The 72089-nt window shown below is 39.6% G+C and overlaps 1 long non-coding RNA gene across 1 annotated transcript; it reads right to left on the bottom strand.

Moving 5' to 3' along the window:
• Nucleotides 1-10012: 10012 nt before the first annotated feature.
• LOC116575431 lies at nucleotides 10013-17388 on the bottom strand. Its single transcript, XR_004279767.1, has 3 exons — nucleotides 17302-17388; nucleotides 10739-10834; nucleotides 10013-10197 (listed from the first exon to the last, which is right to left on the bottom strand). It is a non-coding gene; the product is annotated as an uncharacterized LOC116575431 (long non-coding RNA).
• Between the last annotated feature and the right edge of the window lie 54701 nt (nucleotides 17389-72089).

Below are 72089 nucleotides of genomic sequence, written 5' to 3' on the forward strand. Positions count from 1 at the left end.
TTTGTAATAAAGTTTGAAGTCTAAAATAGTGATGCCACCAGCTTTGATTTTCCTTTTCAACATTTCTTTGGCCATTTGGGGGTCTTTTCTGGTTTCATACAAATTTTAGGATTATTTGTTCCATTTATGTGAAAAAAGTTGATGGTGCTTTGATAGGAATTACGTTGAATGTACAGATTGCTCTAGGTAGCATAGACATTTTAACAATATTTAACATTTTAACAATATTTAACACTTCACCAAATATTTAACAATATTTGTTCTTCCAATCCATGAGCATGGAATGTTTTTCCATTTCTCTGTGTTTTTTTCAATTTCTTTCATGAATGTTCTATAGTTTTCAGAGTACAGTTCCTTTGTGCCTTTGGTTAAGTTTATTCCTAGATATCTTATGGTTTTTGGTGCAATTGTAAATGGGATTGACTCTTTAATTTCTCTTTCTTCTGCCTCATAGTTAGTGTATAGAAATGCAACTGATTTCTGTGCATTGATTTTATATCATAACACGTTTCTGAACTCTTGTATGAGTTCTAGCAATTTGGGGGTGAAGCAGCCTCTCAGTTTCTTAATAAGATGTTTTAAACACTAAAAGCATTAGGAACTACAGGTGAGTTTAATACTATTAGTTATATTTGTGCATGTAACACGTACATCTTGGATGAGAAAAACATACCTGCCAACACATCACCTGGATGAGAAAACATTCTTGCCAGAAATGATTTTTGATTGAGAATAATAGCTATTAAGCTCTTCTCACTCAGAGTACATGAGCCACAGATTTCACAGCTTCTTGAGGGCTACTCATGGGACACATGATAGAATTTGTCCAGTATGTTCAATACTGAGAACAAAGAATTGTGAAAATGGAGTGAGATTTCCAGCATGACTATGACACCTAAGAACCACGAAGAGGTAGGTTTTATCTCATGGTATAAAAAGTGTTGAAATGTGCTAATGTGAGACAAATTACAAGTAAAGGAAGATTCTTTACCCTAAAGAATCACTTTGCCAGAGAGATAAAACCCACAACAATAGATATAAACATCCACCAAGCATTATAATAGCTATCATTTTTTTAATAAAAAAGAAGCCAGCCATGACACAGCGTAACTTCCATTCTGCAGAACATTTCCAAAATTCTATCTCCCCCACTCTCAACCACAGGTTGGTGTGGTATTTTTCTTGGAAATGGAACTGTGTTTTGTTTTGTTTTGTTTAAGATTTTTATTTATTTATTTGACAGAGAGAGATCACAAGTAGGCAGAGAGGCAGGCAGAGAGAAAGGAGGAAGCAGACTCCCTGCCAAGCAGAGAGCCTGATGTGGGACTTGATCCCAGGACCCTGAGATCATGACCTGAGCTGAAAGCAGAGGCTTAACCCACTGAGCCACCCAGGTGCCCCGGAAATGGAACTGTTAAAACAACAACAACAAACAAAACAAAACAACAACAAAACTCCATCTACATAATTGAAACAAAAGTAACAGCAGGATGAAACCCTTCCTAGATCAACTGCTTAAAAATGGGTTATAATTCTTTTATTTTTAAATTCTATGTACCCCTCACCTATGTGTGTCCTGGCATTTAATAAACTGAACAACAAGTCATACTAAAAGAAAAAAATATGAAAAACTACTATAAACTCAAAAGAATAGCCCAGGTTCGGCATTCTTAACAGAGAGAATATACCAAGAGCAAAAGTAGAATAAAGAAAATTGAAATAAAATTATCCAAGAATTTCAAGGACTGTTACTATGTGTTTATAAATTAAGACTTCCAGTTCCTGGGCTGCCTGGCTGTCTGGCTTAGGCAGAAGAGCATACAACTATTGATCTGGTTATTATGAGTTCAAGCCCTACGTTGGGGGTAGAGCCTACCAAAAAAGAAAAAGAAAAAACAAAAAAAACACTTCCAGTTCCTTTGACGAGGGGAGGGAGGCTAAACTTGCTTTGTAAATCAAACAGCCTAACTCGTGCTTATTATAATTCCTTTCATAGTACATTGAGGTCATTTCTTCACTTGTTTGTCTCTCCTCTGCGGCTGCAAGTTCCTTAAGGAGCTTGCTCCTTATTCATCTATATTTTTACACCTCATAACTCTCATAGACACATGGTAGATGTGCTATTCATATTTATTTAGCAAATGAATGCAGGAAGGAATAAATATGAGTGACGCTACACACTGTGTTTCTGGTTTACTTGTACTTTCTGGTTTCTCTCTAAAAGTCTTTGTTTTTCTAAATATTCTCGCTTCAAAGTAACTTGGTGGCAGAAGGAGAATTATAAACCCAGAGTTCTTCCTCACTACTCTCCATACCATTTTAGTGACTTCCAAACACTCTTGGAAACCAAATTGACGTTGAGTCTAAATCATGTCTAATGGCACAGAGGGCATAGAATTCTGCTCAAACAAGTATACTGGTGACTTTCCTTACACCTCCGATTGAAAAAACAAAACATACAGATAGAAGAACACAAGTGTGCACACATACATATACATGAGAATAAGGCCAGTACTTTATCTTTTTAAATTCTTGACAGATTATTCCCTTTTAGAGAAAAAATAATAGATATTATTTAATAAGCATATTCTATGCCGAACACTATGTAAGGTGTTTATAGGCATTGCTTGATCTTCATAATAGTCTTATGAAATAAGTTCCAAAGTGATGCCATTACATAGTTTGAGGAAATTGTTTAGAAAGTTTAAGAAGTTACATATTGCTCTTACACTGAAAGGCTTGGTTTCAAACTCAATTTTATCTGATGCCATATACCATAATATAGTCTCACTCATTTTTATGTATCATCCAAGCTGTGTCAAAGGGTCTGGTCCAGAGCAGCACAGAAGGAATGACTGAAACTAGAATGACCAAAACTGAAAATATTTCACTTCAAACAGAGCTATAAGCCCCAAAGTCTTTGCCTTTGCTTTCTCCTAACTCCTAGATTTCTGAGACTTCTTAACATCAAAGAAGGTAACATTCACAAGCATTTTATTTTTTAATTATTATTTTATTAAATCTCAACTACCGAGTACATTTTTTTAAGATTTTATTTTTATTTATTTATTCGACAGACAGAGATCACAAGTAGGCAGAGAGGCAGGCAGAGAGAGAGGTGGAAGCAGGCTCCACGCTGAGCAGAGAGCCCAATGCGGGACTCGATCCCAGGACCCTGAGATCATGATCTGAGCCAAAGGCAGAGGCTTAACCCACTGAGCCACCCAGGTGCCCCTACAAGTACATTTTTAAAGAATAATTAATATACAGGGTTATATGAGTTCCAGGTGTGCACTATAATGTTTCAATAATTGTGTACATTCCTATATGTGGACTCTTAATCCTTATCTGCTTCACCCTCTCCCTACCCACCAGTTCTCTGTATTTAAAAAAAGTCTGTTTTTTTTGTTTACCTCTTTTTCTCTTTGTTTTCGTCATTTGTTTTCTTAAATTCCACATAGGAGTGAAATCATTATGTCTTATTTTACTTATTTCATTTAACATTTAATTTACTTAATTTACTTAACATTATACACGTTAGGTCCTTCCATGTTGTTGCAAATGACAAGATCTCATTTTTATTCATCTTCATCTTAAAAGTCCCCATCTGAGGGATCCTGGGTGGCTCAGTCCGTTAAGTGTCTGACTTTTTTTTTTTTTTTTTTTGATTCTCTGACTCTTGATTTCAGCTCAGGTCATGATCTCAGAGTCATGGGATGGAGCCCCTGGAGCCCCTCATCAGGCTCCAGTCTGAGTGTGGAGCCTGCTTAAAATTTTCTCTCTCTAGCTCTCTCCATCTCCCTCTGCCCCTCCCCATTCTGCCAGCGTGTGCTCACACTTGCTCAATCTCTGCAAAAAAAAAATAAAAATAAATAAATAAATAAAAATAAACATTAAAAAAGGTACCCAGTTGGCATGTAACTGAAGTGTGGGTAAACTGGTGGTCTTCTTTCCACATAGGCACACTTTCCATAGCCGTCTTCTTTTAGTAGATAATTCAGTTTAGGTTCATTTGAAACAGAGGCATCTTTTTTGATACTGTACAAATTTAAAAGATCAGTGAAGTGTGAGAGCTAAATGGATATAAAAATACTAGAACATATGCAGAGGGTGTAGAAAAGAGTCAGACAATACAGCGTTTCTCAGCAGGAGGGCTGCTCTGTCGCATTACTACTTGGGACATCTGCGCCCTCACCAAGCTGTCTCAGAGACGGGCTTCGAGCCAAGCCAGCGTGCAGACCTCGTCCCCCGCACAGCGCGGTGGCAGTGCCGCTCTGCGGAAGCGCCCGCCCGCAGACGCAGTCCCTTGGCTCAGCTCACCGGGGCTGCCAACAGCGGCACAAGCACTCCCTGCCCCCATCGAATCACACCTTTGCGGTCCCTCCAGGGCAGGGGCTCCATCCACGTGGCTCTGTAGACACGAAGAATATGCATTCTCTTCCTCCCTACAAATTAAATTGTCTTACCAGGTAGCAAGGGGGCGTTGCCAACTGAATCATATTGATGACCGAAGCAGATAGGAGAATTCCAGTGTCCTCAGCTGTGTTTGAGGGAGAGAGATTTTATTTCAAAAGCAGTAATTCAGCCAGGCATGAGCCCCAGGGCCAGGCAAGCGCCACGGTGTCACTCGCTGAATCTGAAGCCAGCAGTGGGGCAGAGCAGGTATTGCTACTCACAGCGCGCGGAGCTCGCGGCGTGTCCATCCGTGCCCTCCTTCGCCCCCCGGCCCATGTGTACAGTGGCTGTCCTCCTGCATCTTTGGATTTGCGCCTGTGTTTTGAGAAACAACTCCTTTATGATAGGGGCTTGCACCCACCTCTTTAAAGATTCCCAGGCCTAGCCGCTGGGGGTGGCTTTCAGATTACTACATTCAGACTGTTCGGGCAGGTGCATTAATGGCTTATAAATGAAGCATGTTGTGGAAACACACTTTCAAACTGTAGAAGTCCTGCCGCTTGTTTCTGACAAGAAGATGTAATAAAAGGTTGGATAATATCTTTGGGATTCATAATCATGAATGCGGTCTGGTGTAGACGCAGCAGCTTCTAGAAGTAGCTTGTACATCTAGTTGTAGATGTGTAGATGCAGCTTTACAGTGGGTCCATGGCCCGTGACTAATGCCTTTACTGCCGGTGTCACCACTACCCTCGTCATTTACAACAGACATTAAGACAGCTCTTTCCAAACTCCATTCCTTGGAAGACTAATACTGCATAATAGGGTTCTATGGAAACAGCCTACTGGGAAATGTTATTGTGAATCCATAGGAACAAATTATGATCTGTTGCATTTTTCAAAGTTGTTTGATTAGAAACCTCTCTCTTTAAAAAATTGATTAGAAACCTCTCTCTTTCAAAAAATATCTTGAAAGCTAACTACCCTACTAGAGTTGCCATTTGAGGGAACAATAAAAACAAACAGTAGCGTAGGTTATCACCATCCAAATGTTCAGGATGGGTATGGTGGAGAAAGAAGCACCATCTTTCCCTGTTTGGCCATGACCTTTGCCCTTGGATTAAGACACTGTATCTTGATCTCCATTGTAGAATCATTATCTCACAAATGAGGCATACAGCAAAATAGCAAAGACTGCCTATGCTGTCTACTTTTCTGTTTCCAGTGGTAGGCACGTAGGAGGAGCTCAGTAGGTAAGTGTTTCTTGAATCGAGGAGTGAATGAATGAATGGATGGATGAAAGAATGAATGAGTCTGCATATGCCTCTTTCTAAATGTGAATACCTATGATGCACTATTTTTCAAAAGTGGACTGGAGGCATTTGGGTGGCTCAGTCAGCGAAGCATCTGACATTGGCTTAGGTCATGATCTCGTGGTCCTGGAATCGAGACCCGTCTTAGGCTCCTGCTTGTTGGGAGTATGCTTGTCTCTCTCCCTTTGCCCCTTCCCCCACCCTGCTTGTGCACTCTCTCTCTCCCTAATAAATAAATGAAATATATATATTTAAAAAGTAAGTAGACTGTATTAGAACAGATGTTTCTAAGCCACCACAGTGGTTCTGCTCTCCTGTCTATAACTTGTAAATAATGAAATCACATGCGTGTTTCAAAATGTCAGCCTCCGTTGCTGGCTGTGTTGCCGTGGCAACACAGTCTATGACATTATAAGCTACGGTCTCTGCCAGGGCAGCTATTTGAGAATTAGCCTGCAGAATTCCACAATGAGATATTGTTGTTATGGATCCCTATCCACCCCGTGGTCTGAACCTTGGGGTGCTTGTACCTGTGAAAATGAGGTTTACTTTACATTGCTTTCTTTTATTATTCAGGATCTAATATTCTAGTTGCTAAATAATTATTTAATCTTCCTCCTTCATTTGCTTCAATTATGCTCACAGTACGGAAAGTTAGAAAATACCCTCAAGAGCACTGATGCTCAGATTTACAGCCTAGAAGAACTCATTAAGGGGCACGTGGGTGGCTCAGTGGGTTAAGCCTCTGACTTCGGCTCAGGTCATGATCTCAGGATCCTGGGATCGAGTCCCGCATTGGGCTCTCTGCTCCACGGGGAGCCTGCTTCCTCATCTCTCTCTCTCTCTCTCTGCCTACCTCTCTGCCTACTTGTGATCTCTGGCTGTCAAATAAATAAATAAATAATCTTAAAAAAAAAAAAAGAACTCATTAAACATTAGAGGAAAAGGCTTGTCCACTTTCATTTATTGCTAAGTAAAGACAAAAATTTAAAAAATAATCACCCATTTTCCCAGTTTTACAAAGAATGGACATTTTTGGGGTCCTTGGGCGGCTCAGTCAGTTAAGCATCTGCCTTCAGCTCAGATCATGATCCCAGGGTCCAGGGATAGAGCCCTGCGTTGTCAGGATTCCTGCTCAGTAGGGAGCCTGCGTTCCCCTCTCTGTTTCTCCCCCTGCTTGTGTTGTCTCTCACACATTAAAAAAAAAAAAAAAAAGAATGGACTTTTTGTCCCCTCAAAGCAGTAAGGACAACAATTTTAAAATAAGGAACATTTTTTAATTTAAAGAAGCCTATAATATATAAATCACATTGCCCTTATTCATTTTATTAGATGGTTGGATATTTTATCATGGACAGACACTGTCGCATAAACACATATTTGAAAACCTCTTTTCAAGGGGACAGTAGGAACACAACAGTGAGTATAAAATATCTAAAGCTTTCTTCTAGATGAGGCCAATGGTCTATACAGCTAAAATTCTATCCTGTCCGTGGCTCCAGCGAACATGGAACAAGGCTCAGCTCGCCACACCTATCGCCAGAGCCCACGTGTCGAGCCTCACAGAGCGCGAACCTTCTCCGCCCTCCTCAGGCCGCCACCTGCCACCACTCCTCATCACTCTCCTTCCCCACGTACAGCCTCACTTCCTCTCTCCTGAGAAAAGTGAAGCAAGTTTCTTGATTTCGTATATACAATTTATTGAAATCCTTACGCATGTTTTTCTTTCTTTCTTTCTTTCTTTATTTATTTATTTATTTTTTTTACTTTAGGACTTTAGGCTTCCTATTATTTCCACTTGTTTGAAATTTTCGAACCCCCACTTCACTGACATCTTTTCTCCAGCATTCACCTTCTCCTTACTTCTCCCTAGTAAAGTACTAAATTAGATCTATCTTGATCCATATTAATTGTGCATGTAACTACAGTAGCCTCCCCCCACAAAAGCAATCAACTCACTTGCATTTCTTACTGTAGTTCTCATGGATTTTTAAGAAGGCCCGGGACTCTTCTCAGTCCCTCTCTCGAAATGTAAGCAGATCAGGCGCCATCCAGCAGGCTCAGCCCTTACTGTCCTAGCTCCTCCGCTCACCACAGATGCATAAATCAGGTCAGGCTAGTGCTTGTGGTCTTGGTTGTATGTGATCAGAAACCCATTATTTCCAGTGGATCTCCAGACTTTTCCAGGGAGTTCTAAATAAAGCTGTGATCTCCATCTTGCTGGCTCTCCTTTATGTATACCCAGCGTTGGCCAGAATCTTGGATTGTCAGAGTTAAGTGGTAGAACTTGGACCCAAGCCCACTCCAAACTCCCGAAGGTGTACACCCCTCAACCCCATCTCTTTTTATGACCACCCCCTGCAATCTGGTTTCCTCTCCCACAGAACACCGAGCCAGTCTGGCAAAATTCCACCAGTGTCTTTCTAACTGTCAAACTCAATAACATGTGTCAATCTTGTAATGTTTTTGTATATCTTGAAAATTTTGAATTTTTAAAAAGTAAAATACAAACTTGTTTACATTGTGACATCTTGAATTATTTTAGCTCTTACTTTATTCTTCCCTGTCCTGATACTTCTGACCACTTTCTCTTTGAAATTCCTGAGTCTTCTTCCATAGAAAACACTTTGTTTTCTTTCACTTCTCTGACTACTTCTTCCCAGATTCCTTCACTAAATCCCTTAAACGTTAACATCCCTTTTAGGTTCTGATCTGGACCTTCTTCTAATTCTGCTACTCTTCTGCCATTATTTCTACCACTAGGCTGACTTTCAAACCTGCATAGTCAGTAAAGGTTCCTGGACTACCATTTCCATACATCTTTCTGCCTCCTCCAGCTCTCCACCTAGATAAATTATAAGCATCCAAACTCTGCTCTTTCAAAATTAAATCAGTCATTCCATCATGACAGCATGAGGAGTTCCACTGAGCTGCCCCCTAGTAATGATAATATAATAAAATGATAAATGATAAAATTGAAAAATGATAAAAATGAAAATGATAAAAATTATTTTTAAAAGACAGCCATTTATTTGTTTATTTATTTATTTATTTTTAGAGATTGTATTTATTCATTTGAGAGAGAGACAAATCACAAGCAGAGGAAGAGGGAGAGGGAGTCTGATGTGGGGCTCCATCCCAGGACCCTGAGATCTTGACCTGAGCTGAAGGAAGACATTTAACTGACTAAGCCACACAGGAGTCCCAAAAGAAAACCATTTAAAAAGCCTCTGTACTCCTAGGTGTATACTCAAGAGAAACAAAAACATATATTCACACAGAAACTTGTACATAAATGTTTATAGTCATTCATAGTATTATTCATAATAGCCAAAAGTTGGGAAAAAAAAACCCTCAGTGTCCACTAATGGGTAAATGGATAGACAAAGTTTTGCATAACCATACAATGGACTCTTTTTTTTTAATATTTTATTTATTTATTTGACAGACAGAGATCACGTAGGCAGAGAGGCAGGCAGAGAGAGAGGAGGAAGCAGGCTCCCAGCTGAGCAGAGAGCCCGATGTGGGGCTCGATCCCAGGAATTTGGGATCATGACCTGAGTCGAAAGCAGAGGCTTTAACCCACTGAGCCACCCAGGCGCCCCCATACAATGGACTCTTATTTAGCCATGAAAAGGAGTGAAATACTGATACATGAATTAATCTTGAAAACGCTATGCTCAGTGAAAGAAGCTACTAATAAAATAACCACACGTTATATGATTCCATTCATTCCATTTAATATGAACGTCTAGAATCTATAGCGACAGAAAGTAAATTAGTTATTGTTTAGGGCCATAACAGGAAGACTAGGTATATAGGGGGGGTGATAGCTAAAGGGCACAGGTTTCTTTTTGACAAAAATATTCTAAAATTGACAGCAATCATGGTTACATCTATCTTTCAATATAGTAAATACTATTGAATTGCACACTTTACATGGATGAATTGTATGGTGTGTGAATTCTTTCTCAATAAATCTGTTTTTTAAAAAGTCAATCATTTCCACTCAGGACTGTTTATTCTTGTCTTTCCACAAGGCATTCTCTTAACCTCTCAAGGTGGTAATTATCCTGGAAATTATTCTAGACTCCTCTCTTTACCTTGACCCCAGTGCCCAGTTCTTCACTGATTCCTAGCTGGTCTACTTCTTAAAATCATTCTGACCTGTCCTCTTCTCTCCATCCCACAGTCATGCTTTCAGTTCACGGTCTCAGTTCATGATTTCTCTTGATATGCATCCCTGTCCAAAGAGTTGAGTATGAAGGGAATGGTACTGGAATTGGTGGTGAGAGGAGGGGGGGTATTAATTGAGGGTATACATTTGCTTGTACTCCAGTAATTTTTTTCTTTTGCTGTTTTACTTGAAACGTTTTAGACAGTGAGAGGGTTTTACTCACATACTTCTCTGCTTTTGATTTCTTTCTGTCTTCCTTTCTTTCTCTCCTTTCTTCTTTCTCTCTGTATTGATGCTCTTCCTGTTTTTAAACTGATGCATTTTAAGCCAAATGGAGGAGTGAATATTTTGTCCCTCTCATTTCTCACTCCTAAGTATTAAAAAAATTCCTGGCTATTTCACTTCTTTAAGTGCAAGAATTAGAAAATTGGGAAAACATATTTCTCTACACACATAAAAGCATAATTGTTTTGAGAGACTATGTATCAGTTTTAACAACGTGTAGAAATTAAAAATCTTAACAGGAGAACTGTTGGGAATAAATAATTTGGGGGATTTAACTTATAATAATATAATTTTTGGTAAAGAAGATTATTGTGAGGGTGAAGAATTCTAAATGATTTTAGGAACAATACTAAATTGGATTACAACATCTGAGGAACAAGGGATCTCAGATTTGCAAATGTAGAAACTAGGTTTTTTGTTGTTGGTTTTTTTTTTTTTTTCTTTCCCAAGGATGATTTGCTGCAAGAAAGCTCTTCCTAAATGGATAGGAATGTTCATGTCTGTATCTATGTGCACTGTCACTGTGGGTAAGCCTTGTCGGGAGACAGTATAAAAATAAAAGTTTTACCTGGTCAACATAGACACAAAACAAAAGGATTTAGGTGATCCTGAAATGTGTCTCCGAGCTGAGATAACATAGAGCACTTCTTCCCACTACTGGCACCTGTCAAGAAAACACAGTACTTCAGTTCAATAAGTTAAGACTCTTTCTCTGCATGAAGGATGGTTTTCATTTCTTCTTTTCAAGACTTCATCTTCCCACATAGCAACATACAGTGTCTATTCATGTATAAAACAGCATACAATTGATGTTGCTACAATCTAAATTAAAAACTCAAGTGATTAGTCCAGCATCGTGTTTCCTATATTGACAGACTGCAGCTTCTCTTGGTTATAAATCCAGATGTATTGGTCTGGTACCAGGAGACTCTAGTATTGTCCATTTCCTCAATCTTTAATGCAGAAGATCCCTTACCAGTTAAACTTTCAGAAGACACATTTTTCTCTTAGTTTTAAAAATATTTCACTCTAAGGAAGCCAATATTCCTTTGCTACTTTTCCTCTCTTCATGCAAGAAAATGCATTATATTCTCTATTCTGAATATAATGGGCATAATTTGACCTGTATTCTTTTACTTTTTCTTTTCTTTTTTTCTTTCATTTTTTTTTCAATTGAGAGAGCCCAGTGGGACTTGATCTTGACACTAAGTTCATGACTGAACAGAAATCAAGAGTTGGGCACCTAACTGAGCCAGCCACCCAGGCACCCTGACCTGCATCCTTGACACATTATTTGCTCTTCATAACACAAAGAAAACCAGTTTCTTTATTTAAATAACTATAATTAGAGGTGCCTGGATGATTAAGTCAGTTAAGCCTCTGACTCTTGGTTTTTGGCTCAGGGCATGATCTCAAGGTCATGGAAAGGAGCCCCACCCAGGGCTCCCAGCTGAGGGAGTTTCTGCTTAAGAGTCTCTCCCTCTCCCTTTGCCTCTCCCCCTCCTTATACTTGCATGCTCTTGCTCTCTCTCTCTCTGAAATAAGTAAATAAAATCTTTCAAATAAAAAATAACTATAGTTATGTTTTCAAAGAAAGTTTATATTCAAAGTTATATTGTTTACTTAATAGCCATCTCCATTTTAAAAAAAAGACATTTTGTTAAGGGTTTACCAAAGCATCTAATATCCGTGTATGATTTTTAATCATCTGTTCATCTTTACCCATAATAGAACATTCTCAGCCTAAGGAAGCTTGGCATCAATTATCAGAAAACACCAATCGGTTATTTCCTGGATGAACAGTTCATACAATGAAGAGCAATTGGCCAATCATCGCATGCTTGAGATGGGCGACTATCCCAAGAAAAAATATTCGGTAGCCCTGCCCCCTCAAAAAATTTTCTAGACTAATATTACAAGAGACAAGAAAGCCAGACAAAAGAAATCAATGTTTTGCCAAGATGGGGCTGAATGTAACAAAAGGCAGCAAATGAGCAAGATTGAGAGCATAAAACACATTCAATCCAGTTAGAATTGATTTATCTTTAAAATAGAATCAGCAGCTAAAAGATAGATGTACCACTCTCGTTATAATCCTCCAGCACTTAGGCAAGCCTATGTACCCCAGGATGTCCAATTCACCAATACAAATGGAAAAAACTTGCTGTTTTGTAATGAAAGATCTGTGGCTATGATCAGTATTGTTAGAAAGGAAAAAGTATAAACTGGTTTACCGTGTGTGTGTGTGTGTGTGTGTGTGGCCCCAGATCTCTATACGGGATCCTTGGCTCTGGCATATGTCTTGAAGTCTCCTGTCTCCCTTTCACTCTAACATCTAGATCAGAGTTTCCCAAATTCCCAAATAGTGTTCCCATAGAACATTATTTAGCAAGAAAAACATAAATAATAATGTTCTGTGCTCAAATAAGTTTGGGAAACTATTAAATAAAGGTAAAAAGTTTTCCTTAAGATTTTCCAAAGGCAGTAAGATACCATTGTACATTGTAAATATTTACAACTGATAATTATGCTCTCTTTCACTTTAGACACATTCAATTCTGGAATTCTCATTAACATCTATATAAAACATTCCATGGAACACAGTTGGGAACTTTTGACGTAAACTCTGGGCTCTTAGGACCTTTTACCCAAATCTTACCCCCATCTTAGCCCTTGGGACTATGCCACCCAGGAGGCAAGAGGCATAGCATAACCAAACTCAGTTACCCACCCGAAGGCTTTTCAGACCCACCATTAAGAGGCATAAGGAATAAAACAGAGGGCACTGGGAGAAGGAAAGGAGAAGTGAGTTGGGGGAAATCAGAAGGGGAGACAAACCATGAGAGACTATGGATACTGAGAAACAAACTGAGGGTTTTGGAGGGGAGGTGGGTAGGGGGTTGGGTGAGGCTAGTGGTGGGTATTAAGAAGAGCACGTATTGCATGTAGTAGCACTGGGTGTGGTGCATAAACAATGAATCTTGGAACACTGAAAAAAAAAAAGAATGATTTCCGCTGTCATAAAAAAAAAAAGACTCCAATTTATGTTTTTTTATTTTTTTACTAGAATCACTGTAAAGTGTAAGAACAAATCTAAAAATATATATCTCAAAGTGATCGAACGCAAGGGAAATATATGTGTTAATTATATTTTCATAATCCTTTCCACAAATATTACAACCCAGAGTAATTGTACATATAAATATGTTAATGAATTCCTCCTTTACTTGGAGGTCTACAAAAGTAGAAACATTGCCAGCTTTATTATAAGCCATACAGAGTGTAACTTTCATGTTTACTGTTTCACATGTAACTCTTTCCATTTTATGCTATTATCTTACTACCTTGTTTACATTATTTTATTTTAAGATTTACAACAATATACATCCAGGTATATGTTTAAACACTAAGATTATGAAATTAATAAATTTGATTTGGATAGTTTGTTTAAAAGAAAAAAAAAAAAAGAGGCAGTCCCTAACCTGCTAACCAAAAAGGGGGGGAGGGAAGCTCCTCCTATTGAATCACTACCCTACAAGTGCTGTGATCCTTGACCTTGACACATACCACAATCACCCCCTCAATCCTTCATTCCTCTTCCAGAAGAGAATAGAGTCCGGTGGGACAGGGAGATTTTTATGTCTCCTGTTGGTCATTAGACCGTTACTACAAATGTACTCTTTCATAGATACTGGATTACAGCTATCTCTACAGTACTATTCTAACCACAGAACAATGCAAGCTTTGCAAGAGAGCTTCTAATGTTACTTTATTTAATTAATACTTCCTTTTAAAAAGCTGCCTTTAAACTACGGCATGGGGAGGAGTTCTGTGAAATCATTATGGTCTAGCTAAAATACAGGAGAATGTCCCACTGACATCAGCAGTCATCTAATGCCTCACTTACAAAGAGTGCCTGCTGGCATGTTATGTTCAGACTTCCTGTAGACTGGCAGAAAAAATAATTATTGTGACTCTGCTATGCAGATGTGCATGGAAGCAAGGATCCTGGTCACACAAGACTTCATTTTCAATAAAATCCCCTAAAGATATACAAGAGGGCAGCACTGAATACTAAATTTTATTCTTTATTCCCTTTGGTGGTTCACAAGAAATGCTTCTTTCTGGATTATTTTTTCTTAGAAAATAATAAGACAGCTAATGTCAAGCAGACTGGAAGAGTAGGAAGTACACACATCATAGATTCAAACAGACCAGGGTTTAGCTACTAGATCTGTTACTTCCTAGCTAATTACCTTGAATAAGTTTATTACCCTTCCTCAGCTCCAGTTTGCTTGTCAGTAGGCAACTATCATCATGTAATGTTTCTATCTCACAATAGGTATTCCAAAAATTAGGTGTCTCTGGGCTAAAATGAAAATGAAGTAAATAAGCAAATACTGGGGTGCCTGGGTGACTCAGTGGGTTAAGCCTCTGCCTTCAGCTCAGGTCATGATCCCAGGGTCCTAGGATCAAGCCCCGCATCAGGCTCTCTGCTCAGCAGGGAGCCTGCTTCCCCCTCTCTCTGCCTGCCTCTCTGCCTACTTGTGATCTCTCTCTCTCTCTGTCGAATAAATAAATAAAATCTTAAAAAAAAATAAGCAAATACCAAAAGCAAAATAGCACTAACAAGAACCATCAATCTTGAGTTTATGACAGTTGTTACTCTACAGTAAAATTCTTTTGTCTAATCTGATCATATGTCATATCTGACAAAGTGTAGATTTTTTTATGGTTTGAAATGCACTATGTCTCTGACAGTCAGATCCAACACTGACAAGAGGAGAATAAATGGCTCAGTTGGTGGACAGAAGCCTCATTCAGTCTACCTATAGGGAGTTTTTGTAAGACAAAAAAAATTCACATTTGGGAACTTAGGTTTGGGTTTACTTAGGTTTTAGTTTAAAGCCAGTCTTGAAAACAAAGCAAATAAGATAATAAACTAATGGATGATATTATAAAATGTGATTAAAATCAAACATGTAATAACTAGTTTAAATTCTAGTATTAATTGTTCTTTGAACATTTCTATTTACAATTTTCAACAGAATATGCCCTAGACTTGTTCTAGCCTAGACTGTGTTTTGGTGTGGCCCAAAAGTCAATAACCTGGTATACCCAAACCTCAACTTTTCTGAAACATAGTAGTGGAGACCTACATATCAAAGATGAAATAGCCGCTCTAAGGCAGAAGTATTTCCCTGGGGTACTCTAAGAGAATTGGACTGCGGGTTGGTGGCGTAACGTATCAAATAAGTATTTGCTGGGAAGCCTCTTAGCCAGGAAGTATAACCTCAGAGTAAGTGCCAATGTACTTGGGTATACAAGTCAGATTTGAGTAGAAAAATAGAGCCACTAGAATTGTCACTGGAATCAGGAAATTTATAGAGGAATTAAGGTTTACACACATGGGAAGGATCTAGAAAAGTGTAGGGCTGACAGGCTGAAGCATTGGGAAACCGCCCATGATGGCTTCAGCCGGAGGTACTGGAGTATGTGGAGAAGCAGGAGTCTGAGAAAACACTGATTCTGGCCACCAGGACCCAGAAGGGGGCAGCCACAGAGACAGCTATAAAAAGCCACCACATCTGGCTGCCATGCTTCCTGAGACTAAGGCTTCCCCCTCAAAGCCTTCCAGGTCTCACAGCTCCTGTCCTGAGCAACCTCGGAAGCCGGAACCGTGTAGGCAAGGGATCCTGGGAAATGTAGTTCCCAGCCTTGCAAGCGAGTGGGGATGGTCCTGAGCTGGTAGGAGACACTCTGGTGACATCTCGTGCTGAGATAGCCTGGCTCTCCGTGGGGGTGGCGTCAGCTGCACAGAATGTTTGGAAGGAGGTCAGTCCCTTCCTATCACTTCTAGCAGTCTTCATATAAGAAATTCTAACGAGAACTATGATTAAAAAAAGAAGAAGTGAAGTGTTTTAGTCAAAACACTAAATCAAGAAGAAAGAGAAGTGCAGCATGCCTTGAGTACCTTCTGTGTGACAGCCATTAGGTAATTCACAGCTTTTATTTCAGTTACTCTCACAACACAGATTGATCCTTTATTTTTTTCATTTTACAGATAAGGCAACTTCATTTTTTTTTTTTTAAAGATTTTTTTATTTATTTGACAGAGAGATCACAAGCAGGCAGAGAGGCAGACAGAGAGAGAGGAGGAAGCAGGCTCCCTGCTGAGCAGAGAGCCCGATGCGGGGCTCGATCCCAGGACCCTGAGATCATGACCTGAGCCGAAGGCAGTGGCTTAACCCACTGAGCCACCCAGGCGCCCCGCAACTTCATTTTTTAAAAAAAATTTTTTTAAGGGCAACTTCATTTTAAAGGTGAAATAAATGTCTCCTGACTCATGTAACTGGTAGATGATGAAGTAGATGGAAAAATCTGGGTTGGGTCTGAACCCAGTGCTATTTCTCCCACACCATAGTATAACCTATGATGGGGATAAAAATGTTGGCTTTGCTTTTAGGAAAACACAAATATTTTTATATTAATTAATAAAAACCTATATTGGCATTTAGTTAACCCTCGGTATGTATTCTGCAGCCTGCCTGCATCAGAATAACTAGGAGAATTTGCATTTAAACGAGTATTCTAGGTAGTTCTTCTTTACTCCATAGTTTAAGAATCACTGATTTGGATATTTGCTCAGTTATCAGGGGACATACTGAAACAGGAGAAAGACCCGGTTTTACTGCAACCAGGATATATTAACCAGCCAGACATATTAAAATACAGAATTATTCAAAGCTTCTGTAAAATACAGAATTAGAGGAGCTCAGATTCTTATCCTTTTTGTCAATATTGTTGCCTTACATAATGGCCTTCCTGGAATTAAATAACATGTCATGATTATTTCCAAATAAAAAGGAATCTGGAACAAAAAAAGCACAAATTTGTACTTCTTTCCAGGAAAAATCAGTACAATTATCTTAAGGCATAATATTTTCAGTATATTTTAAAGTTGTCCACAATTATTTTCATGGCCAGCTAATTGTCATGTATTTACCAAACAGCCACATCCTGGAGTCAAGGAACAAGGCACTTGAATCCATTTTGTTTTCCTGCACAAGAACCTAGTACATTCAGCCCTCTGGTGACCCAGCAGACATTACCTTACTTCATAATACTTACACTCACTCAGGAACTCCTAGTAACCCTGTGCTTCTGGTTCCATCTCTCAGTGGACTATAATGACCTTAATCGGAGAGACATCTCTTTTTGATGAAGAAATCTTTTCCGCATTGTAGCTTATGTTCTAAATGCATGTAAGAACACAAGGAAAATTCTATTAGGAGAATAAACACCAAATTTCAAATGCATCACCCAGAGGATTTGACCAAAGAGAAAATTCCTAGTCATGCTGTTCTCTGTGGAGATAAGCAATGGTGCTACTGATTTTCTTGTCTGGTTACCAGTATATTTTAATAACTAGTTCTTAGGCCCAAGATGTCTACACAAAATGAAAACACAAGGTATTCAGACAGAACCCAAGAAGAACATTAGTTAAGCTCAGCCAATTGACTAAGCAGTATAATTGAGAAACATAATGAAAATCATTTCAAGGCTTCACGAAGAATATATCGACTAAAGGAAATTCTTATAATTACAGACATTTCAAGTTGGAAAAAAAATTGGTTCATCCAAGTTCCATCCCTGGCTCATCTACTCCCAGCTGCCTCATTCCTTCCTGTAGGGAGGTTTTGTTTCTACCACCTGAGGACCATGAGAAACCAGAACTGTACTCCAGAACTACCTTACTAACAAAGTCTCCTTGGTGGTGATTAGCTTTATGCTGCTTGTGACCCTGTTTCCTCAGTTCCTACAGGATCTTTTTATCTGCTGCCTCTTTGTCTTTTTGATATTCATCTGCTTTTTGATATTCTTTTTTTTTTTAAGATTTTATTTAGTTATTTGACAGAGAGAGATCACAAGTAGGCAGAGAGGCAGGCAGAGAGAGAGGAGGAAGCAGGCTCCCTGCCGAGCAGAGAGCCCGATGTGGGACTCCATCTGGGGCTCGATCCCAGGACCCTGGGATCATGACCTGAGCCGAAGGCAGAGGCTTTAACCCACTGAGCCACCCAGGCACCCCTGCTTTTTGATATTCTTGATCTTTCTTGTCACTTTGTTCTTTTTGGGGGGGATGTGGTGCAGCAGAGGCAGAGGGAGGGAGAGCATCTCAACCAGACTCCACTTTGAGCACAGAGCCCAAAGCAGGGCTTGCTCTCATGACCCTGAGATCACTAACTGAGTCAAAATCAAGAGTCAGACACTTCACAGACTAAGTCACCCAGGCACCCCTTTCTTGTCACTCTTACGCATGCTTCAGACTCAAGACACCCAACAATCTGCTCTACATGGGGGTTTTTGAGGTTTCTCTAGTGGACTCATTACCCTTACCTATTGTGGTCATATGGAAGTTTATACCTGATTCTAATAGACATTAATTAGACTATTAGACAATTCCTTGACTGAAGAACCAGCTATTGAAAAAGGTTAGTTAACAGGTCTTCCCCCAGACCTCTATGTCCCCATGTTTAATGTAGGGCTTTTCCTGTCTTTCTCCTTTAAGAAATAAATGAGAGGACTCATGAGAAGCACCCAGTGCCTATACCTGTGTAGCCCTTCTCCCTTCGTAAGAACTTAAGCACTGACACGACTATGTCTTTTTCATTCTATTCCTTGTGTATTGCTTTGACACTTCGGTAAATTTAAGACATTTTTTCCTGTTTCACTTAGTATTTCATCTGCTCTTCCTAAAATAAACACAACATTAAATAAATTTTTTAAATCTCCAGGGAAAGAATTTTATGCTCTCTTCCCTTGAAAGACTCATTGCCTACACCAGGCTGCGCGTGCTAGTAGGTGTACGATCAATAATTACCGAAGTGAATTAAAGTGAATGGGGAGCTGGAAGGGTTGCGCTGGCAGTTGCCAGGCTGCCGCTTCCATGTGATTCCTGACAGAATGTCTTCCATGAATTAATGATTCAGAACAGCAGGTGGTCAGCCCCAAGCTTCCTAAAAAGGGAGAGGAGCAGGGGGAGAGGAGGATTTTCGCATGAAAGCCTCAAGTTTCACCACAGTGATTTCAAAAGTCTCCTCTCTCGCTTCCAAAACCAGGCAGCTGGTGTCACAGCTTCACTCCAACTGTTCGGAGCAGGGCGAGGGAGGTCTGGGTTGTGAGGCACGATGTTACTGGACTCCATCTCACTCCCACACGGCTTCCAGCTTCTAATGATTCCAAGGATTCATTCGCACTTAGATTAACCTTGATAAGTAAAATACTTGGATGTCTCCAGTTCTTACAAAATCAAAGTGAATGAAAAAACTATAGAAGATTTTAAAACTCCCTAAGAAGCAAGTTGGCAAGAATACAGCAACTTGGAAGAAAATATTTTACTGGTGTCAAGACTCTTCTCTATTTTATAGTCATACCACTTTGGAGTCCTGAGGTTCATATAAAGACAGAGAGACCAATTTGGCTTAAGAACATTGGAATACTTTATAGAGCTCATACATGCAGAGATAAGAACAAAGCCATGGCTTTCTCAAACTTAGCTCAAAAGGATACATATTTTGACCAAGGCTTATTTAAACATGCACAAGTACACACACACACACACACACACACACACACACACACACACACACACACTTTTCTCATTGAAATACTGAATAATATTCTTCTATGTAAGCATCCCCTCTCATCATCATAGCGACCCCCGGCCCAAGAAGATGAGTTTAAAGAGACTGCCAAGGGACACCGGGGTGGCTCAGTGGGTTAAAGCCTCTGCCTTTGGCTTGGGTCATGATCCCAGGGTCCTGGGATCAAGCCCCGCATCGGGCTCTCTGCTCAGCAGGGAGCCTGCTTCCCCTCTCTCTCTTTGCCTGCCTCCCTGCCTACTTGTGATCTCTGTCTGTCAAATAAATAAGTAAAATCTTTCGAAAATAAATAAAATAAAGAGACTGCCAAAGGCAAGATTTATCCCCTACTTAAATAATTTGACTTTGCAGATCTCAACTTAGCTTTTGGAGAGCTCTTGGTATCTAAGATGTATAGCATCTCTCCATTAACAGGAACATGTTTTCAAGTCGATTGTATCTGCCTGACATCCCAGTTTATATCCTGTTCTGTGTCTAATGGAAGTAGATCAGAGAGAGATGATCACACAACACCTACATATTCATTTGATACGGGGAAAAGGTAACATGCTGTCATGTTGTAAGACAGGATAATGCAAATTATCACTAGTTGGTCCTATTTAATAATTAAGAAATTATAGGATGGAGTACCATGCATAAAAATGCACTAACATATTTGAACCCAGACCCACACCACCTAAGAGGACAATCCAAAGAGTTCCCTAAGTCTAGTCACCCATTTAGTGGGAACTTCTGCAAGTTGCTCTGAGAACTCTGTTCTATACTGATCCTGTGGTGGCATAGTTTGGGGAATGATCTTAATAAGAATATAAGAGAATAAGATGATTCCAATCTAAAACTCTGGTGCTTGTATTTCTTGAGTAGTACTGTTACTACAAGTCTGTCTGAAATATTGATGCTTACAGTCAAGTTAGTCTTTCTGGGCAAAGACCATTTTTGGTGAGGATGAAGAGCCACTGGAACTCTCAGATTTGAAAGCAGGAATACAAAATAACATAGCCACTTAGGAAAACAGCTTTGTATATTTTTATGCAGCTAAATATAACCTTGCCACACAATAAGAAATTATACTACTATGTATTTAACCAGGAGAAATAAAAACATACTGTATTTTGATACAAATACTTATAGTCCAATGATCATAGCAACATAATTCATAACAAAAAATGGAAACATGAATGAATGAATGAACCCAATATGTTTATAATTGAGTTGTAAAAATATGGGTGGCTTTTGTGTCTTTTTGAAATGCTTCCTTCTAAGTTTTCTACAGAGAACTTGTATTACTATTCTGTTAAGGAAAGAATAACATGCTTTAGATGGTCCAGCAATTACTAATGTGGCTAAGACTTCCCAGACTCTTCCGGGACTTCTGGCTGTGCTGAGCCTAGGAACAGGCTCAAACTTCAGGGTCTTGAAAAGGGGCAGGCTCTGGTACAGCGTGCTCTGTCAGCTATGTCAGAGCTGACATGGATGATGAGGCTGAGATGGGAGAGTCCAAGGGGTGAGGGGTGCAGAACCTTTGGAGGAAGACCTAAGGCACAGCCAGGGCAGGCCATCCAGCTGAGTCATCTTCCCACAGGGACTGGGCAGATAAACTGCAACTCGTTGTCAAGCAACCAGACAGATTCCTAGAAATCTGTGGAAGGGAATGTGAGATGAAGGGGGTAAGTGGGAGAAGAAAAGTGGAACACATTTCTGAAGCAAAGAAAAGATCACAGCAATTCCTTTTTGGGGGAATTTACACCCTCAGCATGGGTGGAGAGAAAACTGGAACACTAGGAGGAATATTTTACGCCTAAAAGACCACTGGAGTGGGCCGCCTGGGTGGCTCAGTCGGTTAAGCAGCTGAGTTTGGCTAAGGTGATGATCTCAGGGTCCTGGGGTGGAGCCCCTCCAAGCTGGGCTCTGGGCTCTGCCGGGAGTCTGCTTCTCCCTCTGCTCCTCCCCCTCTGCCTGCTCATACTCTCTCCTTCTCTCTCTTAAATAAATAAATAAAATCTTTAAAAGAAAAATGCAAGAACGTATGTGTATATACTTTTTTGCATTTTATCTATTTTATATATATGTATAATGACTACTGGAGTGGTTGTCATGAGACCAGTATTTAGGCAACTTGCTTTTTGTGTGACCTCAAGAGAAATCTTCTTGATCTTGGTTTCCTCCTTTGAAAAACTAAAGGTTAGTTTAGCTGATCTCTTTACTTTTTTCTTTTCTTTTCAATTAAGACATTCTGTGTTCTCTCCTGCCGGGCTGAATGCCTAAGATGTTCAATGAAATAAATTTGTTTTGAAGAGATACAGGAGGGAGGCACCTGGGTAGCACATTAGCACATTAAGCACTGGACTCTTGGTTTTGGCTGGGGCCCTGGTCTTAGGGTCGTGAGATCAAGCGCTGTGTTGGGCTGTTTAAGACTTTCCCTCTTACTCTGCCCTTCCCCTCCCACTGTGTATGCACTCTCTCTTTCTCCAAAAAATAAATGAAATCTTTGGGGGGAAAGAGAGATACAGGAGGGAAGTGGTTCACCTGTCTCTTTCTTTTTTTTTCCTTCCTTCCTTCTTTCTTCCCTCCCCCCTCCCTCCATCTCCCACCTTCTCTCTCTCCCTTCTTTATTTCTCTCTCTCTCTCTTTCTTGCTTCCTTTCTTTTTTTCAGGTAGGCTCCATGCCTAGCATGGAGCTTGAATTCACAGCCCAAAGATCAAGTGTCACATGCTCTCCTGACTGAGCCAGCCAGGCACCCCTCCCTCACCTGTATTTATTTCTGAAGAAGAGTAGATTTTCTGGTTTTCAGATACCACCTTGACACATGCTTGATAGTTTCTGAGTAAACTTGCTTTGTATGTGATGAAACATACTAAATTTAAATTGATTCTAGTTAATCTAAAAGCCATAAGCATCTGACACATTCCCACTCATTGAAGATAGTAGAAGGCTTTCACTTACTGCTAATGCTTGGTGCTAGAAATGCTTGAAAGTCAAACACAAGTCATTTCTTTTATGACTCATTTCTAACTATAGGAAAAAAATTCATCTGTTAACTCTGTATCTCAGTGCTACGAAAAAAAGGCAAAGGTATTGTATAAAATATTGAAATTCCCTCTATAGAACACTAGAGAACACCACACCTAAAAGAATGTTCTGGACATATTCTACATTAGCTCTTTTTCCCCAGAGTCCATTTGTCCCTGAAACAATCCCATTATGAGGCTTCCCTAGCCCTGTCTTGGCTGGAGGCAATGGGAGAGGTTAGGTCTTTAGTTCTACCTTAAGACCATCTTGCTGTACAACTCACTGAGACATTGGTGACCTGTGACACCTGCTCCAACACTGGCATTTTAAAATCAGCTTTAACCTGGGTTTACACTAGTCAAGTCCTGCTCCCTGGAATTTGCCCGACTGATATTTCTACCCTGGATATTCTTTTTTTTTACTTCAATTTTCAGTGTCCTTAGGGTCACATAGAGAAAGTGTGCATAGATGACCTTCACTGCTGATGGTTTTATGGTGGGACTCCTCCACGCAGGGCAGCGTGAACAGGGCCATGTTACATCATCCCTGGGGCAAGCAAGACTTAGATGTACCACAGACACACGACCAACAGATTGATAACTAAGCATCATTCAGAAGAACAACTATTCTTTTTCCATTAAATTTACACTAACAAGAAGAGATGCCATAATTTTACCAGTTTTTACTGAGTCCCAGAGGTAACTGACCTCTCTTGTGTTCAGACATAAAGATACTTCAAATAAGGTACCAAAATCCAGCCAAGTCAGCTAGAGCCTGGGTAGCAATACAGGTTCCGTTTAACCTACAGGCAGTCATAGCCCGTGAGCCGGAAGAGAATCGGGACCTCTTACTTCGAAAACTAGGGCTATGTCAATGAGCAGGTGCTTTGGGGCTTTCTGAACTTACTGAGTAGATTGCAGACGAACAGGAAGCAGCGTTTGTAAACAAAGGTACTAGAAGCCAGTAAAGATCTCTGAGCGCTCTCCCATCTGCCACAGGAGCACACGCAGCAGATGTAGATCCTCGGGGGAGATGAAAAGTCTTGCCTGCTGCCTCCACTCTGGTATATTTAGAAAGACTGCCTGTAGGATCAGGTCGGTTATATCTGTTCTGCAAAGAGTGTTCACTAAGGATAAGCAATTGTGAAATTATGCCCATATGTTTTAGAGTATGATTTACTCTATAGGAAATTGATAAAATGCCATTTAAATCTAAACTATAAGCAAAAAAAAAAAAAAAAAGATATTTCCCTCTTTGCCCATGAAGTACGGAAGCCTTTTCACCAGAGGCAAATCTAAGACTTCATTCTCAAAAAAAGGAAATGCAGGCTCCACAAAGTTGAGGCTCCACAAAGTTGAGCCCAGGTTCCCACTAAAACACCCATTCCAGTGCTGAATTTATCATGTGAGTTTAGGTGGAGAGAGAAATAGTGACAGAAGATGTTTGATGATGTATCATCTTCCATTTATAAATTTTGTGATTATATATTTAAATTTATTTCTTATCTTGTGTTTCCTGTACACTAAGGTTGGGAGTTTTGGTCTTCTTTTCTACTTTTTGTTGGATTTGTTAAGGTTTGTTTTTCCTCCCTTTGTTTGAAAACCATTTTGGAAATTATCTATGTTATTTCTGCTGTTTTAATTGTCATCCTTTAATATAAGTTTATAACATAAACTTCACTTTGTCATGCCTTAACTTTGTCTACAGTTATATTGTCTTCCTTTATAAAAAGTACCTTAAATTCTATAAATATGATCACCCCTCTTGGTCTTAAAAATGTATATTATCTTTTTTAATAAAATAAAAAATATTGCTTTTTATGCTATTTAGATTTACTCGTATCTGACTCAATTTCTATTGAGTTGTTGCTTTTCGCATCCAACTCTACTCCTGGCTCACTCTTTCCCCCTGTAATATATGCCGTTTAGTATTTCTTCTAGTAAGCTCATGTAACTAGGGAAATCTCTCAATCATTGTATATCTGGAAATATCTTTAGTTTACACACATTCTTGAATAATAGCTCAACATCTTATAGAACTCTACATTAATAACTATGTTGGTTCAGCAATTTAAAAATATCCCACTATCTTCACACCTCTGTGTTGCTGATGAGAAATCTGTTGTGAGGTCTAATCATACGCTACTGTCTTCCTGTAGTTCCTTTCATTATAGTCTCACTGTTTACACTGTAGTGTATCTACATATATATAGCTTTATCTTTTATCTAGGGAGACAGGATGTCTGTCTTAATAAAATGCACTATAGGGGATTCATTTCCTTTAATTTGCAGGGATTATATCAATGTCTTCCTCAATGTTTTTACTAGGTCTATGTTTAACCTCTTCCATTCATTTCTTCATGGTGCAGGGTCAACACTATGGCTATGTTAATCATTTATAATGTAAATCTTATTATGTCACTTTCATGGTGAAAATATTAAAGACTGTCCTGTGTTCCTAAATAAAGACCAGAATCCTGGGGCGCCTGGGTGGCTCAGTCAGTTAAGTGTCTGCCTTCCGCTCAGGTCATGACCTGGAGATCCCAGGATAGAGCCCACATCAGACTCCCTGCTCAGTGGGGAGTCTGCTTCTCCCTCTCCCTCTGACCTTCCCCCCTTCTCTTGCTCTCTTGCACTCACTCACTCTCTCTTTCAAATAAATAAATAAAATCTTAAAAAAAAAAAAAAAAAAGAAAGAAAGACCAGAATCCTAAACAAGATCTAAAGGTCCTTCATGATCTTGCCAGTCTTACCCTGGAGCTTTCTCCTCTTCGCCCTCTAACATTCAGACACGCTGGCCTCCTTTCAGTGCTTCCTCACTTGTGCCCAGTTAATTTCCAGTCATTCTGGAGATCTCAGATCATTATTACTCCTAAAATGAAGTCTTCTCTGACCCCTTGCAATATATCAGTTCTTTCCAAGACTTGCTCTTAAAACTGCCCGTACTTTATTTCAAAGAGTAATAGGACTATAAAGGTATGATCATATGACTATCTCTCCTATCCATTTGAGACCAGGAACCTCTGTGTTGCTCAGTATGGTTATCCTAGCACACAGCGTAATTCCTGCCACTAAATGGTTATTTTTTAAAAAGCTAATAATAAAACTGTACTTTTAAAACTACCAATATGTTATTTATTTCTCTTACATGCATGGAAGGTATCTATTGCCTATTAACCTTAGAAAATTGCATATTAAGACTTGGAGACCTGATATATCATTTCCAGCACCTTTAAGCTCTGCTAACTTCACAAATGGTATTATCTGGAACTATGCTTTTAATGTAGCTAGTCATCACGTACCATCCTACAAACGGGTGAAGGTCATCAACATGATATTTTGCTTTCAAAATGCTTCTCAAAGGAGATCACTGGTGCCTTTTTCATTTTATATATATGTAATTTATTCGTGTTTGACTTTGTTTTTGTCAAGTCGTGTAATTAAAAAATTAATTATACTAATGTGCAGGAAAGTAAATGGACTTCAGAAAGAAAGAAAGAAAAAAAAAAGCTTACTGCTGGGGATCACAAGCTCAGCTAAGCAGGAAGCTGCCATCTGGAGAAACGATTTTCACACTCTCCCGAGTGAAGTGGCTGTGTATCACCGAGTGTGACATGCCTCCTTCACTTCTTTCCTAATTAGATGCAATTTTCTTTGAAGGAGCTTTTTATTAAAGATATAATTGTACTGATATAATTAATCCAAGTGCAATGTAGCCTGACAGATGGAAGAAGGAGGGAGGTAGTTTCAATATCACCCTTACAAAATAAAGGGTTACCAGCCAAAGATTTGGTTCAACATTAGTCCTTATCTAAAGGCTGTTTTCCCCCCCTTAGTTTACACTTTGATAAAACTTTTAATGTGAAATTTATAGCTCACTTCTTCAAAAAGAGAAAAGAATCGGCCATCTTTAGTTTTCTACTGAACAAACGTGAGTGATTCCCCACCTTGCCAACATCCACCCCCTCAAGGCCACGCACATGGAAAATAAAATTACTTTGTTTCTTCTCCACCTCCCCCTCCTTCTTTCTTCTTCTACGAGCACTGCTGGTGGCATGACCAACGACTTGGGCTAGCTCCTGTCCAATCACCACAGCAAATATCCCCTAGAGTAATCAAGTTTGTCCAAGGTAACAACCTCAAGGACAGTATAACACGGGTTACGTGTGTGTGTGTGCACATAAGATACATGTGCCGCAATACAAATACTGCATGTAAGGCTACACATACGTGTGTGTGTACACGTATGCATAGATGTATATGCACGCACTGTATATTCACGTGTGTGCACCTATGTGTGTATGTGACAATATTCTATCTATACAAATATATGTGACATTTGCCTCAAAGTATCTTTTTTTCATTTGTGTCAGGATATTCAGCTGCTATAGCAGAAACTCAGAATGGCAGTGGCATGCACATTCTACAAGTTCATGTTTCTCTCTTGAAGTGCAAAGCTAGGCGGTCTGGGGCTGCCATGGCAGCTCCACCGTCACGGGGCCCCATATGTCATCTCTCTTTCTGCTTCAAAGATCTTAGCGTGGGTTTCTGCTGTTCCTGAGACAAACCTGGATTTCTGCTTATGGTTTAGCCACCCCGTAAGATCTCCAGACTAGGAGCAGGAGAGAGCAAGAAGGTACCGCTTTCCCCCCTCAATTACTTTCCTTTCAATTCTTTGTGTTCAATCATATTATCTATAACAATAATGACATTTTCCTCAGACTTTGTAGTAAGTATTATACAGGAAAATACCTCGAATTGTTAACAAATTCCTGGTACATATTAAGCATTCGAAAATATTAGCCATTAAGGGGAGGTCCTAAGTGCTCTGGATGTTTGGATCTTGAGATTTATTAGTACAGAAATATGGAAGTTACATGAGCTCTGTGTCACTTACAACTTCGCTTCTGCCTGTGTGTTATGTGAGGTTGATTGATGTTGATTACTTGATTGGTTGATGGCCTAGGATGGTGAGTAGGTTTTAGTCCTTAATCAATACAGAAGTTAAGCATGGCTGATATTTGAAATCAGAGAGAACTGGGTTCAAATCTTTCTTTGCCACTTAGGTGTCATATGGTCTTGTAACAGATGGAGTTAATGAGTCTATGACCATTCTTCATTTACAATGTCTACCGAGCGTTACTGCACGTTAAACACTATTGTAGGCCCTAGGGATACATCACTGCACCAGAAAATGAGATATTGGCACTACTGGAGCCCACAGTTTGGTGGGCAGAGGAAGGAAGCGTGCAAAAAAATAAGTAAAAGAGAATTTTAGCAACCTCCCAGGATGATTGTGAGGATTTGTAAATTCTCCAGGAATGGACGTTGCCAGGATGAGAGGAGCGCATAGTCTAATATGGGAACTAACCACACAAGCGATATGAGTCATACTACACAAGCAGGGAGAACAGGAAGCAGCATGACTGTGGAGGCTGGGAGAAAGTGACAGTCCCAGCACGCTGGATTCTGAGCCGTCGCAGGAGGAGTAGACCAGTCCGTGGCTAAAGGACCAGCCGTAAGCTTTCCAAAACCAGCTTGGCCAGCGAAGGCCATTCTGTCTTCCATTTAGTCCAAATGCTGCTGCCTGAAGTATTTTCCAAGTCAGTTTGTTTCATCACATTGTACCACTCCTAATCATTTTCTTGTCCCAGATCTCTCTTTACCTAATGCTCAAGGCAATGTTATTGTAGCCGCTCTTTTCAGCCTTTCAGAAAATGTTACCAGCTTTGAGAGCTCAACCCAAAGGGGTTGGCAAGTATTTACCTACTACAGATTCTCCTTTTAGTTCTTATTCTTCGGATAAATCTTTTTTTTTTTTTTTCTTTTTGAAGGTATGGCACCTCCTCTTCCACATCTTTTTCTGTACTTCTCCCATGTCCTGATATCCAGTTCACCTTCAGTAAGTTCTACCTGTTGGGAAATTACAGTAATTCCTGACCTTAACATTTTTGGCAAAAGCCCAGCTTCCTAGCAATCGACTGATCTCTCCGGCCTCCAAGCTGCACAATGCAGAGCCACCTCAAAGAGCTCTTACAGGAAAGCTGGTGGATGTAAACAAAATGAGATCATTGAAAGGAATGCAATGCAAACACCAAAACCTCTATCTAGACTTTTAAAAATGCACCATTAAGTTTTGCTCAAAGCCTCCTAGGCCCTGATAAAAATCTAAAATGCTTTACAGGAAAATCTTTTTTAAAAGCCTAGGAAATCTATGTGGACAAACACTTGTGATTTTAAGGATCTTCTTTCTTCCTTAGGGTTAGAACGTGAGAGTGTATGTTACATAGAATTATAACAATTTATACTTTGACAACTACCAAACAATAAAAACAAAGACAAAGGGGGTGAGGGGGAGAAAGTAAGAAAAGGACTTCTTCCAGATAGAGATAAGAGAAAAACTTCTCTCATTTTGGCCCTTTCATATTGATCTTAAGGCCTACATGACTCTGTGGATGGTTTTTTTTGCCTTTTAACTCCACCTGCACCATCAGATGTCACATGGAACGCTGCTGTCCAAGAGTGAGAGACTATTTAGACTGGAGTATCTGTAGCTTGCTGGAAAAGTTAGTAACCTGTAGATCGCCTAGATTTTCCATGTGACTATAGGCACTTGTATAATGTCCCTTAATTTGGGTTTGTCTGCTATTTTTCTAATGATTCCACCGGAGCTTTTGGCTTTTGGAAAGAATGCCACAGAAGTGAAGTAAAAACCCTTCTCATGTAATATCGGGGAATACATGATATCTGTATGACATTACTGTTGCTGTTTGGTTAAGGTGGTGTCTGCCAGGATTCTCCATTGGAAAGTTAGTATTTTCCCCTTCCTATATTCTATCATGAATGCATTTTTATCGTCAAAAGACTTGGGTTTTGTAACAAACTTTAATTTACTTTTCTTTTTTGTAATTCTCTGACATGTTGCATCTTCTTCCAGGAAAAAAAAAAAAAAAAAAACAAGAGAAAAAGAGGGGAAAAAAGCAAACTTATTTTAACTTTTCCCTGGAAACTACCAAAATACAAAGTTATCTTTTCAACAAATATTTTAAAAATATTAAAATGTAACTCAACCCAGTGCTGACCATTTCATATAGAACATTTACATCAATATCATGACTCATAGTTGTAATGCATTTGAGCTACTCTTGTCATTGATTGACTGGCTTCCTAGAACTTACAAAAGCTCTATAGTTTTTATGACATAAATCAATCCAGAGAGCACTCAGAAATAGCCCCACCCTTTTTACAGAAAAGCATGTGTAAGATGTGAAGTTTTTGAAAAGTTCTAGCAAAAAAACAAATCTGAAATATATGATGAATTCTGATTGACTTCAGAAGAAAATATTAATATAAAAGCACATTTCCATTGAAAACTATGTATAACCCTAAAACTTCCACTTGTCAGTGGAAAAAATGTGTATACAATAACACATTATCTGGTTTATATTTTTTTAGCTTAAATGTTTCTTCTTTCTCTCTAATGGTTGTGTAGCTCAAGGCTTGTCATCCACGTCTACCTGAGCTGTAACTGTGCACTTCCTCTAAAGCTGAGTAGAATGTTTGCAAATATGACTCATACCTGTCAGAGACACAGTTAAATAATATGGAACAGCAATTTATACTCATAATATTAGACTCATCATAATATTATAAGGAGATTTACCTTACGTTTTGATAAGCTCTTTAGGAAAATATAGAGTCATGTCTTCTTCTATCATGAGAATATTTGTGGGGTTGCCACAATAGCCAGTGATTGAATTTTTGAAACCTACATCACTCATTAAGAATGTAAGAAGAGGCATCTGAATAGCTCAGTCGGTGCAGCAGGAGACTCTTGATCTCAGGGTCATGAGTTCAAGCCCCATGTTGGACACAGAGTTTAAATAAACAAATACATGTATACCTCGTTTAGAAAAAAGAGAATGTAAAAGAGACATCAGCTTAGGGTTAAGTGATATTTACTACTGGGATTCAGGTATGGTTGGTGATAGACTTCCAACACCCCATTTCATTCAAAACTCTCCTACACATTAGGGTGTAAAGCAACACACTGGTGTTTAAGAGACAGAGTGTTGAATAAAAAACAGGGAAGGACATCCTTGTAGCTCTTGTGTCTAATAAAGCATAACTGTCATTGACTCTGTAGTTCAGGAACAGGGTGTCCATTGGCACTAAGAGGTTTCGAGGCATTAGCTGTGGTTGTGTAGGCATTGACAATGCACAGCTGTGGAAGCTTCAGCCAGTGGCCAAGACGGCCCCAGTGACGTCCTGTATATGCTGCTATGGTAAGCTAACCTTGGCTAGAAGAGCAATTGATGAAGTCAGAGAAGGTGGACAGACCCTAATTCATCTGGTCTTAAAGCCAATTTTTCTCAATCACCATGATATGATGCTCGTTAGCTTGCTCAAAAGGAATCGTAAGAATCTGACACATGCAAGCACCAGCAAAAAAAAAAAATTGGTAATAAATATTTAACATACAGATATGAAGAAATTGATACTCACACATTGGTATCTCTAACCAAACTCTCCAATTCTTAAATCATTAAATGGCAACAAATGATATCATGCATCTCACAACATTCATTCACATTATTGTGGGATTTTTTCCCTTGATTGGACAATTGGTCTTCCAAAATACTCCGAACAGTACCTGAAGTGGCCACTTGGTGTCAGGAGCTGCTAACTGTTCTTATAAAGGAAACATTTTTCAGTCCGGAAAGGAAACAGGAAGAATATTTTTAAATGAGTTGCCTACCTAAATTTTTTCCAGTTTTAAAGTTTTAACTACTGAACATTTTAATGCAATCCCCAACAATTTGGCTTAAGATATTCATAACTGGAACTGTTCTGAGTTTACTAATGTTAAGATGATTAATAAATCAGCTGCATAGTAATTTAATATTGTGTTGATCTGTTTGTGGAATCTAGTTATAATAAGTAACAACTCTGGGGATACTTGGAGATATATATGTATACATATGTATACGTATATGTATGTATATGTATACATATGTATATATGTATACATATATATCTCCTCCTCTACACCGTGATAGTCAAGAAAAAACAGGGTGAAAAAGAAAGAGAAAGTTTTGGTGTCAAGCAACCCTAATTTTAATAGTCCAGCCAACTTTCAGCTGTATGATCTCAGATAAGTAACTGGAGTTTCCCTTTCCTCATTTGAAAACTAAGGATTAATAATACCCACCTTACAAGAATCATTGTACTGATTAACTGAAATAATCATTATTTGTTAAATATCCGGCACAGCGTGGGATCTTACCAAATTTCAGCTTGTATTATTTCATAGTGAGTTAGTATCATGTGGTCATCCCTATTTCAATGTTCTGTGATTCAAGTATCTAGAATCTTCTGAGACTTTCTTCAGTCTTTGTTAAATCCTATTCAGTGAGGAATCAAAATGGATCAATATCTGGTATTCATTTTATTACATTATTTTAGTTTTCAAAATTATTTTGAATTATTAGGAATGAATTGATTGAATCATCTTGTATGCTCTTTCATCAATACATCACTTCATAAATAATACCTTAATATTAGCAATTATTTAGAGTTTTTTTACCCATTTTTCTCTCATAGGTTATATCTTTCAATTTATTTATCTCAGTCTTTTTTAAACTTTACTTTGTCCTCAAATTTATACCATTTTTATTTTTCATGATCCAAAAAATTAAGAATATTTCCCAAAATAGAAAAAAAGGAAATAAAGGTTATACTGGAAATTCTGAGGATAGGGAAATAAGAGAGTGTCTGAAAATTGGGTTTTTACCCCGACCTTCCATTCTAATAGGCAAGAAGGTATCAAAGTCAAGACAAGGATAAGCAATATATTCCCATGTAGACAAGATTAAGTTTTGGCATCATATCCTTATTTAGACCTTTCTTTTCCTTTTTCCCTTTGACTATCCCCATTATAGTGGGGATACACTGTAATCATTAGAGGTTGACTTATAGTCAGATTTAGGTACAAATTCCTGCTTTGCCACTTTCTTGCTATGATACTCAGTTTAAGGTACTAATTTTCCCTGAGCCTTAGTACATAATAGAAATGCATACAGTGATGTAATGAATAAATAAGAAAATATATGTCAATCTCTCAGCAAGGTGCCTGGAGTATATTTAGAAATCAATCGAGCAAACAAGTAATTAATCATACATACCTTTGCTCCGGTTCATAGACAAAGTTCCCTTTGGGAAAGGTGTTTTTAACCTTGGCTCTGTAACTCTGCCTACTTTTATTAAAAATATGGGTTTTTTCTAGAAGAGAAAAAAAAATTGTTGGGGGACCGAGAATATTTTGACTAGGTACAAACTTTAGTCTAGTTTTACTGGTCAAGACCAAACCAATATATATTTCATCCTTCCTGTAGGGCTGAAGACAGAATTTTTATCTGCCAGCACCCAAAATTGGGAACATGTAGAGGGAGATCTCTTCCAGAGATAGCGGGAAAGAACTCTGAATGGTTCCTGGAGACAACACAAGTATAGAAGTCTCAGAAAGCAAAATTCTGCCCCTCTGAGAGAACTCAAGTGGCCTTGTGGGAAGAATTCTACATGTAGACTCAAAACCAATTAAACTGGTATTTCTGAGAGGGTCTGCTATTGTCCTAGAATATGGATATGGAAGGATTTTCAGTGACTGAAATATATATAATGACTCTCATAACACCTCCTTAGGACAGATTATGCCAAGCATGTCCTTTGATTTCTGACTAGGGGAATCACCTCAATGTGCTCTCCACCAGATAATTGCATAAAGAGGTGTGCGGGCAAAGAACATCTAAGTAAATTTCTTGAGGAATTGTATGGTAAATGGGAACAACCCAAATTCTTGTTGTTTGTAAGTATAAGGACTAAGGAAAAAGAGGAACCAATATCCAGTGGGTGAAAAAAGAAAAAATATTGGGGAGGAATACCTAATGAAACTTATGATCTTGAGACGTAGGGATTAACTCCAGAAGATGACAATTCTTTGGCATGAAAAGTAGTCAGGCTCTACTGTCTTGATTTGGTCACATCTGAGGCCAGCACAGGGTTTCGCTAGGAGAACTCAGTGCAAAAAGGAAATGTGATATGGTCTTAATAATGGCTGGGTGTTTCACAGGCCCCAGGGCCAGTGATATAAATCCCAAAATAGTGGAAATTGAAGATTGTCTCAGTAATTTTTTGGTTGTGACAATAATGACTACCTAGTGGCTCTAGGTCCCCAGAGTTTCTTTTTTTCCTACATCCCATAGGGCACAGATCTGGGGAGAAAAGATCTTAAACTAGGAATTTCAGGTTTAATTAATGCCCAGTTAAATTTGAATCTCGGATCAGCAATGATTTTTTAGTTTAAGTATATCCCAATATTGCATGGGACATACTTATAATAAAACATTTTTTGTTTATCTAGAAGTCATTTATCTAGGTATATAGTATTTTTATCTGGCAACCATATTTAAGTACTTATGTAAATGTGTTTATTAATAAGAAATTATTATAGTGAGTTCTGTCTGGCTCTACTTAGCATTTTCTTAGAACATCTAAGAGGAGGTGCACCAATTCCCAACAAAAGAAGATAGGGGAGGTGTTTTCTATCAATAGACAAAGTCTATGAGCAAAGCGCACTATCAAATATTAAAAACCTCTTCCATGACATTTTACAACATTGGATATATCTATGGCAAAACGAAAATTTAGAAGACTTTCTCTCCTTATGACTAATAGAATGTTAAAACTACCAAAGAAGTATAGCAATAGAATTAATAGCATTTTCTGTTGTCACTAATTTAATGAGGAGTGGGGAGACAGAAGAAAATTTTGGAATGATTTATAGGTTTCTGGTTCAGGGGAGACAAACAGCATCATGAACCAAGAAGAGAAAGGGGAATGTTGAATACTTTAGGAAATACTGAATCCAGTTTTGAAAAGTTGATTTTGAGATGCCCTTTGAGATGTCCACCATACAGCCGAATACATGCATTTGGACCCTAAAAGAGGATCTGCATTAAAGATAGGATCAGTAGTTGAAGCCCTAAAAATGGGAATAATCATGGACATATAACATATAGATAATCAATAGCAATTATGATTGCTATTGATTACTATGGAACCTTGGGAAACATGTACATTTAAGGAGGAGTTAAAGGCAAGAGAACACACAAAATAAATTAAGAAGAAAATATGGAAAGCTGAGAGAAACAGTGTCACAGAGGGAAAGAGATGAGAGCTTCACAAAGGAAGTGTTCCCGAGTGCCAAATGCTGATGAGGTCAAGTAAGATGTAATACGAAAAAAAGGTCACTGAATTTGACAAGTGGAATGCCACTGGGAATATGTGCCAAAGTATATTTATATTGAAGCAGTGGGAGCCAAAGCCAAGTTGCTGTGAATTGGCAAGTCACAAAATTAAGGAGGTGGAGATAGTGAGTGCCATCAGTCAAGGAGGCTGACTGCGGATAGAGGAGGCAGAGCTATATTCAAAGAGGACATGGGACTGAAGGAGAGCTCCCTGCTGTTTTTTAAAGGGAATATGGGACTGAGACCCACTTTCTTTCTTTTCTTCCTTCCTTCCTTCCTTTTCTTACTTCTTCTTTCCCTTTCTTTCTTTCTTTCTCTCTTTCTTTCTTTTGATAGAAACTTGATCATGTTTATGAGTTAGTGAGGTTGAGAGTGAGACTGCATTAGAAAGGACCACTGGAAATAGTCAGAGTCCTGAAAATAAAGAAAGGGGTGGGAACAGAGGGACAGTGGGGGTTTAAGTCGCTGAAGGAGAGATGGCATGTTTTGTATACCGTTTCCTATACTGTGATTAAAAAGCAGATAAAGTCAGTGAAGTGTACAGGTAAAGGGGAAGCAGGAAGAGAAAAATAATGTGGAAAAACAAAATATGCGCCTTTCACACTTAACCGTAAAGGAACACATCTGCTATGTAGAAGTCCTCAGTCATGTTGACAAATCTCAACTGAAGTCTAAAGAATGAAGGACTCAAACCGGACAGAATAAAAAAACCAGAAAGACTCAACCAAAGGACTCAAATCAGACAGCATAGCAACCATGAACAAGGGTGAGAGGCGCAGAAACTGGCCACACACATTTCATAGATTATGGGGGCTGGGGGGTGGGGTGGGGCGGGGAGCAGATCCTCGGACAGGTGTGACTGACAGGTGTACCATATTGAAAGGTAACATAGAAGACCCTAATACCACTCAGCTTTGAAAGATTTTACTTAACCTCTTCCGTTCTTATTTTATTCTCACTAAGAACCTTTTAGAAATACCACTTAAGGGCACCTGGGAGGCTCAATGGGTTAAAGCCTCTGCCTTCAGCTCAGGTCATGATCCCAGGGTCCCAGAGATGGAGCCTCACATCAGGCTCTCTGCTCATCAGGGAGCCTGCTTCCCTTCCTCTCTCTCTGCCTGACTCTCTGCCTACTTGTGATCTCTGTCTGTCAAATAAATAAATAAAATCTTTTTAAAAAATGAAAAATACTACTTGCCTGGCATGGATGGTTTTCCCATCTTTAATTAACTTTCTCATTTCAAATGAGTCATTTTGCATTCTGATTTTGACAATCTAGTCTTTTATGAATTAGTGAGTCAACTTCCATAAGTAAATGAATACCAACATGATTAGAGGTAAAATTTCAATTTGCATATCTGACAGCTGGATGCTAAATTCTGGCATATATAGTTGTCTTGTGAGGCTTCCTAAGAATGGCTGGTCCCGCTTTCCCAGAGACACCTCAATCCAGATAAATAATGTTCCTTAATCCAATTCTGTTTGGAATACGACTTTCAAGTTTTTGTGTACATATCTTGAGCTCCCTTCATCCCACCTTAGCCGAGGGAGGTAGCTTACAAGAGTGTCTCTACATGAGCTCTGAAACCAGACCAACTGAATCAGAATCCATCTTTTCTATTTAAGCCGTGAACTCAGGCAAGTTAACTAACTTCTTGTTACTTTGATTTCCTCAACTTAAAAAATGGATATAATACTAGTACTTACCTAATGTTGTTTTGTTTTGTTTTTGAAGATTGAGTTAATACCATGTAAAGCTCTTAGTATAGTATTCAGCACATACTAAGTACTTACATAACATTAACTATTAGGATTAGCTCCAAACTTGCCATTTCCCTAGACATCATAAACCATGTCCCAAACTATACATACTATCCATTTCTTTCTTTATTTAATAAATATTTATGGAGCATCATTTTTATGCTTAACCTCACAGTGCTGGATGCAAAGGAAACAGGAGTGAATAACATAGGAACAGATGCCTCCCCAAAGAACTTACTATTGTTAGGTCCCCCAATAATGGGTCCGTGATTAAAGGAGTGAGACTGATATAAAGCGAAGGTCAAGCCAAACTTTATTCCACGCCAAGCATCAAGAATCAGACCGAACGCTCAGGGTCATGCCTCTTACAGAGAGGGTGACCTCTCTCTGCTTCACGGACTCTATTTTAAGGGCAAAGGCCATGAGGTTGGGCCTGGTCACGCACAGGTGATCAATGAAATTGTAACACACAGAGAAAGCTGCACAGTCGTGTTAGGTCACACATAAGTGACCAATTGAATTACAATTTACCCTAGTAGATATTTGAAACAGCCTATCACTTTGGTCAGAATTGGCACCCAAAAGGTGCCCAAAGGGCAGGGCCCATAATCCTTGGTAATTAGGGAGACAGTATGCACCCCCCCTCCACTGATAGGATGTCTCCACCTGGCCTGACCCACCCTTGTATTTGGGCTTTGTTACTGGGACTGGTTTCCAAGACTTGTTTTTAAGTAAGTCCCCTGGGGGAAGCGGGGTAAGGACAGTTTAAGTTTTAAACAACAAAATTATTGTTTAACCAGATGGAAGCGCTCTGGCTAAACAGGCCCTTACACTATCTGGTGGAAAAAAGGATGATCAGGAAAGAGTTCAGCAAAACACATATCGTGCCTGTCCTTTAATGCCATACATGAAACTCAGTTCCCTAAACAAGAAAACCATGTTTTCTGAGACCTCTGTCTTTTCCTTCATCCCCTGTACCCAAGTCACCAACACGTTTCAACTGTGAATGGTGAGGAATGTGACTTAGCATTTTGTTTAGATTTTAATCTCTTAGAAGAATTCTTTATCTACCTGCAGTGTCAGCAGACACCCAAGATCTTCCCACCTTTCTGATCTACAATCCCGAGTGTAGGTCCTTCACCCTCATACTTCTTGCCTCAAGGTCACAAGATAGGACTTGCACCTCCAGGCCATTATGTCTATGGTGGAGGCAAAAAGAAGGGGGAATGGGAAAAAGGATGGCCTTTTCCAAGTGGGCTTTGTCCTTGTGAACACGGAAGAGAGCCCTTTTTAGGGACTCAATCTACATCTTTTTGGTCAGAATAGCATCATATAGCTGCCCATTGTTGAGAGGAGGCTATTACATTAAGGATGTAATGAACAGTTCCCCTGCTGCCTTAAACAGGTGGGGGTTCCATTAGAAAGAAAAAAAGTGTGGGAAAATGTCATGGAGTTGCTAGCAGTACTTGGCACAAAAAAAAATTAAAAAATAAAAGAGTATGTGTGGTTTATTACCAAAGGAACTTTTCTCAATCTGGTATATATTTTTTAAAAGCTTTTATTTATTTATTTAAAAGAGAGAGAGCAGGGGATAAAAGGGGGAAAGACAGAGGCAGAGGGAGAAGCAGATTCCCTACTGAGCAGAGAGCCCACGTGGGGCTCAATCCCAGGACCCCGGAATCATGATCTGAGCCGAAGGCAAATATTAACCAACTGAGCCACCTGGGCACCCCTCTCAATCTGGTATTTAATAATAATACTTCCATGTTCACTGTAATGCAAATACCTATTCTGCAATGTTTCTTTGTTCATCATTACTGACAGTATAGTATTTCAGACAATATTTTTGCTTCTTAGTAAATACAGTTGCAACTCACATTTTGTAACAAAAGTGAATTTAAGAAATAAAAGCCTAATCTATTTTTCATTTCCACTTCATATTATAATACTTTTCTGGGACCACTTTGCCCTGAGTGCATTGTAAATCTTTCTACATTTCTTGGCGGTATAGATTAAGCTGATTTTTAAAACTATTAGAAGACCATTATTTTAAGTATTACTTTGATACGTTGAAAAATTAAAATTGTTGGGGTTTACCTAGATAGTATTTTCAGCATCACTGATCTATAAGAGCACTTTCTCTAGCCTTTATTGGCTAGAAAACAAAAGTAAGGTGAATTTGTAAAACCGTCATTCTAAAAAATCACCATTTCTATTGGGATATGACCTAAAATGTTGGCTGTATTTTTAAGCCAAATTGTATAGCCACAGTCATTTTTTTATATAAACATATAATGTATTATATTAGCCCCAGGGGTACAGGTACCCTCCACAATGTCCATAACCCCATACCCTCTCTCTACCCCCATCCCCCCCCACAACCCTCTGTTTTGTGAGATTGAGAGTCTCTCATGGTTTGTCTCCCTCCCTTCCTACCCCCCAAACCCCCCACATTGCATCTCCCCTTTCTCATATGAAGGAGATCATATGATAGTTGTCTTTCTCCGATTGCACAGTCATGTTTTTTTTTTAAACAGAAAACTTTGGTTAATTCTTTTCTCAATAGAGTTAGGTGCTACATATCCAGAGTTTCCAATTGTTGCAAGTGCCATCCCCTATAAAAGATAATGGCTTCCGGGGTGGCCTCTTTGAAAATGAATGTAAGCACAGACCCAGCACTAGGGACCTTTGAATCACCAGCACAATGATGAACCATTAGGATAATAACAGGAACAAGAGAAAAGACCTTTATTTTGGAAATACTCAACCATATTCATCTGTTACAGACACAACCATTTGTTGTGAATTCCTAAAGTTCTTATTCTCAGAAATTAAAGCCAATTATCATCCCAAATATTCCAAAAGGAGTAATGAAGCAATGGTGGAGACAGCCAAGGTGATTGTTGGCTAACAGCAGGATTTCAGTGACTGCATTAAGAAGCTTCTTACTCTTAAGTTGTTTGTTTTGGTAGAGGAGAGGTTACTGCTGCATTCAGTCTGACTTCAAAAGATACAATCTCCTAACAGAGTAAGCATCATTGAGCACTCCGGAGAGCTAATTACAGGGCTGTCGAAAACACTCAGAAGCAAGAATGCCCAGAGCAGTATTATTCTTCATAGTTCAATGGGAAAATAACCCTAATGCCCATCAATGACAAAGAGGATAAGTAAATTGCAGACTATTTCTAAAATGCATACTATATAGCAATGAAAAGAAATTACAGCTATATGTAAAAATATGGATAAATCTTACAAACATAATGCTGAAGCAAAGAAAGTGGACAGATAAGAAATGCTTGCTATTGGGGCTCCTGGGTGGCTCAGTGGGTTAAAGCCTCTGCCTTCAGCTCAGGTCATGATCCTAGGGTCCTGGGATCGAGCCCCGCATCAGGCTCCCTGCTTCCGTTTCTCTTTCTCTCTGCCTGCCTCTCTGCCTACTTGTGATCTCTGCCTGTCAAATTAATAAATAAGAATTAAATTAAATTAAAAATATAAAAATATATTATAAATATATATACTTTATAATATATAAAATATATTATTAAAAATATAAAAATAAAAAATATATATATAAATTAAAAAAAAAAAGAAGAAAGAAAGAAATGCTTGCTATTATGATTCCGTGCACACAAAGTCCAAAAAGGGATGTTACAAGTTATAACGGCGGAGCCTTTGAAGACGTTGGAAGTGTTTTGTTTTGTTTTCTATTATCTTAACTGGATGCTGATTACATGGATGTTTCCCCTTTGTGAAAATTCGTAGAGCTGTACATGCGATTTGTATTCTTTTCTCTATATATGCTGTCTTTGAATATCCTTGATCCTCTATCGCAAGTGGGCTTTTGGGGCAGCTGATGATAATCTACTTTTTGACCTGGGATGTCGTTAGTGTGTTCACTCTGTGCATGCTTTGTGTACCTTCATGACTGGCACACTTGTCAGTATGTAAGTTACACTGAAGCTAAAAACAAACTAAAACAATAAAACGTGCACCCTTATATTGTTATGCTGTATGTAAAAGTCGTCTTGCAATAAGATGTATGAACCCAGGCTTAGAATTTGACACTGCAGGAGTGCTGAGGTGGCTCAGTCAGTTGAGCGACCATCTCTTGATATCGGCTGGAGTTGTGATCCCTGGGTCTTGAGACTGAGCCCCAAGTCAGGCTTCACGCTGGGCACAGACTCTGTTAAGATTCTTCCCCCCTGCTCTGCCCCTTCCCACACTTGCTTGTGTGTGCACACACACTCTCTCTAAAATAAAGCAAATGAATAAAATCTTTAAAAAAAAATTGACACTGCAGTGATAGTGGAGAGTAGTTATCATCCCTTCTGTTGTCCCCTCCTTAACATCAAAGGGACATCTTTCTCCAGTGAATCTTGTTGAGGACTCAGTATTCTGGCTGTAGATCAGATCAGATCAGGGCATAGCTTACTTGGTTAGGCTGTTGGGAACCTCTTCTATGTGCATAGAATGTCTTTACTTCCTTGTACCCAATTTGCACATATAGCACATGAAGGCCTCTGGTACAGCTAAAATCCTGATACTACAATGGAGAACTGTTTATGTACCCAATTTGAATGTCTTTACTTCCTTAATGTTTTGTCATAACTTACCAAGTTAATTTCTAATACCTCTTTCATTTATAAGTGACACTGTATTTTAGCAGAAAGTCTCATGGATATTTTTGGAAGAAGAGTCCCATTTCTTTGGATGTTTTTTCTCCTACTAGGAAAATTATGGCAAAATATTTGGTCATTGAGTCTAGTTTGGTTTTGCTTTTCATTTGTCAGAAACATTAAGCTGTTTAATATTTTTTAAATCCTATTTTGATGTTCTACTACCCTCTGCTAATTAAAATTAAAATATATCTTTTCCCTTATAAGCATTTGCTTTGTTTCCAGTCATCATAAATGAAGCATTGCCTTGCTGTTGGTGGTTTCAGACCCTTAGCTCTTTAAAAACACGATTTTGGGAAATTTTGTGTGAACTGTTGACTATTTGAAATAGCTTTTCACCTAAAGGGGTTTTGTCTATTTCCACTGGTCTTTAAAGAACAACCATTTGTCATCAAAATAAAACAATATTTTGAATGTGTTCCTCTTGGTTGTTAATTAAGTAGTTCCTTTAAGCAAAAAAAAAAAAAAAAAAAAAAGAAAGAAAGAAAAGAAAAGAAAAAAAAGGAAGTTCTCTTTGCACTGATACAGAAAAATCTCCACAATATATTGTTCAATGAAAGCAAACAAGGTACAGAATAGAATCCTTTTTATAAAAACCACATGTAAGAAAAAGATGAAAACTTAACCAGCAAAAGGAATCTTTGAAAAGACTAATAAGAAACTTTAAAAAACTGTTTATGTGTTAAGGTTATGATTTGGAACAGGGTGACTAGCACACAGGATATTATGAAGACTTTTTACTGCATACTATTTTCTTTTAACTTTTTTAAAAGCATGTGTTTTGAATTGTGTGTGTCACCTATTCAAAAATTAAAAACATTACAAATAAAACATGTAGACACACTAAAAGATAATTCAAGAAAACATAAAACTTAAAAGATATGCTTACGCATCTGTATTGATCTCATTAACATCTCTGTAACATAGCCACATAATTTTTTAACCACCGAAGTAAAGTATAATTGTATTCTCTTTTCTTTCATAATTTAATAAGCCATATAGTTTTCCATCTAAGTGAAAAGCTGATGGAAACTAATGTAATTATTATTTATTTTGCATACTAACACACACACAAAAAATCCAAGATAACAATACTTAAACTATGAAATGAATAATATTAATATTATAGTTTTTTTGGCAACCAACCTAATATATCCACAACAACTGTGCAATCAAATTACTTTGCTCTTGACTCAATAGCAGTAATTCCTCATTCTGTTGTGATTATGTCAAATTTCCTATTAGATATGTGTTCCAATATTTTAGGTTTATTTTAAATATAAAACTGCTCTTGTTCCTATAACAGAAAGCATTCACTTGACAGCAGTTTTCAACTACTAGCTCTTACATATAGAGCAGTGGAAGCTTTTCCTACCCTTCCAACTACTTAAAGTATCTTTTAGCCACTGGGAAAATAATATCAGTGATCACCAATGTTTTTTTTTTTTTTCCTCTTCTTTCAAACAACCTTTTTCTTTTCAATGATTCTTATTATTAAACAGTATCACCATTTGACTAAATGTTGGCCAATATAGTAAGAGGTCAGTGATGTTGCTACTTCTAGGTCTGGTTCATAAAAACCTTCCACTTACAATTTTCACTGTTTTTTTTTTTTTTTTTTTTTTTTTCCAATCCTATGGACTAAGTGAAGAGTTTTTGGACAAAAGAAGGGGATGAACAAAACGGAAAAAAGACTGGATCTCTGAGTGATTTCATGGAGCAGAACCTGCTCACATGCCCTTCAACAACATTCGTTGGGCTCAATAATTGTTCAGTGTTTATGGTGTGATCTTTGACAATTTGTTATTATTATAGCAGTTATTCTAACTAACCAAGACAACCATCTGGTACAATTTGAGATGTGATTACAATTAGCAAAATTTTATAGACCAAAGAGACTATAAAATTATGTTTGACTAAGCACTCAGTTCTGCATATCCCATTCAAGTTTAACTCCATTAAAAATCTTATCCTGTGGGCATAGGTTTTAGTACATCTTTGGTCTTTTCTGAATTATTTGCATTTTTCTCTACATCATGTTTATTTTCTCACTAACTTTATTGTATGATATACTGACATAACAAAGTCTTTAAATATCACTATTTCCAAATCTTAATCTTAATGTGATTTAATCTTACTCTGCTTATTAATAATATTCTTTAAGTTTTGGCTTTAGCATGAGTATACAAATAAAGATACAAAATGGATCTCATATGGAGATTATATAACAGATTTTGCTGTTTTGCTTTTATTCTCTTTGTTACTATTATTTATTTATTTTTTAAGATCTTATTTATTTATTTGACAGAGAGAGATCACAAGTAGGCAGAGAGGCAGGCAGAGAGAGAGAGGAGGACACAGGCTCCCTGCTGAGCAGAGAGCCCGATGCGGGACTCGATCCCAGGACCCTGAGATCATGACCTGAGCCGAAGGCACCGGCTTAACCCACTGAGCCACCCAGGCGCCCCTCTTTGTTACTATTATTTAGTGTTTAACAAATTATTAGGCCTCTAAAAAGTATCCTTTGGAAAGGGTTATAAAGAAAGAGGGACATTAGTGAAAATTAGAATGTTATAATATTTGTTACAAAAGTTTACATTTAATAGACTAAAAACATATATATAAACACATTTTAACAGTTTTATGTGAAATTCTCTTTTAACCCTTTATCTTTATGAAGTAACCCTGTGTGCTTGTGCACACATACATGTATGTGTTTATGTATTTACTATTGATGGCTTACCATTATAAATTTAAAATGTGGGCGCCTGGGTGGCTCAGTGGGTTAAGCCGCTGCCTTCGGCTCAGGTCATGATCTCAGGGTCCTGGGATCGAGGCCCGCATCGGGCTCTCTGCTCAGCAGGGAGCCTGCTTCCCTCTCTCTCTCTCTCTGCCTGCCTCTCCATCTACTTGTGATTTCTCTCTGTCAAATAAATAAATAAATCTTTAATAAATAAATAAATAAATAATAAATTTAAAATGTTACCAAACTGAGAAGTAATTTTATCAGTCAAAACCTAACCTTAAGGAACTACAAAAGGAAACACAAAGTAAATTCAAATCCAGCAGAAGGAAAATAATAAAAGTAAAAGAGGAGATACATAAAATTAGGAAAACAAAAAGAACAGTAAAGATTTGAGATTAGGTGAAAATTATGATGTATGTGTAACTGGAGTACCAAAAAGGGAGGAGAGAGAGCATATGAAGAGATCATTGGTAAGACTTTGCCAGACCAGAGTCCAGACTCCATATCCTGCCATTTAAGGCCTTTCACAGTCTAGACCCCGTAGCTTCCTACTTTCATCTTTCACCTCCTCTCCAAGGCACCAAGAAAAATGGCTCTTCCGATCTTTGCTCAGGTCATCTTCTGCCTGCCAAAGTCCTTCTTCACTTATCTACATTTTGAAATCCTACTTCTATCTCTTTGGGCAATTGAAATGTTTTCTGTTGTCTTCCTAATTCCCTTGATCAAAATGAATTGTTTTCATCATTGGAATTTCACAAGCTCTTCGCTTCTATTCAAGTATAGAACTTTTTGTAGTCTGACTCCTAAAATTCTCTCAGTTACCTTTCTTCTCAGCTATACTGTTCAAAAAAAGTTTTGTGATATTTTTACCTTTCATCAGAAAAGCAATGGCCAAAAGGAATTTAATGCTCAAGGAAATTTGTTAAGTCTGTCACAGAAGTATAAAAGAGAGACAACCTAGTAAACGTCTAGCACTCTTACGGGCATATCCCAAATAAATAAGGAAATAAGGAGACATCATAAGGAGGGGGGAGGAGTCTGATAGCATCAAGATTATACATTTCCAGGGGGAACTGTGTAGGTTTAGACTTAATAGAATATTGGCAACCTCAGTGTTTGATTTCCTGCATTGTATAGAGAAGGATGTTAGCCATAAACTCTGCTTGTGTCTGCAAAGAGACAGATTGTATTATTCTGTCTATCCCCAGAGTAGGTACCATATCATATTTTGGGTATGACATTAATAAGGGAAGAAACTAAGCTTAGAAATGAGATACAGGTGGCACTTGGGTGGCTCAGTCAGTTCAGCATACAAGTCTTGTTTATAGCTCAGGTCATGATCTTGGGGTCATGAGATCAAGCCCCTTGACTGCCTCGCTGAGCATGGAACTTGCTTGGGATTCTCTCTCTCTCCCTCTCCCTCTACCCCTCTCACTCACATTTTTGCACTCTCTCTTTCTTTTGAAAGAAAGAAGATATTGTTTTAAGATTTTTCTCAAAAAGTAGTCAAGTTAAGAGGTAAAAGAGAAAAGTGTTAAAGCTTCCTCAAAATGTGTATCACTAATAAAAAAAAAGTGTATTAAGTGCCTACTTGTGAGATTCATGAAGTGGTAATTTCTATAGGCACATAATAAGACACGGATTTAATTTGGAACCACAGCGCTCACTGAATTTTTATATCTGATTAACAATACTTTCAGAGATCTCAGTAGAATTCTGGGGACATACACTACAATTTATTATTTGAATGGTAAAGACACTTTGTTGACATAGCTATGGCAATTCAATTCCTGAAATTCAATTATGTTAATCTTGTGAAAATAGCAAAAGGTAAATGTAATAATTAGTTCCTTTGTGTGTGTGTGTGTGAGAGAGACAGACAAATTGCAAAATAGGAGGAATAGAATTCATCCTCTCAACTTACCTGGAAACAGGTGAGCAAAAAAATACCTTTTCCTCATGCAATATTCTTTAACTTAACTCCCCATAATTTGTTCCCTTTAACAGACAGATGGGGATATGATATTAAGTTATACTTTTAGGAGGATAAGATTTCTCTCCGACACCACTTCTCACATTGAGTGGGTGATAGTGGAGAGTTGAATGGGGAGGAGGGGAAGAAGTTAAACTCAATGGCACAATTCCCTGCTCAACTACCTACTACTCCCTGCTCAACAAGTGATTCGTTGTCTATTTGGGGCCTTGAAGGAGTTAAATGTCTGTAGATGCAGGTGGGACTTGTGTCCAGCTTCTTCCTCTGGACAGTGCAAGAAAGTAAACACTCAGGTTATTCAGGTCACTAATGTCCTCTCTGATAAGATCTAAACCTTCACAGCTCTCCTGATAGTTTGTAATCTGGAGGTTATCAGATTCGAGCTGCTTCTGTTAAACTTGATTTATAGTAGAAGCCATGGAATCTAGACAGAAGTAGAAAACCCCTGAAGATATATTTGGGGGAGAAAGCATATGGAAGGTGAAATGCCCACCAATGTGCCGATCCGTTGCCAAGACAAGTGTAGAAAACATCAGCGTTTTAGATTCTTGGACAAGATGTTTGGCCCAGTGTTTCCTCTCGGCGAGCTGTACCTAGGTCTTTAGATTTTTTAGCATAGGTTTTTAAGATTTACAAATATTTTGTAGCTAATCTCAATAGAAGTCAACTGATCTCAATATAACTTCTTTTACAGTTGTCATAGCTTCATAATGAAGAAATGTTGGGAATGGCCAGCAATCCCCCTACCAAGGGATGAAAGATTTCTCCAAACTTTACTGTGAAAGAGAGAAGACAAGGAGGCAACGCTCAGAGACGAAGACCCTTTGCTCTTCTTTTCTTTACCTTTATTCCAGCTTCAGGACAATCATAAATCTTTGTTACTCTGTTTCTCAAGCAAGTGATGTGTGGCCAGGGGTCTTAGAGAAAAGAGAAGAATCTGATTATAGGAGTGATACAATGTGCTGATCAGCATGTTCTAGGAGTTCTGCCAAACATAGCCTAAGGGACAAGGCATACTTCTTAGATGGAAGGGAGGCTATTGGGGCTAAGAAAGTCTCAGGGAAGGCAAATCCCTGCGACACTCTTATGACAGAGTGGTCCGCAGGCTCCAGCATTCCAGAAGGCTCTACTGGTCCAAACCTTGACCCCCAGTGGCTTCCTTGTTACATTTTAGCAAGCCAGGTATCATGGCTGGTTTCATACTCTACATTAACCCCAACAAAGAAACAATGAATCAGAATCAAACAGATGTCCAATGAAGTCCTGTTTTATGGAGAATGAAGTGCAAAGACTGCTTTTCAGGAAAAAGAGCACTTAATCACCAGCACTCTGGGGGTGCTGTTAGGCTTTGCAGTTAATGCCCAGACTGTATGCGGTCCATCAAGATGTTCCCGTAGGCTGTTACTTACGAATCTCTCTGGGAACCAGGGGCTTCTCACCCCTTTATCGCTACCAAGCCACCATCCTCTCTTACCTGGATTACGGGGATCCTCTCTTCGTCTTCTATTGTTTCCACCCCTTCTCTCTCTGAGTCTCTTCCAATGTAAGTGTGAGAAGAGCTATTCTAATTATACGCCTGATAATGTCACTGCCCAAACCCTGTAGTAGCTCCCATTGGACTCACAGGCTAAAAGCCCAAGCCCTTAGGACAACGGACTTGATTTACATTCTTTAAAAGCTAAGCCCGAGATGCGGATCCTAGTAAGAGAGCTGTGGTGAAGGTGCTTTCCCTGGTGCCCCTGTAAGCGAGAGGGAAGCAGGATAAAGCAGGGGAAAGCACCGAGGAGGGATGACTCTCAACTGAAGCCTCCCTCGGCCTGATGCGCAGCAACCGGGCTCAGGGACAGAAATGGACCGCAGAGACGGGCTTTCTAGACGCTCCCATCAGTGAGCACCGTGCGCACCAGCCACACGTGCAGGGCAGCTTCCAGGTGATTCAGTTCCTGTCAGCTGAGCGCTCAGAGCAGCTGGGGAGCAGTGCATATGCAGCACCTGTATGTTCTTAAAGATGTACTGATGTATTTGAGAGACAGCACATGTGAGCAGGGGGAGGGGCAGAGGGAAAGAATCACCCGCGGACTCCCCGACAACCGCAGAGCCCCATGACCCATAGAGCGTGACCTGAGCCGAAATCAAGAGTCAGACGCTCTACCCAGTGAAGCACCCCGGCGCCCCAATATTCAGTACATATTTTCTTAAAGGTAGCATTTCTGTAACACAATGGATTTATTGAAGAGTTTCATGAGCTTTCTGGTTCCTCAATAAATTGCATTCTTCCTTTAATAGCATATTCTAATTTATCAGTAGATTTTAAGTCTGTTCCTAAAAACAAACAAACAAAAAAACAAAACAAAAAAAAACTCTCTTTGACAACCAGAAATATTTGTCAGCAATACAGCAAAAACTCACTTCATCAGTTTAAAAGTGTACTTCGGGGCACCTGGGTGGCTCAGTCAGTTAAGTATCTGCCCTCACCTCAGGTCGTGACCCTGGGACCCTGGATTCAAGCCCTGCTTTAAGCTACCTGCTGAGCCTCTTGGGGATAAGCTGTTTCTCCCTCTCTCTATAAAATCTTAAAAAAAAAAAAAAAAAAGTATATTTCATAGAGCAACTAAGAGACCCTTTAAAAAGTTGATTTGAAAACACAGACCATAATACGAAAGGATAAAATGATAGTCACTACCAGGAGTTAAAAAAAAAAACAAAAAAACAAAAAACCCACACTATTTTGCTTGAAAGAAGAATTCCAGAACCCACTTTAATTCTACTTGGTTTATCTTGCACTACAATTCTAGGAGATAACCGTGGCTTATTTTCTATATTCTGCTCTAAGTATGTGCAGCTTACAGACGGTTGTGAAAAGAAAGAAGGACGCCTGAACAGGGAGTGGAACCCTGAACTTCTGTACACTCACTGCACGGAGATGCACAGCATGTGCGCGCGCACACACACATGCACGCACACACACCCCCCCCCCCCCCATACTCCAGCACGATTTTCCCAGCTTGGAAAATTTCACTATGCCATCCTTCCCTTTTCTAACCTTTTTCCATCTCCCTCCACTTCCTACATTTCCCTCTTATTCATTACTAAATCATCATCTTCACGCACTCCCTCTCCGATAGCCCTGAGAAGGCGCTTTGTGGGAAAGCATCCTCAAGTCTTTCCTTCTCCATGAAGACCTGAGAAATCCTCTTGCTTTATCCATTCATTGGTTTGGCAGTGGGTGCTTTCTAAGTGGCAGGTACTGGAGATGCAAAGATGAGCAAACAGGTTGGCCCCACCTGGATCTAGCCAAACTGGTTATATACCCACATCGATCCTGCTCTATAAATGCTCTGTCGCATTTACTTCTCACGAAACAAAAGTATTCTCCTCTGTTTTGAGCGATAAGGAGATTATTTTGTTGGAGTCCAACAGTTTTCCAGTGTCAGCCAGCTAGCAAGTGGAAAAGCTGACTCAACCCAAGTTTCTAACTCCGAAGCCAAAGGTCAGTCTCTGCTGCACTTCTGACTGCCCTGGCCACTACTTCAGCCTGGTGAGCCCGCATAGCACAGTGTGGCTTCTTGGGAGGCAGGTCACTAGATCTGTGTCCACTTTATCCATAGGGTATAGGGTTGTTGAAATTCTTGCTTTCCTCGGAGACAGAAAGCTGTGGAAATTTCCTCAGTGATGAAATCTTTGCTACAAGATCTTCTCCCTGTATCCCTGCTTCCTCCTCCTCCTCCTCCAATGTTGTGTGCACTTGACTTTTCAAAAACCCTCCCTGCGCCCCCCACCTCATCAGCCACATATCAAGTAAAGGTGACCCTCATGCATTTTGCATAAGTTGGGACGTTCGATAGTGATTCTTTGTAAAAGTAAAACAATATCGACTTATAAGTCTATCTTGAGGTTCTCAAATTTTTGTGTTATAAATGGTGTCAATGAGATACAAACTCTGTAAACAGAGACATACAGGTTTGGGCTCCAGTGATTTTTGGAAAAGATATCTTTGTTATTAAATTTAGGTTTTTCCTCTGCTTATTAGGAGTAATGGGTAGAAATATAGATCTTCTTTATGAACCACCCCCCCAACACCCTACAGTAACCTCTGTAAGTATCCCCAGAGTCTACAAACTCACTCTTGAAACTTCTAGATCTCTGTACTGTATGAGTCACTCCTCCAGTCGCCTTATATCTGCTCTCAAAATGAATTGTCTGCTACCACTTTTGTTCTATTTTAGAAACATGTTTTCAAGAAAGTCTGGTTTGGTTTGATTTTAATCAGAAGCAACTACAGTGCTTTCTGACAGGCTGTTGAGTGTGTTGGCTGAAGTCCATTTTTATCTATTATTTGTTACCTCGATCTTAAGAGGTATGCAACTTGGCAAAGTTCTGGAAACAGAATAAAAGGCAACTCAGCCAAAAAAATCTCATGATCTATTCTTTATTTTTAATTTGATATTTATGATTAGAAATATATAAAGTCTTCTTGTAAAAATAAGTAAAAAAGGAACTGAGAATACAGACACATTTAAGAGAAAAGAAAAGATGTTTTATATCATTATTACCAGGACAAATTACTTGAGAATGTGGGCAAATGTCTTTTTAGACCACTGTATTTCACTGAAATGGGAAAAATGAACAGAATATTTAAAATATGTTGTCTAGTTGTATATATCTGCCTTGGCAAGGTAAGGCTATATTAGAAATTCTTTTTGCAAATGTTTTATTTATTTACATGGGGGGGGTAGGGAGAGGGCACAAGCAGGGGGAGGGACAGAAGGATAGGGAGAAGGAGAGAAGCAGACTCACGGCTGACTGTGTAGCCACAGGCAGAAGCCCATGACCCTGAGATCATGACCTGAGCCAAACTCAGACACTGAACCAACTGTCACCCAGGCATGCCTATCTTAGAAATTCTTGTCCTACCATCTATTTAGACAGAAATTAAAAGTCTGATTTAATTAAGCTAATGGGCACACTAGGAGAATACCAAGTTTGCCTAGATTTGGAGGTTCTAGTGAAGGAAGACAGTCGCTCCACACCTAAGAATGCTTGACTCCTTTTCTTCACCGGATCGTCCAATGTCCTAACTCAAGATGCTAACTTGGATCCTTTTGTTTTCCAAAACCCTCAGTATGAGTGATCTCACCTAGGTCCATGGCTTCCCATATGTAAGAGAACTCCTAGAGAAACTTACGAACTAGTAGAAGGGAATGAAAGATATAAAATACACACATTATAAGACAAAAGTCAGCCAGGACTATAAGAGGGGTAAAACAAAGTTAATTGTGTGTTCTAAGGAGGAAGAGGACACATTCGATTTTTTATAAGAGAAAAGAGAAAGAGTATAGGGATGGTCCATGTAAGAGGTACCTTTGGTGCTGGACCTTGAAGCATGGGCAGGATTGAGCCAGGTGGTAAGGGAGGGAGATATTCTAGGTAGAGATGTAAGCAAGAGAGACATAGGCAGGGGCAGGCACGGGGATGGGGGTGGCGGGGGGGGGGATCTGCAAAGAGTGTTCAGAGTTCTTTTTGTTTGTTTTCCTGGAATACAGGTCACATATAAGAAACTACACAGAGATAAGAACAGAGGTATAAAGATAATATTGTAAAGCACCCTGAATTCCAAACTAAAAAATCTCTAGTTTTATATGGTAGGAAATATGGAGTCTTAGAATATTTTTGAAGAATGTTTAGCAAGATGAGTGCTTGGGTGGCTCAATCAGTTAAGCCTCTGCCTTCAGCTCAGGTCATGATCTCAAGGTCCTGGGATCAAGCCCCACATTGGGCTTCCCTGCTAGGTGGTGAATCTGCTTCTCCCTCTACATCTCCCCCGCTTGTGCTCTCCCTTCCTCTCTCTCAAATAAATAAATAAAACTTAAAAAAAAAAAAAAAGAAAGAAAAGAAAAAGAATGTGTAACAGGATAAGGACTACACTTTAGGTAAATTAACAATTGTCCTCAAGGGGCCTGAAATAGGAATGCAAGGACCATTGTACTCTAGGAATGTAGCCTAAGATTTGGAAACATTTGGTTGAATATGAATGGGTAGGTGATAGAAAGGGAAGATCAGAACTTTTAATCCCTCGTGACTGGATAGCTGAGAGTATGCCAGTGCTAAAAATGATAACGTGAGGTGGAAGCCACTTTCTTGGATACCATGGAAGACTTTGAGTTATACTGAGTTTACAGTGCCCATAAACATTCTAGATAGAGATATAATATTTGGAATCATCAAAAAGCTAATTCCTTTGGAATAATGTGATCTCTGAGGTAGGGAATGTATAAACGGATAAAGATAATAAGGCAGAATAGGAACAAAACAGATGACAGAAAGAGCTCCATCAAGGCTGTAGAACTACGCGATCCAATTCATAGCCACTGGCCAATATGTATTCGAACACCTGGGGTTGACTAGACCAAATTAAGGTGTATTGTAAAATATGTACTGGGTTTCCAGAGTTAGTATGAAAAAAACAACTCCTGGGAAGAAACTTGTCTTCCCTCCAGTGTTACAAAGCATATAAAAAAAAATTGTCTATTGCTGAGCAGAATGCAAAAAAAAAAAAAACAAAAAAAAAAACAAAAAAACCCACCACACACACACAAAATGAAGATGAAGAAAAAACTTTAACCACGCATATTTGTTCACTGGATGAAACAATGTTGGTAAAGGTAAAATGATATTAGCTAAATAGAATGGATCAATCAGGTTCCTGACAGGCCACTACTCTCCCCCAGAAAACAGAAAAAAAAAAACACAGGCATATAATTAGAATTTAATAAATCTTTGTCAAGTGGATGAATAAACATCACATCCCTACCTCCAGTCCCTCCCTCACCAGCCTCACCCTGTGGTGGGCTTTTTAAGAGGATTTTAACTGGTTGTGGGGAGGGCAGAGAAGGAAGGACAGGGGGTTGGAGTCATGAGGACCTCCTACCCCCTTGGGCCCCTCCCCTCCTCCCAGGCCTACACTCCTCCAATCCCTCCTCCCTTCCTGTGTCCCTTGTAAATAGAACCAGACCAGCCCGTCTATTCCTCTTCCCTTCCCTGGTCCCCCCGGGTGTAAATAGATTGTTATAATTTTTTTCTTAAAGAAAACGTCGATTCACACGTCCAGCCTGGCCCATCCCCCTTCTACAGCTGTGTTCCCCTTCCTGTCCTCTGCCCCTAAGTTCTCCTCCCTCCTCTCCCCACCCTGGAGGGCCGAGGGGGTGGGGGTTGGGGAGCTCTTGATTTCTTAGTTTCCACAGTAAGGTTGGCCTGTGTACAGACCTCCGTTCAATAAATTATTGGCACGAAAACCTGGATATCACTGGATAATTCAGGTCCGTGGCATAAAATGGAAGCCACACTCACATAAAAAATTGAAGAGAATTTATAAAAGAAACATTTACAAATAAGTGGGAAGGGTAAAAACAAAAACAAGGAATGACACCATTGTGAAGCTATTTCCACCACCAGGTCTGAAAAAAAGCAGTTATTGAAATTTGGGACATACGTAGTAGATTCCCTTGTAGAAGTTTGACCCAAGTTGTAAAGATTCAGCCAAGGGAAGAGGACCTCAATGGAGGGAACAGGTGGAGTAATTACTCTGCCCACCGTCCCCCAGTAGCCCCCAGTGCTGATCACTGGCTGAAACCAACCCAAAACCCTATGGCAAGGGAGCCTCCTGTACGTAATCCTTCAAGCCAATCTCTAAGAGCAAAGTGGCTGCGGAGAGACAATCATAAATTATCCAGCACAAAATCTTAGAGCTCTCATTATTATTATTTTCACTCCAACTAGAGACACTTTTATTTTTCCTGAGGAATACTCGTGATTTTGTCCTCATCATCAATCAAAATGGTGAGAAAAAATTTAAGAACCTGGACCATGCTCCAGGCATTGGGAACATGATGATAACGAAAAAAGACCAGGTCCCCATCCTGAGTGAGCAGACAGTCTGGTGGGGGAAGAGAAACATCCCAGAGCTCCATAGATCCCCTCTGTAGAGAGAAAATCATAGACTTTAGAATCAAACGGAAACATTATTCGGCAACTAACCTACTCACACTGAATCTCGGCTTCATATGTTAAAAGGAAATCGTGACATCTCTTTCTTAGAGTTACCGTGTGATTTAAAGGCTACGGATGCAGCACGCTTAATATAGGTACTGGCATAGAATACCTAATTATGACTTTAGAAATGGCAGGAGAGACCTCTGCTTTATAAAGATCTCACCAAGAGGTTTATATTTTCTCCCATCTCCTCTTAGGCAGCTCCTGCCCACGTCTGCAGTTCTCTGCTCGCAAAGAACTGTGCATTAGTCAGGACTCTTCAAAGAAACAGAACCAACAGGAGATGCACAGAAAGAAATTTATTGTAGAAATCGGCTCCCATGATTATGGAAACTGAGAAGTCCCATGATGTGCTGTGTGCAGGCTAGAGGCCTGAGCAGGCTGATCTGGTAGTTCCGGTCCAAACCCAAGGGCCTAGAACCAGGGAAGCCAATGGGGTAAGTACCCGTCTGAGTCCAAAGGTCTAAGAATCAGGAGCGCGAGTCCTGGAAGGCGGGAGATGACTGTCCCTCCTAGCTTAGACACAAACCAAATTTGCCCTTCTTCCACCTTTTTGTTGGATTCAGACCCCCAATAGATTGCACCGGGCCCACCCACAGGGATGAGGCCATCTTCTTTACTGGGTCTACCAATTCAAATGCTAATGTCTTGAGACAGATTCAGGAATAATAGTTTATTTTTCAACTCTGGGCATCCCCTTAGCCCAGCCTGTCTGACCTATCAAAGGAGCCACAGCCTGGAGAGCACTGAACACCAACAGGGCCGGCGTTTGTAAAAAACCCTAAATGCAGCACCGTCTTGCCTTGGCAGCACACGATTTCTTTTCCATTTCACCAAAAATGGGAACAGGTGGTTGGCGGCGAGGGTAGCTTCCTGTTTCCGGGGGACCTAGGAAGTGGAGAATTCCTGTTGTGAAGGCTGGGTTGTCCCCGGGGCCAGTGCATTACCTGTCCAGGAAAGGCCTGGCCGAGGACACAACGGCAAGCGCTTGGAGCACCGCCCTGGGGAGAGGGCAGAGAGCTCTTTCTCTGTTCCTGAACACAGCCCCGAACTTTCCTACTATTGGATCGCTTATTAACGAATTGCCTGCAGAACGATAGCCTAAGCCCTTCTGAGCCATAAGCAAATAATCCTCTTTTTCTTTTATTAATGTTGCATGACCTTGTTCCTGAGATTTTATGCTAGATGCTCAAAGAAAAATTGAGGTGCATAATCAGGACAACTATGAAAAAGAAAAACGCTTCGCATTGAGAGGGAAAAAAAGAAAAAGAGAAGAAACGATCTTAGCAACAGTGACCAGTGAAAGTTATTTTAATGACCCAAACAACAGGTTGGTTTTTTTTAAAACATTGGAGAACAAGCCAATGCTTTTGTATAATAATTGTAAAATAAAAGCTTTTTTACAGTGATATTTCCAGAAGGAACTTAAGGCTGCTTTACACAGCTTCTTTAAAATTCAGGTCTGTGATTCTCTTGGTTTTCTTTGGTCTTCCAGCTATACAAGGGCCCCTCCCCACTAAATTTAACCCCTATACAATTTTGATTCTTGCAGATCTTTTTGCACTAAAACATTCAGGCCTTCTAAAACCAACAACAACAACAACAACAACAACAGCAACAAACCACTCGGGCCTCCTTCTGCTTCAAGGAGTTTTGTATTTTTACTTCCTCTAGGCCTCTGTAACAGATTGTTAAGTAGAGCAGATGTTTACATTTGTTGTGAACTGGTGAACAAGGGTCAGGCTAGTTTGCTGCGTATGTAGTAGTAGGCCAGCACCTAAAGAAAACATTCCAGCTCCAATCATTTGGCAATATTTTTTATTCATTTGCTAATTCGCCATGCATTCATTCAACACTAATTTTCTTCACTTACACATGTAAAGTATTAAAAACAGGAAGTATTAGAAACAGGAAGGGAAGACTTACATGGCATGGTATCTGGTCTTTTTTTAAAAATATATATATACTTTTAAACATTTTATTTATTTATTTGAGAGAGACAGATAGAAAGCATACAAGCTGGTGAGAGGCAGAGGGAGAGAATCCCAAGAAGGTTCTATACCCAGCACAGAGTCCAATGCAGGGCTTGATCCCACAATCCTGTGATCATGACCTGAGCCAAAATCAAGAGTCAGATGCTTAACTGACTGAGGCACCCAAGAGCCCCAGGCACAGTATCTACCCTGAAGCAGCTCAGGTTTCTGATGAAGTAACTGCGCATGATCAAACCTTCAATTAGGTGATAGTTCAAGAGACATTATGGAGATCCCACTGTTTCTTTTTTTTTTTTTTAATGTTTGTGTATGTGGTAATGTCATTTGCAGTATGCAATCAACCTGAGAGACTCAGAAAATGAAGTTCAAAATTGTCAAGTTTGTTATGTGTCCCTGTTTATCAGCACACACATCTTTCCTTGCAACTTTTTTCTAAAATGGTTTGCATTACATATGGAGAAATGAATTATCAGGAAACTATATATAATCATTAATAATTTTTTTCTTATTCATATATGTTGTGTAGTGTAACCCTACATGACATTATATTGTGAATATTTTATTCCACTTTTTATGCTCCCAGATTCCGGAGCCGAACTGCCTAAGTTTCAGTCCTCACCTGGCCACCTACTAGCTCTGTGATCTTAGACAAGTTACATGATATATCTGTGCCTTAGTTTCCTCATCTGTAAAATGGATTCAATGATGATACTGCTCACTTGACAGTTGTGTTATTATGGAAAACAAATGCAACATAGGAAAGTGTCTATTTGTGTCTGGTATACAGAAAGGGCTGTGACATAGGAAAGTGTCTATTTGTGTCTGGTATACAGAAAGGGCTATGAGAAGATTTCTATTATGAGCTATTCTTGCCTGAGTGACTTAATACCTGCCTCCTGATCCTTTTCTTTAGCTAAAGAACATTTCTATCAGCCTAAATGTCCATCCAGAAAACATTTCCTTCCTCTCCTATTAGATCAGAACTCCCTGTTATCCTCCCTGTCATACACTCTTCTACCACCCTGCATGCCCTTGGTGGCATTTACCGCAGTAATGAAATTAATCATTCATTCTTTTCATTGCTTTCCTTGAGTCTGTCTTTGCTACTCCCTGAGGACAGAAACCCCATCCTCCTGCTTACCACTTTGTAACCCTTCTATTCTCTCATCCCCAACATATGAGCAATTCTCAATAGCTTAATTGATTAATTTCACTTGTTTTCTCTTCCTGGCCTTTCAGGGTTGACAGCAGCAAGGAACGATTTGGCTATCCGGGAGGCATCAGGGGCACCCAGGACGCATCTGTGCTCTGAAATGCGGTCTGCACTGCATCATCGTGGAAGGAAAAATGAAACCATTGGGAGACATAGAGAACAATAAACTAAAGAAAAGTTACATCAGATAGGATGTTAACAGCACATTTTCTCATAAAGGAATGGATAATTATCCTGGTGGTGTTCCTGAAGTTGGGGCAAGGCAAGGCAATCATAAATGGCAGAAGGTACAAATGGAAACTCCTACCCAGGCTTCTCCTATCTAACCATAACTCTGTCTCCAGAAACAACAGACTGATTGTCAAAGAATCCAAAAAACCTCTTTCCCACATCTCTTGTAATAACTCCAGAGCATTAATCTTTCATCGAGAACATTTATGGTCAATGTTATTTTCTCGTGCTCATTTCCTGGATGGTCTCTTCATTTATGTTTTATCTTGCCCACTTTTTTCAAGGCCAAAATCAATTCTGGCACACTCCATAAAATATCTGTTACGCCATATGCTCACTCTTTCTCTACAAAAAGAATGAACTTGTCTATCTGTGAATAGCTTTCTGTTCTTTCCATACATATTTCCTTTCTCTTTTTGTTGGTATACCAGTGCTCAACAGTTAAACCCAGAAAGACCATTTATTTCCTCCTAATGCTTCAACCTTTCTGCACTACCTAGAGGTAGCCAGAAGATGTCAGTCTTATAACTCAAACTGATTTTGGTCCTTGTCCTAAATAATCTAGTTAATACAAAGTTAAAAGGGCAAAGACCTTTAAAATCCCCTAAAACTCCAAACAATGGGCATGCAATTCAATATGTTAAGATATTCTTTGTCCTATAGACATCCTGTCTGTTTTGGGTTTACAGGGATGTAATCCATTGGCAGATAACTATTCACACACATTTTGCAAATAAAACCGAAGCCAAACCAGTATTTAGACTGAATAATCACAGAACTGTGGAGTTGGGAGGGCCTTCGAGTTCCTTAGATTTACTCTCTACCCTCTGTACCTGAGTTTCTTTTATCCAAGAATGGAAAGTGATTTCTTAGTATAAACTCATTCTCTTATTCATACTTTTATTCATTCATCAGTTTTTTATTGAGCATGCTCTGTGTGCTTGGCAGTGGGATAATTGCTAAGGCATCCAAAAGTAAAAGTTGAAATAGACACAATCCTTGCCAGCTGGTATGGGTTGAACGGAGCCCACCCCCAAGAAAGAGCGATACATTGAAATCCCAGCATCTCAGAATGTGAACTGATTTAGAAATAAACTCATTGCAGGGGTAACTAGTAGCCATAGTGGAGTAGGGTGGGCTCTTAAACCAAAAAGACGGGCGTCCTCATAGGAGGAGGAAGAGATGGTCACGTGATGACAGAGGACGCCTTTGAAGTGGAGCACTTCCAAGTCAAGGAATGCGGAGGATTTCTGGCTGACACCGAAGCTAGAGGTGAGTGACAAGGAGAGAATATCCCTGGTAGGTTTGAGCGAGGGCACGGCCCTGTTGACATCATGATTTTAGACTTCCAGTCTCCAGAGCTGTGGAGAGAAGAAATTCCTGTTGTGTTAAGCCACCCACCTTGTGGTGCTTTGTCACAACAACCTTGGGAATCTAATACAGCCACAAAGAGATTGCACGATACAAACAGGTTAAGTCCTACAATGTGATAAATGCTATTAGAACTGAAGTATGGGGTATCATGGGAAAACATGAGAAAATGCCCATCAGAGGAGACTAGAGGATTTCTGGAGAGAGTGACCCCCATTCCAGAGAGTGACCCCCATTACTTTGACAAAAAAGATGTCAAAGTAAATTATTGTGACCCACTAGAGCCATTTTACAAATGGAGAATATCACCCAATTCTTCACCTATCTGTAGTCCTTTGCCCACGTCACAACTTCGGTCAACAATCAAAATATTAGACTTCTAACTCACATGTTCTGGGACTCTGTACTAGATATTATTTGTAATCAGTTTTATTCTCCTTTATTATGTCACTAAAAAGAAAACTACAAACAAACAAACAAACAAAAAAACTCTTCTGTACCTCTAGTGATTAAAGCAACCAATTTGTACTAGAACCTTAGAGTTTCAATGAGCCTTCTTCTTAACCTCCTTTTTTCTTCCTCCTGAACCCTGCCCTTTGCCCTTAACCTCTGCCCCATCAGTGCTCTGGGCTCCTTCTGTTCTCTCTGCTTTTGCTCTGCCTTGGATTTGACTCAATTTCTGCTGTTTGGGCTTCAGTATTTCCTCTTTGCACATGCCTTTTCTAGAACTTCTCATGCGCCCACCAGAGTTTCTGTTTACCAGCACCCCATTCTTGCTCCAAGATCACCATCTTCCCTCTAAACCTCTGTATTAGCCCCCATTCCCTAGAGAGACAGGACCAATGGGAGATATCTATATGCCTATACCTACATCTATATCCTATACCAACATGTATACCTGTCTCGTATCTCCATCTCCATTTCTAGATCGATGATGATGTAGATGTAGATATAGGTGTAGACATAGACAAAAAGAAATACTTATTATGAGGAATTGACTCACAGGATGATGGGGGAGACTGAGAAGTCTCACAATCACCATCTACAAACTGGCAGCCCAGGAAATCTGGTTTGAAATTCAGTCTGAGTCCAAAGGCCTGAGAAGTAGGAGTGTCAACGGGATAAAGTTCAGTCACAGGTCAGGAAAAGATGAGATGATATATCCCAGCCCAAGCAATGAAGAAGGGAAAAGAGGAGTGAAATCTCCCTTCCTCCCTCCTATTCACAGGGTCAGAGCACTGGGTGTTTCCCCCACTCAGAGGAGGGCAATTTACTTCTCTGAGTTCAGGATTCAAATCCTCATCTCTTGAAGAAACACCCCCCCACCCCACATACACCCAGAACAATGTTCAGTCTAGGCTGTGGCCAGTCAGGTGGACAAAGAAAATTAACCATCCCAGCCTGTAAGTCTTTTTTTTTTTTTTAAAGATTTTATTTATTTATTTGACAGACAGAGATCACAAGTAGGCAGAGAGGCAGGCAGAGAGAGAGGAGGAAGCAGGAACCCCTGCTGAGCAGAGAGCCTGACTCTGGGCTCAATCCCATCTTTAGCTAGGCAGACGCTTTAACCCACTGAGCCATCCAGGCACCCCCCAGCCTCAAAGTCTTTTGAGGTTTCAAAGTCTTTTGAGTCTTCTGGGGTTTGCCATCATACATGTCCCTCCAGTTGTGCTAGTTACACTCTTTAGGAGGCTGAGCTGAGGAAGGTTCCCAGAGCAGACTCACTGAGGGCATCTGTCAGAACCCTTCTCTTCCACACTCTCTGAGGCGCTGAGGGAGGAAACGCCCACCAGCTCTCCATGGAATGTCACTTGATTCTTTCAGTCATTGATTTCCATGGTTATTATGGTGTCTACTATTATTCCCAGCTGGAGACATCTCCACCCCATTGTGATTTGGGTTGAGAAGATGGCTTCAGTTACATAATCAGAGCTTTTCATAGCACTTGGTAGCCCCGCGGGAAATCTGGAGGACACAAACCAGACAACTTCCTGCACACTATGTAAATGCAACCCACACCAAACTCTACACATACCGCTTCTCCTTTCCTTGCCCTCAGAATGTAAAGATACATATAATGGCTCTTACCGTGATTTAATTGTATTACTAAAAAGCAAGATTAATGATTAGGTAAGTGATGGGGGAATTGTGATATTATATATCAGTTGATTAAATAATTATGAAGACTTTGTAGCAAACTAGAAAACATTTTGATACAGAGAAAAAAGTAGAATACAAAATTCTTAAACAGATAAGATTTTTTTAAAAAGCAAAATATTACACTCCTACAAATGTTGTAAACCATCACTTTCATTTAAAAATAACCCATAGGAAAATTAATTATACTCCCATCATTCTAAAAAATCAAGTATTTTCATTTTCTTTGTCATTTTTGGCTCATTATGCACTTGCCAGATTCTCTCTTGCTTCTTTGCTTTTGGACTTGTTTCTCCATCTCCTTGGAACACGTTTTATCATATTCTTTAACTCACAAATTATTCATTTAATCATTCGGTATATATTTATTAAGGTCCCTGTAGTATGGAGTAGGAAGATGGTAATGAAATATCTAAAGAAGCATTTGCTCTTCTTACTAAGTCACACTTCAAGGGGAAATTCCCTTTGTGATGCCTTCCTGATCCTATCTTTGAATCAATTGGGTGTTTCCTCCTCCGTATATAGCACTGTATTAGCATTTATCAAGTTCAATTTTAATGATTGTTTACCATATTTCTCTTTAGCTAGACTCTGAGCATATTGAAAAAAAGACTGTCTTATTTCCTGTTGTAAGTTCTAGGTCTAAAAATGTACTCGGTTTCTAACAGAGAACAAGTGATAGGTGAAAGGAAGAGAAAAAATGGAGACAGAAAGAGTGGGAGGAGGAGAAGGAAAAGATGAGAGGTTAGTGCTGCGAGGAAATAAATGAGTTTGGTACATGCAGATATGGTTTGGCAATAGCTCAGGGAATAGCAGCTTCAAAACATCAAAAAACAAGTCTAACGGTCTTGCAAAGGGGTGATATCCACGCCCTTTTTCATTATCTTGCTGCTGGTTAAACTCGATGGTCAACCCTATTATCCTACAATGTAAATCATATTTGTTTTAGGATCCATCTAAGCTAGAACAATATGAGTCGTGGAGTATCATGATGGGAATGTAACTACCTCTAATGATTAATAAGAGAGATGTTTCGAAGATACAGTTTACCTTTTAGAATAATAAAACTGCAAATATTTTTTTTCTTATTAGTTTGGAGCCAATACAAAGTATGGTTTCTTTAGTTTGTTTAAGATTATCCACAAACTTGGGCTTTCGTAACTATTGGTTTATCAAGATTTTGTGTGCAAGAAGAAAATGCGTATGCATCGTCTCTCTGTCTCTCTCCTCTTTCCGCCCACCTCTCCACTCACCCCCTCGCACACATAATACCTTATCTCAGTGTCAGAGGGGAAAAGCTTTACTTTCTTTGTTAGGCTTCCCAGGAAATCCAAAATAAGGATTCAAAAGTCCTTTCCATAGCGCGTATTTATATATATATAATTATATATATATATATATATACACATATATATGTGTATATATATATAAAATTTATAGATCACTAAATGCCTTTTCACAAATTTAGTTTAGAGGGAGGTTTAAATTCTTTATCTTTTTGTGAAGCAATATTGTTTGGTCCTGGCCTATGGACCAATATTGTGAAGCAATATTGTGAAGCAATATTGTTAGGTCCTGGCCTATGGATATGATTTTGGTAATAACTTTTGAGACTCTGACTAAATATTAGACTTTTAAAGGTCCACATGATTTTGCAGTCTGAACTTGTGTGTAGTCAGCTTTTCATTAATTTGTTCATCCGTTCATTCAATTTCTTATGAAACAAACACTTGTTGGATGCCTGTGTGCATGACTGGGACAGGATATGTCACAGAGATACATTTTTTAAAGATTTATTTATTTATTTTAGGCAGAGATCATGACGGGGGCAGAGGTAGACAGAGAGAGGGAGAGAGAATCTTGAAGCAGATCTCTGCTGAGCATGGAGCCCGATGTGGGGCTTGATATCATGACCCTGAGATCACAACTGGAACCCAGATCAAAAGTGAGATGCTTAACTGGCTAAACCACTCAGGTGCCCCAAGATACAAATATTAAGAAGATAAGATTACCTGCTCTTAAAGATCTCACAACTTAGAAGGGAAAGAAAAATTAGTAAAGTCAACAAAAGAAAAATACATACAAGATGGTGCAGAAGAGAGAAGAATAGAGTCTGCTTCTGTCTCTAAGGATCAGGGAGTACTGGTGAAGCTTTTCTGTTAAATCCAGATCCTAGGGGTGCCTGGGTGGCTCAGTGGGTTAAGCCTCTGCCTTTGGCTCAGGTCAGGATCTCAGGGTCCTGGGATCGAGTCCTGTGTCTGGGCTCTCTGCTCAGTAGGGAGCCTGCTTCCCCCTCTCTCTTGCTTCCCTTTTTTGCCTACTTGTGATCTCTCTCTGTCAAATAAATAAATAAATTCTAAAAAAATTAATAAATCCAGACCCTAAATGTATAATGAATTCATTGTGAGGTTCAGCAGGTGACCATGAATCACCAACCTTAAAGAGTTAGAAGAACGAAGTTCTCTTCCTGTGTGTGATTAGAGTAACAACAAATGTGAAAAGTAGGCTTAGGTTGCCAGAAAAGACTCCAGAGTTGAAAAAATAAGTAAGATTTACTCATCTAAATGGTACAGACAGAAATCAGGGTAATAAGGAGGTATAAAAGCAAGAACCAATAAAAGAATATGCTTGTAGACCCTAGATGTAGAATAGTTGACAATAATACATGATTATGAGTAAGAGCTAGTCAGACTCTGAGCTAGTATTCTGCAAGCCACTCCTTATGTACATTTGGCTGGAGTGACCCAGGATGTAGCCTGACCTGGAAAAATGCTCAAGACCACCATTCCGGGACCTCATGCAGCTACTGAAGCATGAGGTAACACCAGGAACATAATGAATGCCTATGTCCCATACACAGAACAATGAAGCTGGAACCAGCTCCTCATGCATCACTCTCCATCTCCCCATGCAGTACAGCTTCTGACAGGTGCATCCATGAATCCATTACTACAGAACTAGAATCACATCAGCTTGTGTGTCTGTATGGCTCAGTGGGTTAAACCTCTGCTTTGGCTCAGGTTCTGATCTCAGGGTCCTTGGATCGAGCCCTCCATCGGGCTTTCTGCTCGTTGGGGAGCCTGCTTTCCCCCCACCCCCAGACTGCTTCTCTGCCCACTTGTGATCTCTCTTTTTCTTTCTCTCTGTCAAATAAATAAATAAAAATCTTTTAAAAAATGTAGAATCAGATCAGTTACCTAGATGTTTTGAAGAGTCATGATAGAAAGTATTTAGATATTCTTGGAGACTCTCCTGCAGTGTATTAATTAGATATTTTGGCAAGTGGCGCAGAAGAAACACTCCAGTAGTGGCCTAAGGTACTATAGGAGGGCAGATAAATGCAACAAAATACAAAGGCAGAGATGTCGTAGAGCCTCATGAAAAGACGGGAACCACTAGACAGCAGCATCTCTTGGCAGCTCTCCCCCAGTCTTTATTCTCAGTCTAGAAACCAAATTTTTCTTCCTCCCACTCCACTTGACACATCTTGTTTCAAGAGATTTGCCAGATTAAAGCTATAATCGCTCAAGCACCTTTAAAAATTTCTAAGGCCAGATTAATTTGTTATAGGTAAATTCGTATATCCAAACCTAATACTATGTGGATTGAGCTGTACAGTTTTGAAAAAGGAGATCGGGTATAGAAATGTCATGATCCCTTCATCTCCCCCCAATTTTCCATATTCTCTTAAATACATAGAATAAATATGAAAAAAAATTCTGACAATAAGAGCTCTATTTTTCATCAAAAAGAAAATTTCTGTTTGTTCAGTCACAGAAATGAAATGATTTGGAAAGCAACCACAGTTGAACAAACTTAGTGTCAATTTTGTTACAGAACTTCGGAACAAATCAAACTTGACACTGAAAATTTTAGAGAGATATATATTTACTACCAAAATCCATGTGAGAATATATGCTTTTAAAAAGATGATACTGACTTCTATGATATTACATAGTGCTGCATATTTCTACAAATTCTGGCACCTCTAATCATGCATTCATTCTTCTGCTTTTTTCCCCCACTAATAACTGGGTAATTATGGAAAAAACTGGAAAAAAGAAAAAAAAGATGAAAACCCAAATTGGTAAACCAGAAGATTTAGGAAAGAGTTCGACCTGACAAAGAAAGAGTTTCTAAAAATGAGCATTTTAATGACATGTGTCAAATCTCTCTTATTCATAAGGTTTATGTCCTTTCCAGTAGAGACAGGCTACATAAAGACATGCAACAATGTAAGGTTTAGTCATTTTATTTTTTCCTTTAAATCAAAAGAAAAGTATGTTTTGCTGGGCTGTCTGAACATCTTCAGCTGCAGGAACATTTCCAGGGATGCTGTCTGAATATGGTAGAGAAAAGCCTGTTCAGTTCCTCTCTGGATTCCTATCTTGGACATAGAAGATTTCTCACTCTGTACTGGGAAGGAATTGAGTAACCCCTTTGCTGAAATTGATTCACAGGTAGTCAAGAAACTGGCTGGTTTGATAACAAAGGGCTCTTGTTCTCTCCTTCCCCCTTTTTTTTCCCTTTTTTATTATTTTCATGAAAGGACTTTTATTTTGTGTTTCTCTTTGGCAGAAGTCTCTGACTCACAGATCATCTGTTCTTTGTAACAGTTATAGTTTCCACACCGCAGCATGACTCAGGATATTAAAGATACTAGAGACAGACTCTCAATGTGTATAAATCACACTGACTAAATGTCAAGTCATAGAGAGAATGTACACGGTACAGCGAGACTATGGGAGGCTGGGAGAAGACAGGAAAATGCAAAGATGAAATCTAATTGGATACCTGATATGAGTAATGAAATTTCCGTTACAGTTTTAGGACCAATTTTCCTAACTAATCGTCGGGGTAACTCAAGCCTAAATTGAAAGAATGCTTTTCCAAAGCAATCAGCGTCCTATGCAGTGAATCAAAAGCTTGCTGTCTATGCACTGGTTCCCTTCACCACAGCCTTGCTCGTTGCCTCCTTCTCCAAGCCCTGCAAAGACACTTGGCTTAGGCATCTCAGGAGAAAGTATCTCAGACATTTGTATGTCCCAGCATTATGCTATTTGAAATATCACTTTCCATGGCACCTGGCTAGCTCAGTCTGAAGAACATGTGACTCTTGATCTCAGGGTCATGAATTCAAGCCCTGCACTAGGGGTAGGGATTACTTAAATAAAGCTTTAAAAAAAAAAAAAGGAAAAAAAATCATTTTCCGCAGAAAAACCTTCAGAAGCAATCTGATTTATCAGAGAGCTACTGGATTAGTAACATTACTTCTAATGAATTAGTTGCTCCTCTAATAAAGGAATGGTTTAGGTGTTAATAATCTACATCTAGAGCCAAACTGCCCAGGTTTGTGTTCTAGCTCAGCCACTTACCGGTTTTTAGGAGACTGACTAGCTTAGCAATATATGTATACAGTAACATGTACATAGTACAGTGAAAAAATAACATCTATAGGAAATGTTTGTTGGAGGCTGTTACATGCTTTTATTATGCAAAGTACATGTTACTATGTAACAGCCTCCAAGAAACATTTCTCATCTGCAAGCTCTCCAATTTTTGGCTCACAGTCATAGACCATTAGTCTAGCTGGATAATTTCCAGAGTTTTCAAAAATAAATGAACAAAATATCAAAGCAAGATAGGCTATTTTGTAAATAAATAGGCATCTTATATCCCTCCTCTTTGCTGTTTCATTTCTCTTGATCAATGAGCTTGGTATTTGTTTGCCAGGACATGACCTTAAATTGTTCCTATTTTCTCCTTTGCAGGAAGATTTCATTTAGTGGACTTCCCTGCAGAATTTCACGTTTTGACCTTTTTCTTGAACTTTTCTCCACCTCAACATCCTTGACTCCCTTAATATCCTTAAATCCTTGTTCTTCTCCTATAACCCAAGTCACTCGAAGTTTTCATCTTGATTTCTCTTGGTTCCTCTTCTCATTAAAAATATCACCTTTCGCAGAAACCAGAAAAAACAGTAACTTTGTAGTCAGAATGTTATCCAACTGTATATTGTTTACTTTATTGTAAATACTGGTAAACAGTTGTCAATAAATAGTTTTATATTCCTTTAAAAAAAATCACCTTTCCTCAGAGTTTACCCTCAAGCTGTTTCCTCTTCTGAATTTTTCTCTGCCTTTCTGAGTTATAAACCTCTTTTAAAAATCTGTTGAATACCAGGAACTCTTTCAGAGGAGCTGAGGATTGAGAAGAAGACAGATTCCCAGATTTTGCATTTAGTTTCCCCCTGCTGGGAAAACTCACCTACTCTCAAGCTTCAATATTCCATTTGTGTTGATTGACCCAAATCTGCATTTTTATTCCCAGTCTTCATCCAGTACTGCAGACATGCACTCAACTAGTGACTGTGTCCATTTGGAAATTGCAGAATCTCCTCAGACTCAACCTGCCTCATCTCCTCATCGACATCCATTATTCTTGGCTTTGTTGTTTGGCACAGTGGATGGTACCACCACTCACCCAGGCATCCAAGCTTGAAATGTTGGTCACCCTAGACTTTTTCTTCTCCCTCATTTCCCACAACTGGTTATTCAACAAGTTCTGTCATTTTTACTCCCTACAGATCTCAAGGATGCTATTTTCTCAGCCATGGTTGTATTTCAGATTCTCCGTCGTGCCCATTTTATTTAGAGAGATTCCCTGTTTTTAATTGCATAATTAATAAACATTTTCTCTTTGTAAAAGATCCAAACAAAAGTACAAAGGGTGAATTGTCTCTTTTCCTACCGCCTATTCCACCCAATCTCTCTCCTCCCACAGGTGTATCCCCTATTAAGCATTTGGTGAATATCCCATTAGTTCTTGTTCCTTACAATTGCATGCAGATGCATGTACAGATGCAAAGATCGAGGTTTTGTGTTCTTTTACATAAATAGGAACAGGCTTTATACAAAAGAGTTGGAAAGTTTTCCACTTCATACATATGGATGCTACAGAGGCCGCTTTTAGGCCAACAGGCTTGAGCAAGGGAATGCACAAAGGGCCACAGCGACCACCTCACTGAATAGAAACAGGCACATCAGGCGACCCACCCCGAAACACCCATAGGTCCTAACGGACCAATGAGCAACTTACACCTAGGCACAGATCCCAGAAGAGGGAATATTCCGTATGTTGCCATACCTCATCTTTCCCCCTTAAAAACAGCCCCCTCCCATGGCCTGGCTGCGGACAGCCGCTCCTCCGCGCTTGTGCCGGGCTCCCCTGCGGTGTACTCCCCAAATTTCTCTCTCCTTCGTTTTGCCTCCGGTGAATTCCTTCCCCACCCATGCCACCCGCCTCCACCAGACTGTTGGCCCACGTCTGGGGACCCGCATCTCATGGACAGACGCTCCATGGAGGCAGCGCATTCGGTGACCCAAACTGGAAGACTTTGGGCCCCACCTCAGGAGGAGCCTTTGCCCATCCAGGGCTCTCCCCGATTCTCTGGGCATTTCCTGGGACTGTCCCTCCGTGGAGCGACTCCAGTGCTCCTTGGGGAACCGACGACCTCGGCGGAGCGGAGGTTAGCGCTCCGGGAGGATCCGAAGGGGAGGATCCGAAGCCCCGAGGGGACCCAGGTCGGCGCCCTTGCCGGAGGAGGTGAGCCATTTCCCCTTTTGCTCCTCAGAGGGACCCTTCCCTCCTCCTTTCTCTTTTCAGCCCTTTGGGGGTCCAGGCCTAGGACTCCTCAGTCAGCTGAAGGCGCCGCCAGGGTGGCTCCCTGTGCGCTCTGAAGGTCTGGGGGCGAACAGGTCGAACTGTCTGCACGTGTGAAGGCAAAGGACGTTGTTCCTGGGCTTTCTCACTCCCACTCGGAGGTGTGGCGCCATCAGCAACACCCGAGGCCAATCTGCTCGAGTTACGGAGGGGCTGGGACCCTTTCCCGAAGCCTCTGACTCTCAGCCCCTCCCCAGGCCTCTTCCGGCCTCCACCTCTTCCCCTGTTCCCCGGAATCCGGCCGCTAACTTGACCTGTGGGCGCACATGCACATGTTCGCATGTCTGAGTGGTGAGTTCTCCCCCAACTTTTTGCTACCCCCTTACCTGTTGCCAGGGGACGCCCCAACAGTAAGCGCCACGCCATTTGCCGCCACCGTCTTGGTGGGACACCTCAAATGGTGGGACACCCCAAAAGTAGAATACAAAATTCTAGTTGCCTCGTATTTGCCACGACCCCGCTCCGTGGTGGGATGCAACCAGAAGAGTCTGTAGCCTCGTCTAGGTCTGACCCTTTTCCGGGTCAGCTCGATGCCATGACTGACATCGTGACCCTAAGCCAGGACTCATTCCCCTTAGTGGTTGCCCCTTCGGAAACTGGCATCTGGTCTTTCCCACCCCCTCCCTCCCTTTGGATTCACCCTTGGTCTGTGCTCTTAAAAGCTGGAACACATTTGAACCCCAGCGGCCTCAACACAAACTCTCAGAGCAAGAGGTGTGCGCCTCCCCAGAACTCTCACTTCTTAATTCAATTTTCCACCTTGACCTCCTTTGCCAGAACTCCTCCAAATGGTCAGAAGTCCCGTCAGTGTCCTGCTCAGTTTCATGGCTGTAAATCAGGACCCTGACCTAAGAGCCTCTTGCAGAAGTGGTCTGGCTGATAACCAGCCATCGCCCAACATACTGCAGCCTGCCTCTGCCTCTGGAACGGTTCCTCCTTCTCATAGATGGCGGGGGGTGGGGGGGGTGGGGGGGGTGGGGGGCGGCTCTCTTCCCTCATTCATGTCCCAGGTTAATGGCTGTGATCTTCAGAGCCAACTGTGGTTAGTCTACCTGGGGTTGGGGGCTTTAAGGAATATTTCCAAGCAGCTACCGAAACTCATTTTGTTTCAAGGATATTGTGTTTTCTCTGGCCCCACATGACTGCCTATTTCCACTTGAGATTTAGAACTAGGAACTCTCGGGGCGCCTGGGTGGCTCAGTGTGTTAAAGCCTCTGCTTTCGGCTCAGGTCATGATCCTGGGGTCCTGGGATAGAGCCCCGCATCGGACTCTCTGCTCAGCAGGGAGCCTGCTTTCCTTCCTCTCTCTCTGCCTGCCTCCCTGCCTACTTGTGATCTCTGCCTGTGAAATAAATTAAAAAAAAAAAAAAAAGAACTAGGAACTCTCTCCCTCTGGCAGGTCTTGCCTCTTCAGCTTCCTCTGCCTCACCACCTTGGGTGTGGCCTTGCATACCCCTCCCATTTCAGATTTCCCTCACTGGTGCTGGCTAAAAACTGACAATTGGGAACAAACTGACTTTTAAGTGGACCCAGGTGAAATATAATTCGGTACTTAAACTAATTGAAACATTTATTCTACCAAGGATTACCATAATTCGGTACTTAAACTAAATGAAACATTTATTTACGAAGGATTACTGAAGGTCAAATAAGCTTGGGTTATCTTTTGCAGTTTGTTAGCAAAAAGAGGACTTAAAATGAAGGTTAATTTCATCTGTCCATCCCAAGTTTTCATGAGTAATTGTTAAGACAGATTTCAGAGTCTTTGGTAACCTTAAACTTCAGACTTTTTCCTGGATGATAGATTGAATTGAATTCATTGGATATCTAGGTCTTTCCAAGTAGGATGAAATACTAAAGCACTGATTACTAAACATAAGGGTTTGTGATTTTGGCTTCATATTGCAAAGAAACTAAGTATATTTGGGTGGGTCTGTTGAAAACATGCTTTGTACTTAATTGATTCATAAATTTGGCATCTAAAGAATTCTGGTGTGACAGTTCATAATTGCTTAATACTTAGTTTTCCCTAGAGACTCAGGTTTCCAAGAGTTAAAATTTTGCTAAATGTAATTAAGACTGATGGAAATAAGGGAAGAAAGTCTATATGTGTAAGGAAGATACAAGTAATGGACATACGTTTGTGTTGAAGGAAAAGGAAAGTTGTAGAAGGTTTGTGGAGGGAAATCTTTGGACAGGAATTTTATATGTTAAGACAGACTAAGATTAAAGTGAATGGAGTTTAAATGTCTACTGGTATAAAATTGAAATTCTGCTTCCTCTCTGTTGAAAAGACAAGTTTTTTTGAATTGTTGGTGTGTTCTTGATAAAATGTGTACAGAGTTGTTTTCTCTTTGCCTGCCCAGAAAAATCAATTTCCGTATTTTGTCTTTATTAGGTCTTTAATGATCCATAATCCTGTTTAGGCTTCTTGTGCTTTAAAACTTAATAAGGTTTTGGGGTACCTGGGTGACTCAGTCAGTTAGGCATCTGCCTTCGGCTTGGATCATGATCCTGGGGTCCTGGGATTGAGCCCCACATCGGGCTCCCTGTCCTGTGGGAAGGCTGCTTCTCCTTCTCCCACCCCCCACTTGTGTTCCCTCTCTCACTGTGTCTCTCTCTGTCAAATAAATAAATAAAATCTTAAAAAAAAAAAAACTTAAGGTTTTAACAAACTTCTCGGAGATTTAAAATTATAGGCAGTCTTTTTGACTAATTAGGGCTTATTTATTTGGTGCCTTACTTTCTGGTTTAAAGTCATCACTTGATATTCTGATTATTGAAATGTTGTGTGTCACAGAAATAACTGAATTTCCTTGCCAATCGCATCATACTAAACTCCCTATTAGATCATTAACAGTGTCCATTTCTGAGTTTTTTGTCATTTATAATTGTTAATCACTTGCAAAATGAGTGGTGTCTTCAAAGAGATTCATAAAAAGAGCTTTTGATAAATAATAGGGATTTGATATCTTTAAGATCAGAAAACTGAAATGGGTGAGAATTTCCAGAACTAACTAAAAAGCTGCG

Source organism: Mustela erminea, chromosome 16 (assembly GCF_009829155.1).
Source record: "Mustela erminea isolate mMusErm1 chromosome 16, mMusErm1.Pri, whole genome shotgun sequence".
Lineage (NCBI taxonomy): Eukaryota > Metazoa > Chordata > Mammalia > Carnivora > Mustelidae > Mustela > Mustela erminea.